Genomic DNA, 70345 nt, shown 5'->3' with positions numbered 1-70345 from the left:
TGAAAAGCAGCACTCCTCTCTTTAAAACCAGCCTTTCTTTGAGCCTGTTATGCGAAGGATGAAAAGCTTTTTCAAAATAGCCAGCATGATTATTCATGACTACTCATTTGCAGCAGCGCCTGCTCTCCGTGGCAGCGCTGAGGAGCTCACCTGAATGAAGATTTACGGGGAGCACCGAGGGCTGAAAGCTCTGCACCAACAGAGGTGTGTGCCAGCATGGTCCAGCTGCACCCTGCTAGATCTGCAGCCCCATCCACATTGTGGTGCCCCTGCCTTGTCTGCACGTGATGGGAGCCGTGCCACAGTGGTTGGCGCAGTGAATTCAGCCTGGTTTGGTTTATTTATGACTGTCTGTGTAGAGGAAGGACTTGGAGGGGGGGCTCAGGGCTTCCTAAAGCTCAGCCTGGATGCTGATGGCTGTCCACGCTTGAGAGGTGGTGACAGTAATCCCAAAATGACCTGAAGGCACATGCCCAAGCAGTATGTGGCAGCACTCGGCGGGGATCCTGGATCACGTCGGTCCCACCACAAGGCAGGACTGTCCCCAGCAGGCAGCCCTTCCCGTCCCCCTCCCTTGTGCTCCGACCAGCAGGCTGTGGGGACTGGAATTTCCTGACTTCCGAGGCCTTCACACCCACTGAAAGTCTCCTTCCCTGCTTTTTTTTTTTTTTCCACCCCCCGCCCCCTCCCGATTTTGTTTGTCTGTGGTTTTGCACAGGGGGAAAAACGAAGTAACCGGAGGTTTTCTGGGAGGCCGTCCTCCGCGCCGCCCATCGGAGAGCAGACAATAATATTTAGCTGCTTTGATCAGTTTATTGTTACAGTATATTTAGATGGCGAGCTGCAAATTCCAGCGCAGCGGCGGCAGCAGCTGCGAGCAATGTGGTGCAGAGCCCAAAATACAGGCAGGGTTTGTCAGCGCACACAGCGCAGCGCCGCTTGGGCTGGCTGCTGCGTGATGTAAACCCCCTCCTTTAATTTGTTTTCCAGAAAATTCATTTCGAGAAGAGCTCCGCAGCGAACGGCTTGGCAGCGGCCGGAGGAAATGGGCTGGGGAGGCCGGCAGCTGTCAGCCCGCAGCCCCCGCTGCCAAAGCTGGGATCGGGGGGCTCGTGGTGCTGCCTTCCCTGCCCAAAAAGAGCCCTCGGGGCTGGATCCTTACCGAGATGCTCTCAGGCTGCTGGTGGATCATGTACTTATTTCTCTGCTCGCACAGTGTCCGGCACAGAGCGGTCTGCACCTGTGGATGTGACAGTAAAAGGAGTGATAAATAATCAGCCAAGGAGGAGCCGGTGCAATTTAATCTGTGTGAGTGCAGCTAGCTGGGGAAGGATGCTCGCGCTGGCTGAGGACAGCTTTTCCTTCCTCGGTGGGTCCAAGGATGCACGCCCAGGCTGAAGCCTCGCAGCACGTAGAGGGCACAGCACGGAGAGCCTCGCTGGCTCTGTTTGGCTTCGTTTGACTTCAATTAATCTAAAGGAGATGAAGGGAACATAGCTGAGAGAGGGAAGCACAAGGTGTGCCAGATGCAGCAGGAGAGGGACCAAGTGGCAAGTGGGCTGTCTGTCCTTGGCAGGCCAGCCTTCCTTCCTTCCTTCCTTCCTTCCTTCCTTCCTTCCTTCCTTCCTTCCTTCCTTCCTTCCTTCTTTTCTTCCTTCCTTCCTTCCATCCACCCATCCATCCTTCCATCCATCCATCCCACTGCTCACGTTCACTAACACAGAAGATCCCACCGCCAGTCTTTGAGGTTCAAAGCACTTTTACACCTTCTCCTCCTCTTGGGAGGCAAGGATTAGTTGCTCTTTCCCACAGACTCAGAGCTGCCATCACGAGGGACCTCCAAGGCCACCATGCCCACCTGTAGCTTCGAGCAGAACCTCACCAGGACCTGCCCTGACGGATGTTGTGGCACTGTATCCTTGTCAACACTCATCCCTCTCTAGTTTGAAGCTTTGCCCGATGAGTAGCCAGGTATCCCTGGTGTGACAGAACCACTTGCTTAGACTCCCAGAATAATTTAGGTTGGAAAAGACCTCTAAGATCATCAAATCCAACCCTCTGGGGCATGGGGAACAGACAGTCCAGGCAGCCAGGAGGTGGCCCCAGTGTAGGGACCAGTGGATGTGACAAGAAAGCACCTGGTGCCTGTCCTGGGCTTTGGAGCACAGCACGGCTTAGCTCTGCAGGTCACCTGCCCCATAACTCATGCGAGCCATTTCTTCCCACAAACAAGGGCAAGCTGAAGAATTTGGCTGGCCAGATCCCATTCTTATTTTTTATTTCTGGTCCTTTTGCAAAAATAACAGCATCACAACTCCTTTGCCTTGCCCTCTCCCGTGCTGTACCGGTAGCTGCGCTGAAGCTGATTGATTAGTTTAATAACAGGCAGTTGATATGCAGCCATAAAATTATGCTCTTTTACTCATCAGCCTGATTGAACTCCTCTGCTGACTGTACAGGAGCGGCATGGCAGAGCCGTAATAATGAGGGAAAGAGCCAAGGGAAAAGCCAGCCCGCTGGTGTTATTGTTGTTGTTCTAAAGCTGAGGAAGAAAATGACTCCGGGGAGGAGCTTTTCCAAAATAAATACCAAAATAGAGAGGGAAAATGTTAGGGTGTAATTAGCCCTGGTATAAATGCTGCTAAATGGCTGCTGGGCTTGGAGGTGTCAGCAGAGCTTCTCTTACACCCACCTGGTCTACGTTGGGCTTTCAGGAGGCTGAGGACGAGTGGGGCTGGCCCCCGGGTCCTCAAAAAGGGTGAGAGGGGCTGAGCCCTTCATGAGATCTGATGGGAAGAAGATGGGAATTCAGCTTCATTGCGGCCAAGAAGGGGAGGATAACAGGATGGAGCTGGGAAAAACACATCTGGAAAGTGTTTGTCCCCTCTGAGCCTGTGCTAACGGCATCAGTGGAGAGAAGAGAGCGTGATGGAGGAGGAGAAAGCACCAGGGCTGTGGCAGCCTGGCGAGGAGGAGACTCCCCCACGGGCAGCACTGCAGGGCTGTCGGTGAAGCCCTTGTGGAGCTCTGCTCTCCTTGGTCTGGGCACCAGTGGGAGTCAGACTCCATCCTCCATGGGGTCAATCACGCTCTCCAAAGCCACCAAATCAAAGGGAATCAAAGGTTCCTGTTCAGCCGTGAATCAACACGCAGGAGAGGGCAGCGGGGCAAGGCTCGCTGATGAAAAGCCACACAGCCCCCATCTGTGCACGGAGAATGGCATTTACAGCTTAATTTCCCAATAAAATATTTGCCGGCGCTGCTCGGTGCTCCAGCACGACCTGCTCGGTTGTCAGGCTCACTGTTTGTCCTGCACGCGTTCATTTTATTTACAGGACTAATTTGTCTGTGAAGAGGTCAGCCTGCTTCTTGTGCCTTTGCTCCCCTTTGGTCTCACTGCTGCGAAACATCGGAATCCAACCCACCCCAAACCATCAGGTTTTCCCTTCGGAAAATGTCCCTGGAGGAAGGGATGGGGACAGGGGAGGGAACGAGCACAGTTTGGCATTTATTTTCTCCCAGAAAAATGCTAGGCAGATGGTTGCACAACGTTCCTTGCCCTTCTCCCTGATTGCACCCCATCCAGGCTGTTTGGGGAAGCAATGCTCTTCCACGCGTATCTGCAACGAGATATCCAAGGCTGCTGCTTCTCCAGCTGCCCCTGATTTACTGTGGGTGCCCTTGCCTGTGTTTCATGGGTGGGCTTTCATCCCGGGTCCTCCTGTGCCTCCTCCAGATTTCCTGTCTCCCTCTGGACAGGAGATACTGGGTTGCTGCCAGTGTCTGTTATCTTGTCCAGATTCCCTCTGCAAGAGCCACAGGTCAGGAAATTCCTTCCCAGCCCCTGATAACCAGGTGCTGCCTGGCACAGTCCCCCTGGCTGGGGGTGATAGTCAATCCATTTGTCCTAGATACCTGGTAACGCTTTAGGTACTCTATTTTTTTGTGGTTACGTGAGATTTGTGTGGTTTCACAGAACCACAAGCCTCCCAGGGAGAGCACAGTCCAGAATTCAAAAGCCGGAGCCACGGTGAACTTTGTGTCCCTCAAGGCAATGGCCACAATCATCTGGCAGCTCCTGGCAGGGTTTCAGGGCCAGCTGCAGCACACAACCTCTGGATGCTTCTTGTGGTGTGCTATGGAGTGAGCACAGAGTCTGCTGGAAGCGGTGGAAACCTTTCTATGGGATGGATCAGACACCGGGGAGAGCATCCCCAGACGAGCCAAGCGAACAGGAGGCTGGTGCTGGGTTGCAGAGTTTGGAGGTAGAAAGTCCTGGGCTCTGTTTTTGCTTTTTATGGTTGTGTGCCTACTTCCTCCCTTGCAGCCTGCAGTTTTTGTTCAATTTAGCCAAAGAAGATGTGGAGCACGGACCTGAATTCAGAGTGCTGCTGGTGCTAAAGCAGCCCCCACGAACTGGTAACAACTTTTCTTTCTGCGAGTGAGAATGGTGGTAAAAGCAGTCAGGGTTTCTTAATGCAACGAAGCTGGAAAACAAAATTTCACTGTTTTCCTTCAGGCTTCTCTTCCGCCTTTTTTTTTTTTTTTTTTTTTTTTCGTCTGGCAAAACCCCCATTGCCAGAATGGAAAGCTTCACTGCTGAAATTTGTCCTTCAAGTTTTAGAAGGCATAACCACTACAAAACTTTCCAAATACTTCGGAGAAAAAAAAATACACACATACACAAAAATAAAACAGTAAAACCTATCAAAGCTTTTTTTTTTTTCCCCTTATTTTGGTTAGCTGCAAAGAGGAGCCCCGTCCAAGGGAAAGTATGTCATGGGGAGAGAGAAGAGGAGGAGGCAAAGCAAGAAGAAGATAACATGTGGACAGAAGTTGCAACAACAAACAATATCCTGACTCGAAGGATGTTGCAAACACATTGTATACACTTGGACATATTTTGAAAGTGCTTTTAAACCAAAGCAGAAGCTGAGGAGAGTCGCCTGGGGCTGCAGGAGGAAGGCGTGCAGCTGGGAGCCCAGGCAGGGTCTAGGACCATCAACTGGGACAGGGAGCCTCAGGGTAGGGTGAAAGGAGGCTGGGGTGGAGGCAGAGAGGTCAGAAAGGCACTGCCGTGAGCAGACTGGTGTGTGACATGGCAAGACACCCCTGGGCCATGGGCCTGATGCCCATGCTCTTAAAATCTGACTTCACGCCATGGCCACGCGGTAAGGGGCTCCGTTTCCCACTAATTCTCAGCTGACATTTGCAGTGGGTTTTGAGTCTCCTTTACCTGAGGCCAAAAGGAGGTTATACGTTCAGCCTGAGCAGCAGTGGTTCCTCTGTTCATGTGCAGGAATGGGGCTCCATTTCAAGTCAAAAATTTCAAGTCAAAAATGTGCTGGTTGTGTTTCCCTCTTTGCAGAAGCAGCTTTCTGGGTCTGTACTCCAGGACTATCACTGCCTGTGTTTTCTTCTGGCTGTGACCTCCCGGTCTCTCCAAACGTCACCGCAGCATGCGGAGCCGTGGCTCCCCCACAGCCCACTCCAGATTGGGAGGACACGGCAAGCAACTCGGCTCCAGGGAGCAAAGTGGTGCCAGAAAGAGCAGAGCCACCAGGAGCAAGAGTTGGGGGAGCAGATCTGGGGGCCTTGCTCTCACCCATCCCCTTATGGAGCAGCATATCCAATGTCGATCGTCCACATGCTGCAACAGCAGCCCAAAATGCCCCAAATCCCCCTTGAACACCAGCATCTGCCATTCCCTTGCAAAGAAGGTTTCTTTAGGCACTTGTGTGCCCTCATGGCCTGGTCTCTGTTGGATGGGAAAGCCTCCAGTTTCACCAGCAGCACGTGGTGCTGAGAAGGGTCTTTCCCGGGCCTTGTTTTGCAGTTGACCTTTAGTTATCACCGAGACGGCATGTTAAACCCATGATAAGGCAAATATTTGCCCAGCATCAAGAGCTGTTGATAGGTAAATTGTCTGGCACCTCCAGCACCTCTCATACAGCGTGGGCAGAGGGGTTGGACCCAGGAAAATCCCAAGCTTCCCTGACTTATCACGAGTTATTGAAGATACCAACTACTCCTCCGGGGAGCTCATCTCCTGGTTTAAAATTCAACTTGCTGTGTGGGCAGCCTTGGTTTGTAACTATGAGGTGCAGGATTTATCCACCTAAACCGACTGAAATCCTGATGGAGCACCTGATGGGGGCTGGGATGTACTTGTCCCATCCTCCAGCAGAAATCCCAAATGGACCAGATGAGTTACGGTGCCTCCAAGGTGCCTCCATGTCCTGCCAAGGTGGCTGCTGGTTGCACACAACATCTGGGGTGGGGTGCATACAATATTTGGTGCTGCTGACCTCCAAGTGGGTCCTAATCATTTCTCACCACCCCTGTTAAAAAAGTGCCTCTTTTCTAATGCAAATTCACCTGGATCTCAGCTTTCCAACCCACTGCTATTGCCATATTTTTCTCCCCAAGAACAGGCAGTCCCTCATCTCTCCCCTCGCAGGCAACCCTACACTGTAATCAAGTCCACTCCCAGTTTTAATTTGCATTCATTAAACCTCTCCCTGTGGTGAATTAGCCCCAGCTCTCAGGTTATCTTTGCGACTCCCCATCCCCAACTTCCCAGAACTGTTTTACCTCGAATTTTGTCATTAGCACCTGGTGTGGGAGCAGCCCTACCTCCGCTTCTCTCTCATCAACTGAGCTCTCCACCTCCAAGACAAAACACTGCTTTTGGGTGAATTCATGGTCTGCTGTTTGTGCTCACGCTATTTTTTTTTGCACCATCACAGCTCTCCCCATGACCAGATGGGACTCTCCTTTCTTTGAATGTCACTGGCTAGTAAACACTGGTCCCAAGGCAATCATTAATTTTTCGTCCAGTGTTGGATTCATCCATATTCACCATACTGAGCTCCTAAATGAAGCGATTTCATTTTAAATGCAGGATATTTTGTGTTATTATTATGCCAGCTCTGGTTTTAGGAGCACTAATGCTATTCTACTATTACAGGGCAGGTTTCTCAGACTGAAATCTCCGTTAACCAAAGTCTTTTCATTTCTGCATATTAACGACTGGAGCTCTTCTCCACTTGAATTCAATGGCTCATAACAGATCCCTGCCATTATCCACTCTTGGGTAATGTTAGCTCGGAAATGCGAAGGCATGAAAGACTTTCTGCTCCAAGCTATCAATAAATCTTATATGGAATGGTTTTTTTTCTATTGACAGGTGTCCTCTGCTTCCTTTTCTCCTTTTTTCCTTCCTCAACACATAGCAGCCCATCGCGGCAGCACTCCACTCGCGTGAATCCCTCGTTTGTCACTGCAGGCTCCCCACCGTACTTCATGCACTGGTGGAAAAGCTCTCCTCCCTTGTCACATCAATTCAATCTGCTCTTGTCACGCAAAATCTGGTTTTGTTTTGCACTTGCCTGCTTCACTCCTGCCCGTTTTGTTATTAGTTTAACACCTTTTTGCTTGAATTCTGCAGTCTGCAGCCAAAAGAAAAAAAAAAAAAAAAAAAAGAAAGAAAAAAAAAACACAACACTTTCCTACCCAGGAGCCATTGGCTTTTGTTGTTTTCTGCCCACCTCTGTCTTCTCCCACAAAACCTGAACTTTCAGCTGCGCATCACAGAGGAGGCAGCTCACCCCACTATTCTTTTTCCTTTCTCCATCTCTCAGAATAATCTCCCATCCGCTCCCCCCTGCCAGCTTATTTTTTTTCTTCAGGCTCACAGGGTCTCTGAAGCCTTTTGCTGACCTGCGTAGCTCCGTGTGATGCTCCATCTGTTGTTGACTTCTACGTGTTTACTTGCTAAAGGGAAATCTGAAAAAGTGACTTTGGGATCTGGCCAATGTCACTGTCTTTCCTCAAAAATAAGGTCTCGGCTCGTGGAGAAACAGGGGTGTGAGCCAGGAAGGAACAACACCGCGCTGGCTTGCACAGCCCCCAGCAGTGATAACTTCTGGGATAACTTCTGGGCTCTTTAGCTCAGAGGGGTCCCCAGCGTGTCTGATCTGTACCCCCTGCTCCACTGGGGGTATGAGGCATGGGCAGCATGGTGGGCACCCAAGGACTCTCTGCTCTCCAGAAGAGCCTGTAACACTCTGGTTTGAGCTGGGACCAGTACATGTGGGCCTGTCCTAGTGGGATTCAGACCCTGCTATTTCATCATTACCAAGACTCCCCATTCTGAAGGAGTGCCTTGGTTTATATGTATATAATTCCCTCTCTGTTCTGTCTCCATACAGGCACATGAGATGCCAACAGTGGGACCTCCAGGTCAAGTGTATTTATACACACAGGTATATGCCCATGGCCAGGGAGGTGTATTTAAAACAGTTTATTTCAGAAATAGCATCATTTTTCCAGGAGGAGGAGAACAGCCTCTCTTCTTTTTCTGTGCCACTTGTATTTTTGGGCTTGGCAAGGCAAAATGCCAGGGAACGACAGCGTGTTTACCTAAGAGCAGCTAAAAGAGCTGTGTAGCAATCAAGGTATTGAGTGGGCCGAGCTGAAAATAGATCAGCTTGGAAAGGCTTTGATCAGAAATGTTCAGCAAGGGACTGGATGGCTGTGAGCAGTGGTAACAACCCACAGAGACTTTCACTTTTGGGGAATAAGGTAATTAGGAAGGTAATTAGGTGCTTTTGGGCAGTGTGTCCATGGTGTGTCTCACTGCCTCACGGTGCCACAGTTCCCCCAGCTGTCCTTTGAGGTTTAACTTTCTAGGTCAATGCTGAGGAAAGATATGGAGGATCCCCTTGCCCAAGGTGCATGTTCCTTCCTCCAGGCACTCCTGGACCTTATCGTGAAATGGAAAACATCCTGGGGAGTGGGGTACTTGGGGAACAGTAATCATCCCTTTCAGCAAAAGCCTCCTTTGAGAGGTGATTGTGGCCCCACAGGGACATGACTGAGTCCTTCACCTCAGCCCTTCTGGGGAAATTATTTTGGTTTACTCCCTTGAAGCTCTCACCAGGAAGGCCTCCAACACTTCTCAAGGCTGATAAAGTTTTGCCTCTGCCTTTCTGGATGGGCAGAAAGGCTCTGCCCCCTGCCAAGCCTAACCTACCCACGTGCTCACCAAACTATTCGCCTGCGGCTTCACGTATCTCACTTTATATATCACCTCGTGCCAGCTCTCCTCTCTGGGCATGTCTACGTCACTATTTTGGCCTGGGGTCTGGCATGTCTCTTGGCATCCTGACAGCCACAACAGAGTACGGGAGAAGAAAGTGGAAGGAAAACACAGGCACAGGCTGGGCGCTGGCTCGGCAGGTGTGGGTACACGACAGGGCTGGTCACCGGCCCAGGCTTGAGTCCAGGCAAAATGATCATCGTCCTGCTTTGTAGCACTTTGTTTGGAAGTGTTTCCGGCCCTTAATTAACTTATTTTGTGTCAAATGGCTTGGGATGTTGCCTCAGGAGGCTTTTCCAGCTGCTGGGGCTGTGACTAGGGAGGGACAGCATGATACAAGGCCCAGAAGATACAAGGCCCCAGAACCAGGGGATCTCCTCAAACCACCATCTGTGGAGCTCATTCTGGACATGGGTGCCTACTGTTACCACAAAAGGCACCTTCAGTTCAATCTTAGCATTTCCAGGCCCCAGATTCTGTATGCTACCAGCGGGGAGAAGCAGAGGCTCCATTTGAGGTGTGTTTGAATGTGGCCCTGCAGCTCTCCACAGGCTGCAGGGCTCACGGGGTCGGTGCTGTTCTGGATGATGCCATTCGCCTCTGTCCCCTTGAGCCCTGCAGATATGTAAACTTTTATTTTTCAGACTCCACAGGGAGTGGCTTGAACGTGGTCCAAGCGATGACCCGTCCAACCTCCAGTGATACATCTGCACAACCATGCTGAGGGTGTCAGGACTGCTGGCTCCAGGTCTCCTCCTCCTGTGTGCCATAAACCCCAGGGTATTGTAGCACTGTGAATGAGGCCAGAAACCAAATTAATATTTGAACAGAGTGACACCGGCCACGCAACTCTCCTTACGGATTTTGCAAATTGCCTTGCTGCCCACATCGGTCCTCTCCTGGATCAATTAACAGCACAAGCCTCATTGATTGCTGCACGCACTGCCGTATGCCTACTGCTCTGAAAAAACAAAACAAAACAAAATGGGGAGGAAAGAAAAACAACTGTTGGCACTTCTGGTTTTAGCAAGAGGAAATCAGTATGAAAAATAAATAAAAAAAAAAAAGTCAGACCTTTTCAGTGCCACTATTTTCGTCCTGGGCTGTGCTGTGCCGGTTTCCTGCTCTCTAGTAAAGCTGAAGAGATCTCCAAATGCACACGCGGTATGAGGATCAGCAGTTTGCCGGCTGGCTTCTGCTCGTCAGAGAGACCTGCCGATGGCAGCAAGTTTGGGACGTCTCCTAAGTGAGCCTGGAGGGGCTGGGTCCTCAGTCTTGGGAAGCAATGGGCTGCAGTGGGGTACAAAACAAGATAGCAGGGAAATGCACAACCTTCTGTCGTGAAGCTGAAGGTCCTGCCTGCATGGTGGGGGATGTGGTGATGGCACTTTTCTGCCCAGCAGCCATAGCCAGGGCTGTGTTTTCTCTCTCTTTAGTTGGAAGTGAATGTGAAAGGAAATATCAAGCTTTGCAAGGTGACCAAGTGCAGGTTTTCAGTTTGTGCCTGAATATTGCAGGTTTATGCGCAGTGATGGCCATCAGAAATAGAGGAGGATTTGGAGGAACACCTTCTAGCCTCTGGCACAGCCATTTGCAGCCTGGGAAAGACCCTGAGTCTTTCCAGGACGGAGCCTATGTTAATCTGTGTGGGTTTTCAGCTGGGGGCTCTTTTAGACCATCCAGATATCACTGGGTCACAGCCCAGGCATTGGGGTTGGAAAATGACTGCTTTAGGGGAGATGATTTTGGATATTGGGGCAGACAGCTAGAAGACATGGCATAAGTCCTGCATGACCCCAGAGTGAGCAGAGCAACAACGCCCAGCATCGCCGCTGGGGCAGGAAGGGGCAGCGCTGGGGTTTGGGGCTCAGAGGTCTCTTTCCTTGCTCCTCCAGGGGCTGACCAGCTGGCTGTGGTCTGGCCCTGATCCTGATGAGCTGGCTGTGCTGTGAGCCTGGTCACGGTGAGGCTGCAGCACCACGATCCAGCTGTGCACGAAGCTGCAGCAAGAAAATAACTCTGGGACATGGTGTATTTCCCTCTGGCTTCTGTCTGTGCCTTTTGGGTGCTCAAATTAAGGCATTTAAAAAAAAATTTGCTTTCTATCATTGGCGTTCCTCTACTTGCTACACCAGTTTCAGCTTTAAAATGGACAAAAGTCAAAACTAGAAATTCATCAGTGCTGTTTCAGTGGGAAAGGCACTTGCCAACATCACAGTCCCAGTCTGTTCACAGCACCCCAATTTTAGCTCCAGGAGGACTGCTTGGACTGCCTGTTCCCCATCTGGGGCAAAAGTATCACATGCAGCAGCACACTGACTGTGAAAAATAGACACTGCTCCTGCCCAGCCCACTGGCTGTAGGGACGCTTTAATTTAGCTCCTGGTGTGGACACAGAGCACTCAATTATCTGGGCCCAGGGGCCTGATCCTGCTCCCAGGCGAGTTCCCCAGAGGTGCTCGGTGTTTGCTGTCCCCGGCAGTGCAGTGCTCCTGGAAATCCCAGGTGCCCAATAATCCCTGCATAAGCAAGCACCGGCGTCTGCCCATCAGCCGGCTCGATCCCCGTTTGCATGCAGTGAGCATTTAGAAGCAGGCTTAATAAAAATACCGTGGCTGGATAACACTCTCCTGCAGACCGCACGCATTTCATATCACCTCGGCCTAGTGCCACATTCAAAACTTGGCTGCAAACCTAGGAAAATCGTTTGCAGGGCTACTGAAGCTCAAAGAAAAGCTCCAGCTGAGGGCTGCTTGGGGTTTCCAGGCAGGGCTTACACGGTTAACATAGGGATCAGGTTATTTTTCAGGAGAGAGTTTCAGAGAGGAAAGGCAGTGGGTACTAGGACCCAGGCACGATGGCTGCATTTTCCCCTGGGTCCGTATGCAAAAATACCAGAAATGATTGCATCTTCTAAACAGGGGATTTATGTGACAGCGGGGAGGACAGGGTCTGCAGTACAGGCATGGACAGGGTTCGGTCCCCCACTAATGCCATATTTGCCTGTTTCCCTTTCTAAGTATCAAAAAAAAATGAAAAAATAGTCCCATGTGATGTTTATCAGAACAACTAATGAAATTTCTTAGTGACAATTGGGGTTTGCCAGAGCTTATCACAGCTAACATACCCAAAGCCTTCATCACCACCACAGGGGGGTGCTGGCTTTTTACCATCCAGCCCAGAAGTCCCCGGCATTTTGGTCAGCTCAACCTGAAGCCCTATATCTAGGGAAGGTCCGGTCTCTAGAAGCGCTTGTCCCTCTAAACACCAGTCCTGTGGCTTCCCAAGGAGCAAGAGGACCTGTTACTGACCCCAGTGTCTCATTCCCTGTATCACCTCAGGTTTTCTTCGGGCCCCAGTAGGTGTCCACATCAATTTCCATCTCTCCCCACTTCACAGCAGGGACCTGCCCCGTGCTGTCTCCACTTCAGGAAGGTATTTTCTGACCTAAGTGGGTTTCTAGGTGCTGATGCACCACAGACGTGCCATTCTGTGGCATTTGGGTCCAGCTGGATCCCCACCAGCATCCCTTCAGCCTGGATGCAAACAGCAGCCACACTCCCGCGCGGACATAAAACCACGATGCTGTGAGCCCTGGCGGTGATCTAAAGTGCAGTGATCAACTGTAGGACCAGGCACGAGGGCACACGTGTAGGTTTTGGAGGATAAATGGGCTGCTTCACCACCAGACCCCGTCCCTGGCACATCAGGCTTCAGGCTGGGGGTTTTGCCTCCACGTGGAGCAGCTCAGCCATCAACAGGGCTGTGCACAACGGCAGGCTGCAGGAGGGAGCAAGCAGAGATCCTCGGCCCCGATCACTGCTGCTGGTGGATTAATCCCTGCCCTGTGCTCCCGGCTGGCCAACAGGGGCTTGTTGAGCTCATTTTGTGTCTCTGGCTTCAGGTTGCAGCCTGGCACCTTAAAATAAACCAGCGCTGAGTTCGAGTTAACTTAAAAAACAGGGTGGTAAGTTAGAGATGGAGAAGGAAAGAAATGGAAGGAGCAAATCTGAACATTTATTGCTCTTGTTGCCATCGTTTCTTGTCACCATTGTTTCTCTTGCTTCTTTTTTCTTGTGAGCCATCCTCTGCCAGAGGAGCAGCCTCCCTGAAAGCTTGGAAGCATTGCGGAGGAAGGGGGAGAATTATTTAAAAACCAACCCCCTTTCTTTAAAAAATGTGAAATTAAAACCATAATCAGATGTTTTCACTGCTCAGGAAATGTGAGGGCAGAAACAGGGGAGAAACGCCTGGAGGGAAGGAAAGCTTTCCCCTAGCTTTGTTGAACGTTGGCACCGGAGCAGACGGACGAAGAAGAAATGAGAAATAAGAAAAAGGGAGTTTGAGGAGGGGGCTTGGAGGCTGGTTACTGCTCCTCTGCTCCCTCGGCACACGGGGCTGGCAGCTCCAGGTGAGGTTTGAGCGAGTCTCCCGGCTCTTCTGCCTGTGGCTTTGGGATGTTTCGGAGCCGAGCTGAGGCTGCCAGTCATTTAAAGTCTGCTGTTACGTGCTCAGGCCGAGGAGAGCTGGGCTGGTTGGAGCGAGCGTTACAAAGCCTCTTTCTAGGAAAGGAGCTTTACGCAACAGAAGGCAAAATAGGTCGTCGTCAAGGTTTAGGGCACTCGCAAAAGAAAAGCAAACAAGCGGGTGAGATGGGAGGCCGGCTCGGCGCGGTGCTGGGCAGGATCTGGCCCTGGGCTTGGTGCGAGGCCGAGAGTGCCGGAGGGTTTCCTGGGAGGGAGGTGAGCCTTGTGCCTGGGGTGGTGTGAGTCTGATTCTCCTTGTGATCCCTGGCAAACCGGTCAATCCCAGTGCCCCATCTGGAGGAAAGGGGGAATTGGTGGACCCACACCTGTGTGGGGTGGGATGTGCTGTTGCCATCCCTGCCCGTTCCCCCCAGGAACCTGCCGGGGATCCCATCCGGGCCACCTCCAGCCTGCCCTCTGTCTCTTCCCTGCCACGGTCCCCCTGCGATTAAGACGCAAAAAAAAACAAACCCAAGCCAAAAAAATAACAACCCAAAGCACCACAGGTCCCTAAAAACGCCTCTCAGCCGTTCACCAGCCAACCCTCCTGGATAATTCCCAGCCCAGGCACCGTCCCACCGCCCCCAGCCCTTCGCGGCCCCAAAGCCTGGGGTCCGGGCTGGGGGGGAAGCCGGGTCGTGCCCCCGTACATCGCCAGGGAACACTCCGTGCTGGCGGTTTGTGGGGCTGCGGGGGCTCCTCTCCCACCCAGCACATCTGCCAGCCGCCTGGCCCCGCCGCCAGCCGCCCAGTACATCTTGTTTGTGTTTTTCCGCGAGCACACTCCCAGCGGGTTATGTCAGAGGTGAGGAATGCAGGGCCACCCTGTGTCATGAGATCAGACTTACAATTTTAGGCTGAAGGCTTTTTTTTTTTTTTTTTTTTTTTTTTAATACCGTATTTGCTGGGAAGCAGCGCGCCCGCGGGGCCCCGGAGGGGTGGGACAGAGCCCCCTCGCCTCCGTGTCCCTCCTTCGCGGCCCTCGCTCCTCGGGAGGAGAGGATGGGGCCCGGCTGCTGGAACAAGCTCTGCCTCTGTTCCTCGCGAGGAGCAAGAGAGGGAAGGCAGGGAATTGAGGCGGATGAAAAGGCAGCAGTGAAAGGCTGCCGGGCGCCGCGCCAAGCTCTCCGAAAACGCTGGCGGAGAGAGGCGGCGGCGAGCTGCAAGCGGGTTACCCCCCGGGGGGACAATGTCCAAGCACCGGTGCCCCCAGAACGGCATCGTCCCAAGGGGTGAAAGCACCAGGGGAGACCTAATACCATCCAGGACGGCAGGGAGGCTGGGAAGCTGGGCCGGGAGCTCCTTCCATGAAGGGTCTGACCCAAAATCCCACATGCATCTGCGCCTTCCCCCCACTGCATCGCTGGGAGCCAAGCCTTGCACCCCACCTTTCCAAAATGTCTCGCCTCTGCCCTGCACAAGTCCTTCTGCCCCAGGGGAGCGGGTGCAAGCAGCACTGCTGCTGTCCTGGTGGGCTGCTGCTACTTAGGGCACACACCCTGCTCCCCAGCTAGGACAGAAAGATTTGGGTCTGGGAACCCACCCGGGTGGGCAGCAGGACTCTGACAGTGCCCAGAGCCCACCCGGACCTTGGTGCAGGGAAAGGTTCCCTTCTTGGCTCCGACCTGGATTTCATTTCCCTTTTTTTCTCCCCCTTTTCCTGACATAGTTGCAGCAGTCGGTATTCTGAGATAGGAAAGGCAAAAAGCGAGGAGAAACACTTCCTCTAGTCACATCCAAAGCGAGCACCACTGCTAGTTTTGTTTTTCTTCAGTGCTGTTGTTCTGTTTTGCCTTACGGAGGGTTTTGACATGGTGCTGTTTTGTTCTTTGTCAGAAGGAAAACAAACCCTGAAATACCAAATTCTTTCGCACAATGGCCTTTCCTTTCTCCGATCGTCCCTGTGAGATGGGCCTCTTGCAGCTCTCTCCTCTTCCCAGAACGAGAGAACAAATACTAGGAAATCTGGAGAGATGAACTGCGAGGAGCAGGCCGCAGCTGAGGAGCGTGGACCAGCCCCATCCTGCTCAGCACCCCCGCTCCTGGCTGGTCCTCCCGAGGGGCAGGTGAGCCCCCAGCCAGCCCCGGTGGTCCCTCTGCCACGGTTGAACCCCTCGGGCTCCTTTCTGAGCCCCTGCAGTGATGGTTGGGGACAATTTCAGGCCCTCATCTCTTATCCTGGTCCCTCTGTCGTCTGCTGCCCCCGTTTGCCATGTCACCTCCATGCGCCTTCCCTGAGTCCTTCAGTGTCCCGAGAATCTCGTTGGGAAGTTCATCCTTTTGTGGCAAATCCTGGGTTTGGGGTCCTCTCTGTGCTTGTGGTCCTATGGAGATGATCCCACCAAAGCTGAAGGTGGTGTGCTGAGAGCGAGGGGCTGGGTGCTGGCTCACAGAGGGAGGCTATCAGTTTGTGGGGTCCTTGGGGAAATGAGGCTGGTGTAGCGATTTGGGATGCAATCTTTTCTTTCTTCCCCTCTCTTTGTCTGCCTTCCCTTTCATAAAGTTGGGCTTTGGTAAGATTTCCTGTTTTATCGCTTGGGGTGGAGGAAGAAGTCAGGGGATGGTCGGAGACTGGGTTTCATTTTTGGAGGTGTTTGGAGGGAGAGGAAAGGGAGGCTTGAGGCAGCTTTCAGCACCAGCCCTACACTCTGAGCCAGCACCAAAGGCTGGAAAAGGGATTGCAGGTCCATCTGCAACCATCTGATCCAGAAAACATCCGAACTATAAACGCCACGAAGAAAGGAGCTTGGCTGTCATCACATCTTCAGGTGCCCGGCATGCTTTGAGGGGCAGAAATCACCATTAGCAATGATAATATATATTTATACCTGGCTCGCTTCAGCTGCAGGGAACTCATTTGCTTTTGTCACTCTCCTTCAGCTTGGGGGAAACAGACGGACACGGCTCAGCAACCTCGCATCACTTGGCAGCCAGCAGCACCCCTGGAAAGCCGGAGCCTGTCTCAGTTCCCCTGGCCCAGACAGGGACTCCATCTCCCAAACAAGAAGTTATCTGGCCTTGCCATTAGCTTATCTAATCAGCAATATTTTCCCAATTGCAAACAAACGTCCTGAAAAGCGTACTACTTGACTTCACGGTTGGATTTTTATCCACGTCTCGGGCGGACCCGAGGATCCAGGGCAGCAATTTTCCTCCCTGGCTGACCCGGTGGTGAGATGCTCTGCCCCTGCCAGAGCAGATCCCGTGGGTTCTTCATTTCCCAATTGTCCCTTTTTCGATGACTGCTTCAAAGAGATACAAGGAACAGGGAAAGAATGGTGCTTCCCCTGTCGGGGATAGGGAGGAAAAGGCAGAAAATTGACCGAAAGAAGAATGAGGTGAAAGGCACCACCACAGCCAGGGGCCTGGCTCCGGCCTTGCTTGAAGCAGTGTAAACAGGCAGGTTATAAAGCCTACGAGATCTGACTCAGGTGCTGGAACCCGAACACCAAAAGAATGAGGAAAACTTAATTTAGAGCAATTACCCTGTAGAATATAAACGGGATTTTCCAAGCAGCCAAGTCCGTCAGCATCAGCCAGTGTGGTAGTTTCAGTTTTAGGGTCAGATCTGACGACTAGGACCGCAAGATCCAGCTCTTTAGCCTGATGTGAAGTGACTCCGTTGGATCACTGTTTTTAGAAGGATTTTCTGCCACAAGCTCTCTGTACTGCTCCATTACCTCCCTGCTGGGCTACCTCGCAGCCAGCCCAGGCTCATTTCCCCAGGCTCCCAGCTACGATTCTGCTCTCTGTACCAAATACCCACACAGTTATCATCCCCTGACAGCTGCCTTGGGTTTGTCCTGTTCTGCTGGATGCCCACCCAACCTTTCCCAATTTATTTTTCCCTTACTTTTTGTAACCGGCAGCCACGACTGAGCTCTCTGCTGGGATTCACAACGGGGCTGCCCTTGCCTGTGCTCTGCCCTACGAAACTCCCTGGAAGAGCATCCCACACGCTGGGACAGTTGAGCAACTCGCCTCATTTACACAGAGGAACGAGGCAGAGCAGGTCAGTCTGACTGTGAGGCCTAGGCCCCTGTGGAGCAATAGGACAGGGCTTGCAGGGAGCTCTCATTCCTTGATGTTTGCCAGGCAGAGCTGCCTGGCTCGCTTGGGTTCAGCTGTCCCTCCTGGGCACCTCCTACTACTGAGGATCTTGAGGCTATACCTTGGAGGAGCAGCTGGTAATGGATGATCTGTCTGGAGGATATGAGGGTATGAGGGCAAAACCCTGGTGGTTTTGGCTCTCTTCCACTAAGATTCATCCCTCTGCTCCTCCATGCTCTTAGGTCCTGCATGGAAAAGCAGAAGCGGTCCCAGAACATCCCCAGCGATGGATGTAATGCGTAATTCCTTTATGTTAGCTGAGTGTGTGGCCATTGCTGCCTCACGGCTGGCCAGGAGGAATCAGAGGATGCTTGCAAGATGCCCAGCGGCACTTAGTGAACTCCTGAACAAGCCACTGCAGAAAAGGGGCGTAGGGAGGCTTTCGGGCAGCAGCAGCTTGGTGATTTAATCGACTTCTGCCGGCTTTTTCCCAGGCATATCCTGTCCGGCTTGCATTGAACTGGCTGCCAGCGAGGCGAGTCAGTGGCAGCCAACTTGCAATGACCAAGACTAGCCTCATTTCGCTCCTCGGCAGCTGATTCATGCTTTGGTCTTCTGCCCCACCCAGCCTGCAGTCAGTTCAGCACGTCTTCCTGAGCATCGCCTTCCTGCCTTCCAGGCTCTCCCTCCTTCAGAGATCTTCTCACATCCATGGCCCGGCCCTCTGCCACCAGGCCTCTCCGTTCGCCTGGACTGGACACCACGCAAGGCAGGAGCCAGCAGCTCGTTGGCTTTGCTTCATCATCATCTAGGAAAAACGCTAGCCTGTGCTGGTGGCTCTGCTTCCTCTTGCACCATCTGCTGTTCGGCACGGCCGTCAAAGCAGCCGGGTTTATCTCCATCACCCCTTCTCCTGGCAAAAGGCCACTTTTGGGGTCACTGCTCCTGTATGGCACTGCTGAAGGTGGCATCTGGGAAGTGGAGCTGTGGAAATTGTTGTGTCGTGGCTGGTTTTTTTTTTTTTTTTTTACATTTTCTGAGCCTTTCGCTAAGGCAGTAGCTCAGAAACATCAGGCTGTGCTCAGAGCAAAGCCCTCCACGAATTTCTCCACCGTGCAAGGGCGCCCACATGTCCTGCTGTGCTGTGCTGGCCAGCAGGACCTACTACTCGTGGGCACTGCAGCATATACTCTGATTTTGGGGGAAAAATATAAAAAAGAAAGCATGACCATGGGGTCATGGGAATAGTGGGTATCCCACCAGCTCTGTACCACCGGGTAATGCTCGCATTTGGTCCTGGTGATGTGCCTGTCTATAGCGTGAGCTAAGAATCAAAACCTGATGGTTTCCTGTGGGACCTGGACCTAAACGATGCATGTGTGGTCCCTTTCCTTAATAACCACCGAGTGGAGCCAAATGGGTTTTCTCCCTGACAGATGGGCTGCTCACAGGTGCTGTTGGAGGCCGAGAGGAGGAAGATCACAGGAGATGCCCTGATGGGCTCCGTCACCAGCTTGAAGAGAAAGGAGCAGATGAGAAAGGGCTCCCTGCTTGTACCAGGCTGTTCAGATGCAGCACAACAACGCAAACATTTATTATTTTTTCCTCTCTCTCTTCTTGCGGGTCAGGAAAATATTATTGCTGCAGCTTAAAGACGGGAGACTGGGATATGTCTTAAAGACAGGAGGCCTCGGTGCGTCCTCTGGGACAGCAAGGGGCTGCTCACGTAGCACAGGGCCCAGAAGAAGCACAGGGTTGTGTCAGAATGGCATTCCGTAAAATAACAGAAAACAAAAGCTTTTCTTTCTCCCTAAATAAATCAGTGCTGTGTTTCCTTTGTGGTTCACTTTTAAGGGCTTGCTGAATTTAAGGAGGATGTGGTCACACGCATTGGAAACTCCAGATGCAAAAATATATAAACACAAATCTGCACTAAAGTCACATTTTGGAGGAGTTAAACCTCATGTGCTTTCACTCTATTTTTCTTGCAGGGTGATGGCAGGCTGCTAGAGCTATCGTGTCCCTCGGAGAGCATTTGCCCACTACATCTGATATCTCCTCCTTCATTTCTTTGTCAGGATCCAGTCTTTTATTATTTACTGATGTCATTGTAGCCTAGGAGAGAAATCAACACGGGAATGAATTATGGCCTATGCTGGTAGGACATTTCACTCTGATTGTTTGATTTCAGTGTGAACAAACTCCACGTAATTAAAGATGAGCTCAAGCTACAACACTCACGTCTGGCTTCTGAGTGGCCCTAAGTGGGGAGGAGGCTGAATTGAGAACCTCACGTGTGTCCTTAGGAAGGTGAGATCCTTCAGCAGAGCCTGGACCTGCAGGTAGCTCTGAGTTTTGAAGAAATCTAGTGGTAGAGCAAGGCAGCTGCATTTCCATTCAGGACACTTTTACCAGATTTTAAATCAAAATCAAAATTAAAATAATAAAAAAAAAAAACCCTCTCAGAATCACTGGGATGTGGCTCAGGTGTGGCTGCATGGCTGCTCCAGGCATGGCATCCTCCAACCTGCAGCACTTTTCCATCCCACCTACTGCCCTGTGCTGCCCAGCACCCGAGGGAGAGGGAAAGCAGCACCCTGCTACAAATAAATAATGAATAGAATAGAATAGAATAGAATAGAATAGAATAGAATAGAATAGAATAGAATAGAATAGAATAGAATAGAATAGAATAGAATAGAGTAATTAAAGAAAAAGAGTCTTGTTTCCTCATTGAACAACAAAACTTTCTGACTCCAAGCAAAAGCAAAGTTTTAGGGCTTTAGCTCATGGCTTGCAGCTCCTGCACATCACCTGGGCAAACGCTTTGCTGCCAGATGAAGGCCACAATTTCCAGCCAAGAGTTTGATCCTCAGGACGAAGCCCATTCCTGCGTGACTCACAAGGTGAAATCAGCACCACCAAAAGCCTTGGGAGGTGGCTTTTCCCACCAGGAGGAAAGAAGACACGGTCCCTCTTTGGGTGTGACAATTTTGGGGTTGACAGGGTGAGGGGCTTTTGTGGTGGTGGGTGGAATAAGGAAGCCACCGAGATGCTAAAAACAGATAATGAATAAAATGAATATTTATGCCTCTGGGGGGAAAATAATGCAGGAGCTGGGAAAATATTTTCTCTTTAAGTCCTACAGGGCAGTGGTTATTGCACTGGTGGCCACAACTGCTCTCAGGGTGTGTGCACCAAGTGCTTGCACATCTCAGGGGACACCTCGGTCCCCAGGGGCACCCAGGCTCCCAGCAGAGGCACCGCAGCCCCTGGGGGCACCTGGAAATCCCAGTGGGCTCCGAGCATCCTCCAGCCATGGGGGGTGAAGGCCTTGATGTGGTCGATGGCCTGTCCCACCAGAGGCTGGATGGAAAATATGGATTTCCTTTAAGTGCTCAGGGGAGGGACGGACCCAGATGGAGTTGTCTCTTTGCTCACAAGCAGTGAGAGTGGGGACTGCCAAGTCTCAAGCTTGCCACATGCACGCTGACCCCCACAGGCTGAGCACCAAATCTGACATTGCAGCACCCACCTGGGGCCCTCTGCTTGTGGTGGGCTTGGGGACAGAGGGATTACAAGGACAAAAATCCCTCGCATGCCACCTCGAAGGCTCCAGTCAGGCACCAGGAGGTTAACACTGAAGGAAGTCCCCATAACGCACAAGATCTCGTGTTTCTACACCAAACCCCAAGGCGGCAGACCCCTGGCTCCCATGGGGGCCAACCCTGAGGTGACACCTCCTGCTGTTCCTTCTCCTAAATGCCTTGTCCTTGCTGGAGGAGGTTTCCAAGCCAAGGTGCATTTTGGACCCAAACTTCAAGGCTATGTGGGATCAGGCGCCGAGGCAGAAGAGGCTTTAACCAAAGCGTTTCAATTAAAAGTTAAGCCTTAGTGCTGGAGACACGAGTCATAAATACTGGAATGCAAGGTTGGAATTATTTTTAATAAAAAGCTAAAAAGGCCCTTAATCAATAGGCATTTGAGTTTCCTGAGCTCTGGCACAGCCAGACCTGGGGCCGAGCTACCAGGCAGGTATGACCAAAGGGATGAGGTCCCCGTGCAAGCAAGCCCCAATGTGGGTGCAGGGGTTTGAAGCTAAGTGAGTGCTTGAGCACTGGGTTGGGTCGGGGCCAGGGGTGCAGAAAAGAAATTTCCGGCAAGGAGAAACTTCTAGGAAGAACCAAACCCTAGAGGAAGCTCAGGGTGAGGTTTGCGCTTCCTATTTTGGTCTAAAAAAAGCCCTGTCCCAGGAGGAGGGCGAATTTCAGCAATACCCGGTGTGCCTGCCCAGAAGGAGGCTGGATGCATGCACCCTGTTTTGGAGGGGAAAAAAATGCAGCTCTGTGGAGTTGAAGTCATGGTCGTGCATGCCTCAGGCCCTGCATAGTTTGCTGCCAGCCTAAAAATCCCCCGGTGCTGGGAAATGATCTCCAACCTTGTGTGTATGTTGCTGCAGCTTGGCTTGCGTTTGGAGGGATGCAGCTGGCTGTTTGTGCTGCCTGGGTCTGTGAAATGAGCTAGGGGAAGGCAGGCAGCACCGTGAGGAGAAAAGGAAAGGAAAAAAATGAAAAAAAAAAAAAGGAAAAAAGGAAAAAAAGGGAAAAAGGAAAAAAAGAAGAAAGGGAAAAAGGAAAAAGGGAAAAAGGGGAAAAGAAAAAAAAAGGGGAAATAAAAAAGGAAAAAGGAAAAAGTAAAAAGGAAAAATAAAAAAAGAAAAATAAAGAAGGAAAAAGGGAAAAGGAAAAACGAATTTTTTTTTAAGAGAAAAGAATGGAGAAAAAGATTAAAAATGAAAAAGAAGAAAAAGAATAAAAAGAAGAAGAAAAGAAAAAGAAGAAAAAGAAGAAGAAAAGAAAAAGAAAAATAATTAAAAAAGACCCCCCCCCAAAAAGGAACCGGGTGGGGGCGGATTTGGGGGCTCGGGGCCCCCTTGGCAGGGCCGGTGGTGGCGGCGGGGAGGCCGCGAGGGGCCGCTGCCATCTAGCGGCAGCCGCTCGGCGCTGCCTCTGGGGCGTTATTTATTATTTTTTCCCTCGTTTTCCGCCCCAAAAGGAACCCCCGCCCCCTCCCTCCCTCTCTCCCTCCCTCCCTGCCTCCCCCACCCGTTTCTTCCAGGGCTTCCCAGGGGGGAGCGGTCCCCTTGCAGTTCCCCGGCGTGGGCACCCTCCAGGAAGAGCACCCCAAAAACAGGGGCTGGGGGGGGGGGGGGGGGCTTGGCTGCTCTCTGCACCCCCAGCTCCAGGGGGTTTGGGTGCAGCTCTGCGAAGCTGAGGAGCTTCGTGCCTGTGCTGCCCATGATTTTGCAGCCCTATATGTTTGCAATCCCAATGCATTCACAGCCCTGTGCCCTTGCACCCCATGCGCTTACACCCCATGTGTTTGCACCCCATGTTTGCAGCCCCATACATTTGCAGCCCAATATATTTGCAGCCCCATATATCTGCAGCCCCGTTTCTCCCCAAAACGCCGCCCGCTTCCGAGGAGGTGCGGCAGCGAGACGAAAACAGCAATTTGCAGCCAGGCAAAAATACCAATTAATGCTGGCAACAGGGCCGCGCCAGGCAGCCTGCAGATAAATAAATACCCAGGCACGATTGCCAGGAGGTCAGGGCTGTAAACAGGGACAGGGAGCAGCCAGAATCCCCTCAGCACCCCAAAATCGCTGCTGGGATGAGCACAGGGTTGTGGCACCTGGTAGATTGTTGTTTTATTATTATTTTGATTTTTTAATTTTTATTTTTTTTCTCTCATTGCGGCACGGGGCAGAGCCACCAGCCCCGGGGCCCCGCACAGCTGAGGGGCGGCCGGGGATCAGGGAAAAGCAAACGGCGGCCTGGGCCAAAACCTACAAAGCTTTCGCAGCAAAAACACCGCAGCGGGCTGGAAAACCAACACAGCCCCCCCTGAGCGGCACGCAGCGCTCTGTCAGGGGCTGCCCCATGCTGGGGGTGCAAGGATCCTGCTTTGGGGGTGTAGGAACCCTGCCTTGGGGTGCTAGGGACCTGTTTTAGGGTTCAAGAGTCCCACTTTGGGGGTGTAAGTCCCAGTTTGGGGCAGCAAGAGCCCAGTTTGGGGGATCCAGGAATTTTAGTTTTGGGGGTTCAGGAGCCCTGCTCTGAGGGTGAAAGAGCCCTGCTTTGGGGATGGAAGGGGTCTGCTTTGGGGTTGCAGGAAACCCACTTTGGGGGTGCAGGAGGCCTGTTTTAGGGGTACGAGAGTCCTGCTTTTGGTGTGCAAGAGCACTGCTTTAGGGGGTGCAAATGTCCCACTTTGGGGGTGCAAAGAACCCTGCTTTAGGGGAGCAGGGGCCCCACTTTAGGGGTCGAAGAGCCCCATTTTTGGGTTGCTGAAACCCCACTTTGGGGTGCAAGTACCCCACTTTGGGGGGGCAGGAACCCCGCTTTGGGGGTACAGGAACCCCACTTTTGGGGGCAGGAACCCCACTTTGGGGTACTGAACCCCACTTTGATGGGCAGGAACCCCATTTTGGGAACTCTGCTTTGGGGTGCAAGAACCGAATTTTAGGGGTGCAGGAACCCCAGGTTAGGGTGCAAGAACCCCACTTTAGGGTGCAGAAACCCCACTTTGGGCTGTAAGAACCCGATTTTTGGGGTTCAGGAACTCCACTTTCGGGGACAGAACCCCACTTCGGGAGTGCAGGAACCCCGTTTTGAGGTGCAAGAACCCCGCTTCGGGGTGCAGGAACGCCGCCTTGTGGTGCAAGAACCCAATTTTGTGGGGACAGGACCCCCACTTTCGGGGGCAGGAACCCCATTTTGGGGTGCAGTAACCCCACTTTGTGGTGCTCAGCGCCTCACACGAGGGGTATAGAAGCCCCCCACAACCCTTGAGGCGCCCCCTCAGCGCCCCGCGCATGCGCCCCCTCCACCCCCTCTCCCGCTGCGTCGAATCTGCCACACCGCCCTCCAAAAAAAAAAAAAAAAAAAAAAATTAAAAATAAATAAATAAAAACATAAAAAAAAGACGAAAGTGCGGCGGCGGAGCGGTCGCCAGCTTTCCCCGGGCGGGATTTCATCAGGCGGGGAGGCGGAGCCCGCTCTCCCCCCCCCCTCCATTTTACCCCCGCCCCCCCCCCCCTCCCCCGCCCATGCCGCGGCCGCCCCTCAGCGCCGTGCCCGCCCTGCGCCGCCTCGTCCCCCTCTGGGCTCTGCCGGTACCGGCACCGGGCCGGGCACCGGGACCGGGATTGGGGCTGGGACGGGTTCAGGTACCGGGAAAGGTACCGGGAAAGGTACCGGCAGCCTCCCTCATGGACGGCCCGGCCGCCGAAGGGGTGCTGGCGCCGCTGCGGCAGGCGGTGCGGCATCAGGTAATGGGGGGTTTTTGAGGAGAATTTGGGGTTTGGGGGGAGATTTGTGAGGATTTGAGGGTTTGGGGTGTGTGGGGAGATACGGGGGGGGAATGGGGATTGAGGGGGAATGGGGGGGAAATGGGGATTGGGGGGAAATGGGGGGTATTGGGGTTTTTGGGGGAAGTGGGGGAAAAAGGGGGTTTAGGGGGGTTACGGGGATGGAGGGGTGTAAGGGGGGGTGTGGGGATTTAGAGGGGAATAGGGGCACACGGATATGGGGGAGAGTTTGGGGATATGGGGAGGGAGGGAATTTGGGGGGAACGCAGGGATTTGGGGGGGAATGGGGAGGCTGTGGGGGACACGGGAATTTAGGGGGGTTTCGGGGGGACACACGGGGATTTGGGGGTATAGGGGATATAGGGAGATATGGGGGAGGCTGGGGGGACGCACATGGGGGTGTGAGGGTATGGGGGCAACACGGGGGGGTGTGGGGATATGGTGGGATACAGGGATGAGGGAGGATATGGGGCATATAGGGATATGACGGGGGATACAGGAGGGCAGGGAGGACACGTGGATATGGGGGGACACAGAGATATAGGGACACCCACACGGGTTGGGGATGGGACCTGACGTGCCCCTCACCTCCCTGAGGGGGGGGTCCCTGCTGTCCCAGGGGGTCCTGCTTAGGGTCAGGGCTGTCTGACAGCTGTGTACCCCCTCCTCCGTGGCCCCCTGGGTCCCTTCTGCCCCCCCCCCCCCCCAGCTGTGGGGTCCCCCTGTGCAGGAATCAAAGCATTTCCCCACAGCCTCATAGGGCTCTGCCTGCCCCCATCCCATAATTCAGGATTTGGGGTCACTGCAGCACCCTGCACACCTCCCCCCCGAGCCTACAGTGAGGGCTCCCGGTGGATCTGTCCCAAAACCCCTTCAGTTTTGGGGTCTCTGGGGGTTCCCCATGTGTCACCCACTGGATCCAGGTGGCAGCCTACGGGGACTTTCCTCCTCGTGTCTGGGGCCGGCCCCACCGTGCATTTAGGGCCCCCCACCATGCTTTTAGGGCCCCGTGGCTGGCTCTTGGTGCTTTCTCTATAAAGCAGCCTGCAGAGGTTTCCTCATCCTGCAGGGTCATGTGATGACTTCCCTGTAGAAATGACTTTGTGTTGGATTTTGGGGGGTAATTTACCTTTTTCAATAATTGTATGTTTACCCGATACAGTAAGGCATAGTCATTTCTTTGCACGCTGGTTGTTGGATCATCCTTAAACATCTTAAAGGCGGCTGTGCCCGGTCAGCTGGGGCCGCACACCTTTCTCCTTCCATCTCCTTGGCACGTGAAGCTGTTATCTCGAGCGTCCTTCTTACCTGAGGAGGATTTGCTCGTCCTCTGGTTTCGTAAGCGACCCTCGATCTCAGCCCCCGTGCTGCGTGCACCTGGGATTTCCCCGTACCTCTACGTGTGGGATCCCCACCGGGCTCCTTCAGGTGGCCGAATCCGTGGTCTTGTGCCCGGCTACGTGTGTGTCCCGTGGGCTGGTGGATTCGTGCGTGTTTCCCCATTAAATGAGTGGATTTACGGCCCTCTAATTACACCGGCGCTTCGGTGAGGTTTTATTATGAATCATTGCGCAGCCTAATGCCTTGGCAGGGGAGCTCCTTGTAAAGAAAATGATGATCCCCGGGACCAGCTGGTGGATTTATTGTAAAATCCTGCGTCGTGGACGCTGCCGTTTGCCCTGTTGGGTACCGGTGCCCCTGTTTTTTTTGTGCTGGTGGGCCCAGAGCAGAAGCGTGGGGTGCCAGGGCAAGGTGTGTGGGTGAACACGTTGAGCTGGGGCCGGGGATATTTAACATAGAGCTCACAGCAATATCTCACCGAGGTGTTTGCACAAGAGCTCAGGGAGGAAGGATGATAAGCTGAGACATTACAGCATGGTCGACCCCGTCTGCCAGCCCCTGGAGAAGCAGAGAAGAGGCTTTAATTAAACCAGAGGGACTCTTAACCTCCGGAGAGGAAGGCGAGCTGCCCGTCTTCCTCCTGCAGCAGCGCCTGATGCAATAAGCTGCCGTGATCCAGGGGTGGATCCCTCTCTCTGCTTTACTGCTCCGTGGGACAAAGCTGCAGCGAAATTTGCCACATCGAGTGCTGCTGTGCACTCCTCCTCTGGGCTGGGCTCGGAGCTTTAATTAGATCGAGTCCTGTCAGCAAGCATAATTGCTTGCTTCGGTTGTGTGTGTGTGTGTTTTTTTTTTTTTTCTTTCCCTTTCTTCTTGCCTACGTCTGAGGGCTCTTTCGCTTGGGGATCAGGACAAAGAGTTGCTGTGCGCTGCCTCTCGATGCTCAGCCGCGAGCAGGGTGACGGCTCTGAGTCAGCAGCAGCTGCCTTGCTGCCGCCTTGCTGCTTTTTCCACTGCCGACCCCCCCCTTAAGCTCAACAAGGTCAATTTGGACTTACTACTTTAAAAGAGAGAAAGGGGAAAAAAAAAAAAAGAAAAAAATCAGATCCCTCCCTCTGCCACGTTACCCAGGAGCGGCGGTGGAAGCCCGCAGTGAAACTCTCACGTTTTGGTGGGACCGGTTAACAGGAAGGAAACGTGCAGGTTGTGCCCCACGGGGCTGGGGAGTCCGGCACATCTCTTAGATTTCTCTTGTTTCCTCGTGTGTGCTTTCATGCACTCGTTTCTTCCGTTTATTAATAAAACCAGCTTTTGAACCCCCCAGTCTTTGAAAGAACCCTTTCTGATCTGACTGGTGTGGATTCTCTTCTCTTTGGGTTCCTGTAATATTCACGGCAGAAGCAGCGACTGTAGGAGAAGGCAGGTGTAGTGGAAATGTTGCAATCTCCTTTTTCTTTCCATTTCATGGAGAAATGTAAGGCACGAGAACAGTGCTCAACTCAGAGCATCCCATCCTTAGATCATCTCACGTGAGGCGTTGATGTCTCTGTGCTTCTCCTCCTGGGGCTATTTCTTTGTGTCCTCCTCATAATTCAAGGTGCACCTTGGTTTTGGCCGGAGAAGAGTGGACAGAAAGGAAGGCTGTGAATTAATTCCTCTACGGGAGCAAGCTGGGCATGGCTGCTGAGGGTCCCGTTGCGCAAACACACTGCTGGGTTTTGCTGCTCTGAAATACTTGGGATATATATTTATTTTTTTACCTCATTCTTTTCCAAAGCTACTGGTTTTAACAGCAATAGTATTGACAGATAGTGCAGCGTCTTCCCTGCTTAGATGTTAAACTAAAAAGGTTGGTATTCCACGAGGCCTTCTACAAATTTGTGTACTTATTGGGCCATTTTGGCCAGATCTGGCAGAGGAAGTCTAAAGTTAAAATTTGGAAGACGAGTGAAGGGGGCCGAAAGAAGAGAAACCTTATAATGAGAGAGAGCACAAAGCCTGTAGTAACCACCTGGGAATCCACTTGGTACATCCTTAAAGACAGAAAATCAGGGTGTGTGGAAGTCTGTTGTGAAATGATGAACGGCGAAGTGTATTTGCACACGAAGATGTAATAACAGATAAGGGATTTAATGTTTTGGGGTGGTGGGGGAGGTTGCATTAATTGTTCTCTAACGATGTCCAGTTTTGCTAACTCCCCAAGGCATTTCTCACTTGAACTTAAGCCTCTTGAGACCTGTGAAGAGTTGGGAGACAGCACAACCTCCTCCTTTTGGGTTGCCAGAGGAGCTGAAAGAAGGAGGGTTGTCGGTGGTGGTATTTGAAGAGAGAATCCACATTTTCTGTTCTTTCTTCTTCTAGGGAGAGCTGGTAAGGAAGCTGAAGGAAGAGAAGGCTCCCCAGGTGGATATAGACAAAGCTGTAGCAGAGCTCAAAGCTCGGAAGAGGATCCTAGAAGCGAAGGTGAGTCTGGAAATTAAACTTGAGCTCTGCAGTTTTGCCTGAAAAGCCTCTCTCTCTGTTTAATGCTCTTTAAGCATATCTATAGATGGATAGAGTGTAGAGTGTTTGAATTCACTTCTGAAATAGTTTAAAAAGTGATCTTTCCAGCTAGCACCAGCAAACTCCTGAAATATGAAAACCCACAGGTCTAAAGCTTCACCTAAAGCTGCTTGGGTCTTGCTAAATTATATTTCATTGTTTTGGTGCAGCTTCTAAAAGAAAGAATAAACAAGTACAGCACTGCTTGGGGCTGACTCTCTGTGAGAGTGCAGGTATCCAAATTGAAACCCGCTGACCCTATTTGTTCTGAGTGATGTGGGGTGAACAATTAGTGCTCCCTGGGCCTGGCAATGTGGCTGGCTGTATGCATTTAACCCGAGCAAGGCAATATCATTTTTGCTTGGTATTCAGCCCAGAACCGTGCCTTGAAACCATTGCGTGAAACCTGTAAGCGTGGCTAGGCCTTCCTGCAACGAAGGGTTGTGGAGTGCCATCCCGGTTCTGCCTCTCAGCCCTCGGAAACCTGACACAGAGCAGCGAGGAGGCGGATCAGGAATTTTGGGAGCCCTTTGAGCCCCACCTTTCCTTTGGGAGAGTGCCTGTGGGATGCCACGGAGCGGCGTGCGTGCCACTTACACAACACGTGTGGGCTGTGTCGCTGTCAGCACACGAATGACCTTGCACACACAGCAAGTTCCCTTGTCAGCACAGCACCCAAAGTGAGGTGCTTTCTCTTGACAGTGTTTCCAGCAATGCATCGTGGTCGCTTGCAATTTTTGCAGGAGGCAGCAGTGTGAATGTTTGGTAGCTTTAGCTGCTGGTGCAGTCGCCAAGTCCTGTGATTCCTGCTTAAAGAGAGCAGGGTGACTCTGAATTTGATGGCTTGAAAAGGACAGAGTAGTGTTTAAGTTCCTTGGATTTATATTCTCAAACCGTATCTTTTGGAAGGTCAGTAGATGATTCTGTTCCTGTACAGGGTCTTGATGGCTACTACAGGCACTTCTCTACCTTCCATTTATGAATAGAGTTCGAAGCCAGATAGAAAGACTTTCTCTGACTTCTGCACCATTTTGTTCACCATTTTATTCACCATTCTCTCTGGGTTCTGTACCTGCTACAACTCTTCCTGCACTGCTGGCCATTTCTCCCCGCCAGTTCAAAACTGGACTTGTCCCTTTTGTTCTTCTGTCCATCTCTGGGCAAAAGCCACCCTTTCTGTTAAGAAATGCTGGCGACTGTGAAATGTGATTCCGCTCTTTAAGCAGAGTGTCCAATGGATTCTCTCGCCATGCTTTAAAAGTACTGCTGAGGTGTTTGCTCTCCTGTGTGCCCTGTCTGTCTTTCACTCACTTTCCTGCAAAATTACACCTGGGCTTATGCTGATGGCAGCAGCAGAGCTTCTGTGGTCTTAATAGATGGTGGCTGTTTGTATGCGTCTCTAGGGGCTTTAAAAAAAAAAAAAAAGGTCATACTGTATATATATATATAAAGCAGAATACTGTTCAAAATGATGGTGCTAGAGGATCCAAATTCATTTAGTGAACTCCTTGGCTTAATTCTGTTCTAATTGTCAAATTGTCTGTGTTGAAGAAAATCGTTCAATTCTGTTGACTTCTCTGTTGGAGTTGGTTGCAAAAATCCAAATCAGGTAAATTGTTCCTAGGCTATTGATTTAGGGTCATAAACAGTTGTTCTCTCTGAATTACTTTTGTCAGAGATATACCAATGATAAAATAATGTTTTTCTGTGTTAAAACACTCTGTCCTTCTTGAGACAAGCCAGTAGACATTTATATGTAATTGCTCTGCCTAAATGTAGGATTTCAGTTAAAATAGTGTATCTGCTGCAAAACATTTTTGTAGAATTCAGTTGGGGCATTTAGACACTCTGTAACTATAAAATTTGTGTGCTTGTATTTGTAAAAGTCTACATTTTAAAAGTATTCTTTGTGCAAATGGCTAAACACACACCTCTGGCAAAGCACGAGATTGATGCTGTTTATATTTTTTGCAGCAAAAATTCTTTCATGTGCGGAACATTTTAATAAAAGCTTCATCCACACCGCAAGTTATATGCTTGTAGTTTAAGCTAGTCATTTTAGGCTCTCTTTATAGTCAGGAGAGAGAAATAGGTTGGGAGAATTGCTTTGGAAATTGCCATTTTTCTCCATAGATTGTAAAGAGAGCTGAAGGTGGCTAGCTCAGGCTTAGTTATTTGAAAGTCAGGGCAGATGAGCCCACCTCAAGTGTCTAAAACGCCACGTTCAGACAATCATGTTCATCTCAGAGTCCACTTCTCTTTGGAAAATGAGCGTGTTGGCAGGATACTTTCGCTTCAAAATGGTCTTTACAGACTTCTGACTCCTAATGGTGAGCGGAGAGGATTTGTCCTGTCAGAAACTGCAGCTTTTTAACCACTTTTGGTTTGCTTCAATTACAGGAGCTGGCCTTGCAGCCCAAAGATGACATCGTGGACAGAGTTAAAATGGAAGACACCCTGAAAAGGAGGTTTTTCTACGATCAAGCCTTCTCTATTTATGGAGGTACAGATTTAAAGAAATTTAAATTCTAATCCCTTCAGGCTAATGTTCTGGTCTTTCTAGCTATCTGAAATGCTGTTCTCTTGGGATGTTATCTTAATGCAACTTGAAAGATCTTTTTTTTTTGCCTTTAAACTTTCTCCTGCTTGAGTCTGTTAGCCTTTCCAAAAGGTTTCCTTTCCCTAAAGTCTTGGAGGAGAGCCTCATAGTTTCTCTTTTGGTTTCTGAGTGCAAATGAGTAGATGTTACGCTGCAGGATTTGAGCATTACACAGTTGAAGGCAGTTGCTTTGCAGAGGAGTAGGGTGTTTGGAGTTTAAGGGGGGTGAACAGCTTATTTCCTCACAACCATTTTTTGAGCTTTTTCTGGCAAGATAATGCTTAAAACTAACTTGAACTTTAGAACCTGTTACCTTAATGAACTTTATCAATGAACTTTATTGGGCAGGTGAACAAATGTGGCTGTTAAACCTCTTCAGAGAGCTGTTTTGAGGCAGCTCAAGGTCAGCGCAGTGCCTGTATGGTTACTGCTCTTTTATTTTAAGGCAAATAAATACTCGGGGTTGTTTATTAGCTTTCTTTGTTTCATTTTTTGCCTAAACTGGTGATTGGCACACATCTTATTGTTGAAACAGCGTATTGTTTTGGAACATGCGTTACCACCTCATTTGTGTTCAGTTTGCCCCCAACAAAACAGTCCACAAGATATAATCCGTTGGTGAAGGGAGTTTGGCTTTTACAGCTATCAATGTATCAGCTTCACCTTCTGCCACTACCTGATGCCCCAGTGCACCCCACAACTGAACTGTACTTGATAGGGTAGGGTACTGTCTCTCTAGATGCTTTGCAGCATTTACTTTCAGATTTTGTTGTGGGTCTTCATGCAAAAAGCACCCCACAGAGAGCCCACAGTCCTTATTCTGCTTAGCACAGAGCAGTTCATACTCAGAAAATGACCTCAGACTCAAATGAACCCATAGGGACGCTGAGAAAGGAGGCATTTTCCTCCAAACAATGCAGCTTCATACCATCTTGCTCCTACAACGCTTTTTTCCTTTCTCTCCTTGCAGGTGTCAGTGGGCTATATGACTTTGGGCCTGTTGGATGTGCTTTGAAGAACAACATCATCCAGGCATGGAGACAGCACTTTATACAGGAGGAGCAAATCCTGGAGATTGACTGCACCATGCTCACGCCAGAGCCAGTTTTGAAGTAAATACGGATATTTCTTTTTACAGCATGGCATTTCTGGTCATAGCTGCTTTTTACAGGCTTTTGTAAAAGTGCCTATGGGGATCTTGAGACTGGGTCACCCAATTTCATCCCCCTGCTCTAGTGCAAAATAATTAGGTATCACTGCACAGGTCAGTGAGAGAAGGTGTTGTTCCATAAACCTGGGAGAGCAGTGGGACCCATCTGCCTGAGAGCCTAATGTCTTAATGTCTCCTAGCAGTCTCCGTAGGTAAGAAATTGCCGTTATCCTTTTTTCTAACAGGTCAAGAAGATGAGAAAAAGGATGACGTGCCCGTCCTAAAACGGGGACGGCTCGGCCATGGCTTAGAACAGCAGTTTGGATGCTGGACCATCCTTCCCTTCTCTGCAGGGGGATGGCAAAAGGCAGTGTGTTAACAGAGCTCTGAATAGAAATGGTGCTTCTGTAGCCCTCTTTGTATCCAACGCCCAGGTGGAGGGACTGCCTTCAAGGGTGAGAGTGTAGTTCAGGCTCTGGACCCTTTCGCCTCCACATTTCTGCTAAGACTGCCAACAGGTTTGCTAAAAATCTCAGGAGCTTTTGGAATGAGTCAGAGCTGAGGCAACAGCATTACAGTTTGTGGGTCACAGTATGAGCGTCAGGAGCTTTCATGGGTCACTGGTGTAAAATAGTGGAAATCTGTTTACCTGAACTGCTGAGGACCCCTCACAACTGCCTGTTTCTTGCTTACTTCAATCACAACGTGGTTTCTAAAGGTAGCTAAGTGTCATCTCACTTACCGACTTTAAGATTTAGCTGTATTGGTACTTTCTCACAGATCAAATCATCTGTAGGATGGTACTGCTTAACGGAGATCTGTAACCTGAAGCAAAAGTGAGCCTGCAACTCGGGCACGTGGTTTGAAGGGCTTCTCTTTGGTGATGGTCCCTGCAGTGGGCTTGCACCACCCATACCCAGTGCTGTCCAGTGGCAGCTTTCACATTCCTTTTTTATTTGTTTTCTGTTCTAGGACTTCTGGCCATGTAGACAAGTTTGCTGACTTCATGGTGAAAGATGTGAAAAATGGGGAGTGTTTTCGTGCTGATCATCTCTTAAAAGGTTGGTTTTCAGTTAAAGGCAGGTGTGTTTGGGGATTTCTTGCAGTGATTTAACGTGGGAAAATAATATCTTTTTTGGGGAGGGCCAGTTGGTGTATCCAGTCACTCACAGTTGTGTTTGTAGTGCATTATTCATAACCTGTTTGCCCATACCAGAGATTCCCTAAGTTCTCAGTCCCACAAAAATGTTGTGCTAGTGTTTTTAAACGAGTTATGGGATCTCTACCAAAAACGTAGCTGGGGCCCTTTTTACAAAATGCTGCATCTTCAGGCCATAAAACATTGCTGTGTTGTCTAAGCTGAGGATTCCCATATAAAAAGGTTCTTATTCTGTGCCATGTTCCAGACATCTCTTGTGTTTCAGTTGCTTTTTGTTCAGAACTGGGAAATGATTTAATGAAGATATAACGGGACAGAGCACGCTTTCCCTATACAAGTGTCCATTACAGGGCTGCTGCTGACCTTTGTATACCCTATAACTCAGCCAGCTTTTGGGACTGCTAAATAGACTTTAGGCATTTCTTAGGTTTGCAAAGTCCTCACTTTTTTTTTTTTTTCCTGGTTATTGATTTAAATTTGTTTAAAGAAGAAAAAGAAATTACATGAAGGAATCTTAAAAGTAAAAAAGTTCTTGTAAAACATTTTCGCGTACAGCTCTGTTGCGAAAGGAAGGATTTTTCTGCTGTAGGTTTAAATGGGTTGTGCTGCTTAGATTTCTAGACCTTTTCTTGGAAGTTACGTGTGTAGAACAGTCTATATCAGCCTTAAACTGTTTTTGTAGTACTCAGTTTGAATCTTCTTTTTGGTGGGGGAAGAACAAACACAGAAGCAGACCATCCAGCCTCTGCCCGCTTTGCACACAGAACGGGCCCACAAACAAGAGTGTCCCTGCTCTCTTCTGCAGCCCATCATTGGAGAACAGCCACCTGCTGTTAGTGCCACTAAAAAGGCAAATTCCTTTTCCAAAATGGCAATGGGAAGTCTTGCCCTCGCTGTTTGCCTTTGTGTCTCATGGAGGATGTTGTGCTTTAACATGAAATGTGGCCTAACCCTACTGTACCAAGTCAGTACGTGCCTCTGAGTGTATTTGGATAAAATTAGCCTTGCTGGCTTGGGATCAGACGTTACTTTTAATTTTCAGTCTTCATGGAAGGAAAATAAAGGAGAAAGGGGTTACAAAACCATTGCTTGGGTTTACAGGAATCAGGATCAGGAATAAACTAGAGCAGGACCTCTTGTTTTCCCTGTTGCATGTTGGTACAGCAAATTGCTGCAGCTTTTGTGCTGCAAATCAGCATTGCCCTGGTGATGTGAGTGGAATTAACCTGATGGAGACCAGCAGGACAGCTGCTGGGCATACACTAATGCTCATGTTAGAGGATCCTCCTCTACTGTCTACCTTTAGATCGGGGTTGGTGTTAGGTTTGCGATATAAACTCAATGTGTACTTTTCTTGCTCACAGCTCATCTGCAAAAGCTTATGTCTGACAAGAAGTGCACAGCAGAGAAAAAGGCAGAAATGGAAAATGTTATCACACAGGTAGGTGGCTGCGTGAGGAGGTGACTGCTTTAGGGATGCCTGTGCCATAGGGGAAATGCAGTACACAGTAGCAGTTTTCTCTCTGCCTCTCGAAGTGTGTACCTCAGAGATATGTGTTCCTAAATACTGGGAACTTGCTGCCTAATCACATCTTCCTTCTGCACTGGAGAGTTACTGCTGGTGTCTCTTGAACACAGAATTGTTAGGCTGAAGCTCTGTCCTTGGAGCTAGTCTGCTGTGTTGCACTCTACTCTCTGTAGAAAGCTTGTTTCTTTTGAATCCCCCTTTTACCTTTGTTGAAGCCTCAATGCAGGAGTGTGATGCAAAGAAACAGATACAGATGGGAAATTTTGGCAGGCTTTTCCTGAACCACCTCAGCACTGAATTGGTATGGTTCAAGACTTTGAAGCACTTGCGATCTGTTCCTCTGTGTTCAAGACCCTGCATTAATTTTCTTCTGTTTACTGTGAAAATAGCTGGGGCTCCAGGCTGGTGTTCTGAGCAGCTGTACAAGCATTTGCCTCTAGATTTTTATTTTTTTTTAAAAAAGTTTGTTTTTGATGTTTGTTCTCATGACATGTTCTCATGACTTCTAGGATAACTGCTTCCAGAGCCATGCATAACAGAGTGGATGTTTCCTTCCAGAAGCAGCCACTTTTTCTCTCCAGTGCATTGCATCACTGAGCAGCTGTTATTAGCTTTGTCACACTGCAGCTCTGAACCTTCACTATCCTTTAAAGGAATCCTTCTATTAATTTTTTATCCTGTCTTGAGGCTTCTCTGATACATGAAGATTTGTGGCAGAGTTAGAAACAGCTCATTTGATTATTAGCTTGAGTGTTAAATCATGATTATAATGTGCACTATAGGTCCCTTATGATACTTACATTATAGAAACTACATTTAAATGTGCATATGCAAACGGTAGTGCTTACGTGCTCAGAATAAGGCTAGAATTTGCTGCTCTTGTGTAGTTAAATTACAGTTCTTGTGCTCCTACTGTTTGTTTCTTGTCCTTCAGTGAAAAGTAGGGTTCTGGAAGGGGCTGACATTATGTCACAAGTGAAAGCATCTATCCAAGCTGCTTTTAGAGCAAATGAAAATTCTTTTACCAAGAAGCCCTGTGCTGCAGATTTGCTCTATTTGACTAAAATGCAGAGCAGCTCTAAAAGGGAGTATCAAATGCATGGCTTGAATATGGTGTTTCTTGCAGCAGGAGGAAGAGAAGTGAATGCAGACAAAGCACTGCAGATATTTTAGCTTTCTTTTCCCTCACTGCTGTATTTTTTTTTTCTTCTTGACACACTGCTCCCCATGTTTTAGCTGAAACTGCAGACGAAGCCACCAGTGGGTGTTGATGTAGTCCTGATGACTTTTCTTCTGCTTTACACCCACTCTTACCCTTAATGCTTGCAATTCTGTGTAGACTTTTATGGAATGGCTGAGTTGGGGGACCGACATTACTAAAATGAGTTTGCTGCTTCCTGAGATACACTTCTGTCGTTGTTTCAAACAACAACTTAGCTTGCTTAAAAAAATTAGGCTAAAAAGGAATATTTTGGGCAGGTGCTTCAGAGCTGTGGGTCAGGCTCAGTAAAAGATGAAGAGGATGTAATTCATTCCAGTTAGCTTGTCTGCTAATTAAAATATTTCTCCTTTGTTTTGATATTAGTTGGACAACTATGGCCAGCAAGAGCTTGCAGATCTCTTTGTGAACTACAACGTGAAGTCTCCTATCACTGGGAATGACCTTTCCCCTCCTGTTTCTTTCAATCTGATGTTCAAGACCTCCATTGGGCCTGGAGGAAACATGCCTGGGTCAGTACCAATCACATTCTGCTCCCCCTTCTTCCTAGTTCACTTAGGATTAACGTTAACACGAGGAACATGGAACTGTTGCAGTCATAACACTTGAAGCTGCCCAACTGTGCGGATCACAGCTGTACCTTGCTGGCTGGCGTTGTGCTTTCCAGGAAACCAGTTAACTGACGGTTGTGGACCCAAAGTTACCTGGTGCCTGTAGAGAAACTGTTTGTACCTTTTTCAGGATGAAGTTGCTTAGTGGGATGAGGTAACTTCAGCGACTAGGTGTTTGTAGTTTTTGTGGGAGTGTAGAGGCTTTTTTCTTCAGTTGGGATCTCCAAAAGTAAAGAGTAAGTCTCTTCCCTCTTCAGAAGCAGAGATAGGATACTCATGATACTCCTTGTGATAGAAGATCAAGGGTAGGTGTCGTGTGCTTCCCAGTGCAGTACGTGGAATGGTTTGTGTAGGCGTTACTGCCCTCGTACTGTCAGATCACTGTAGGGACACTGAAACCACGGTTTGTGTCATAGCAGAGCTGTTGTCATAGTTTCCCTTCAAAATCCACATTTGGAAGAAGCCTGGCTCTGCCCAGACCCACGTAGTGCAGGCAAAGAGAAAACACTCCCTCTGACCTCTGTGATGCTGTGACTTTGTAACTGGTTAATACATTGTACTTCATAAAAATACCCTTTCCATCCTTACATCTCAAAAGCAGCCAAGTCATCCAGTTTGTTTTTAGGAGTACCTGTGAGGTTCTGTACTTGGGCCACAGCTGATGTTTGATTGTCTCCCCTCAGCTTGCTGCTTCAGTGTTTTGTGTCTGTAATTAAAAGACTCAAGACAAAAAAAGTTCCTTTAAGTTCTGTAGTAACTGTGTTTTTCTTTTCTCACTGCTTTCCCCACCAATTTTTGATGGTCATTTTTTTTTTTCCCTCCTCTCTCCCCTCTGCCCCATCTCCTTTCAGCTACCTGAGGCCAGAAACTGCACAGGGAATATTCCTCAACTTCAAACGTCTTCTGGAGTTTAACCAAGGCAAACTCCCTTTTGCTGCAGCCCAGATTGGAAACTCCTTCAGAAATGAGATCTCGCCCCGCTCTGGCCTTATCAGAGTGAGGTACTGCAAATTTCCTCTTTCAGCAGGGGGTGTCCTGGCACAGGTGGCACCTCCCGTTTGTTCTGGTGTTGATACAAAGATTTGTTATTTCACTTCTGTGCTTTATCCCAGCGTGCTCCTGATAAGGTGCCCAGTCAGTCACAGGGTTCACGGGCAAAGAACTTATTTAGTTAAGGTTTTAACTAATGATTTCTCACCAGCCAGGCTTGGAGAGAAGTAGGATCTGTGAAATAGCTGCTCTATTAGAAACACCTCGATTAAATTCAGTTCTGCTAGCAAAATTTGGCTTCCATCATGAACTAAACAAATCATTAAAGGTAGCTGTGTTTTCTACAAGGTGTGCAACTTTGTTTAATTACATCATACTGTTTACTTTAAAGCTAAAATCTGGAATCAAAATGCAATTGACCTTGCAGCAGTGTTTCCTTGTTTCAGTTCTGCAGCTTATTACAGAGAGGAAGTGAGGAGATAACCTGACTCAAGACCTGTGTTTGTGTCCCAGCATCAGTCAAGCCGGAAAGCTCAGGGTTATTACTGAGAATTATTTTCAAAGCTTTCTATCTCAGGGTGAAAGTGATTACTGCACTTCTTTCAGGGTAATCGCTGTATCTTAACTGAATTATTCTGAACAGATGCCTCTGTCTGATTTGGAACGAGGACTCCCATGCAGTCAGCGTGGTTGTGCTGTACAAACAGGCAGTGTGTATTGCAAACTTGGTAACTGATTAATACAGTGCCTTAAATGTCGCTGAGTGGCAGTGCCATCATTAGCACTAAGGGAACTGTTTGGAAATTTCTCAGTCCTCCTGTTCTCTCACGCATCTGGAAATGAGCAACTTTTGTTATGGAAATACATTTCCAGTCAAAAATAAATTACACGCTTGTGGCACATTTACAGGAGACTGTGTTATTATGCTATCATAGCAAATTATATCCTGATGCCTGTGATTTAAAGTTAGTGATTATGCAGAGGTGTTCTAAAAGGTTCTGGATAACAAGATAATTCAATGTAAACTGATTTCAAGCAAGAAGGCTAAACCAATGCATGAGCATAGATGTATTAGAAACAAGCTCCTCAAACAGGATGTACACCATTGCTGAATGTGGTGGTATAATTATTTTCAAGAAATTATCCTCTCACCCGACTGTTTTAGGTATCTCTGCTACGAGTTAAGACTGCTGAATAAGTCAGTGGATTATTCCTCACTGACTCCACAGGAAACTGTACTTCTAACATGGGCATCGTGATAGTCTGGAAAAACTACAAAAATTTTGGAGAATTTCCAGCAGTGGTATTCTCTGCTTTGATTCACAGTGGTGATAAACATGGCCTAGATATCTCTCAAGGAATTTATGGGGAATTGTGTTAGGAATTTGAAGATGAAAATAAAGCCAGTGTCAAGTCTAGTTCATGTGTTAGTCTGTCCATTGCCTTGGCTCTGGTTTGCATATGTTTTTAAATGCTGACTTAATTGTGAGAGGCAAAAGCACAATTGTTGATTAGAGGGGTTGTGGCTGACGCACAGAATATTGAGTTTAAGTCGTTGTTGATGTCTCCATTAGGGAATTCACCATGGCAGAAATTGAGCACTTTGTGGATCCCAGTGAGAAAAGTCATCCCAAGTTTGAGAACGTGGCAGATCTGAACATCCTCCTGTATTCTTCCAAGGCCCAGGTCAGCGGGCAGTCTGCCCATATAATGCGGCTGGGAGATGCTGTCCAACAGGTAATGTTCCTCGTGTGAGCACACAGAGCTTGCTCTTTTGAATGCTCTTCTGGAGGCTAAATTACAGACTGTTTTGTGGTGTCAGCTGGGGTTTGCTCCCTGATTTAAGACTCAGTCCTCTCAAGTGCATCAGTGTGACCATGATCTAAGCGTGGCCCTTGTTATCACAGAGTGATTTGGGTTGGAAGGGGCCTTAAAGCCCATCCTGTTCCAGTACCTTGCCATGGGCAGGGACACTTCCCACTAGATGAGGTTGCTCAAAGCCCCATCCAGCCTGGCCCTAACCACTTCCAGGCAAAGGTTATCAGAGATAAAAGGCTGCAGGTAGTACTGGGATAGTGGTAGGTATCACTCAGCTGATAAAAGAGTAGTATGGAGTACTAATATCTGCCAAAAGCTGTTTGTGGAGGTGTGATAAATCACGCTTTCCCTTCCCTGCGTATTAATTTCTATGTGTTTTTTCTTCCTGCTTTCTCTCCTTCCAGGGTGTGATCAATAACTCCGTTCTTGGTTACTTCATCGGCAGAATCTACCTCTTCCTCACAAAGGTCGGTGTTTCCCCAGACAAGCTGCGCTTCCGACAGCATATGGAGAATGAGATGGCTCATTACGCCTGTGACTGCTGGGACGCGGAGTCCAAAACATCCTATGTAAGTGGCGAAGTGGAAAGGCAAATGTCCCTGTCACATCTGCTGTTAGTGCAGGCGGAGGCTCCGATGTGCTGCTTGCTTTTTAAAGCTAGGGCTGATGAGTCTGATGTTTCTGTCTATTCCTGTGTTGGTCTGTACACACTGTGGAGGAATTATTCTGAATCAAGGAGGGCTTCAGGGGAGAGGTCAGCTCCCTACAAAGTCTCTGAACTGTTTGAGCTCCTTTGCTGGAGTCTGAAGGCACCTGTGGACTTTGTGCAGGTTGAATTTCATCTGGAATGAAAGGAAAACAAATTTGCCAAAACTGTAACCCCCCAGTAACTTATTTCAGTGGAGGCGTTATTCCAGGACAGATTCTCTCCTGCTAGAAAGCTTTCTCTTCCTTTCCCACTTCCAAGCTGTGAGAATTCAGGCCTGCCAGCTCAGGCAGCTGGTGCTGAGAGAAAAATTTCCTAAGACTATTTATCTCCCAGTTGAGTCACCGAGAGCTCTTCAGTTCAGGCCTTGTTGGAAGCTTTCTTTTTCTCTTATCTTCTTGGCTGGAGTTTGGAGAATTGTAGTGTGTGTGTGTGTTTTTTTTTTTTTTTTTTTAGGTGAATCAGCAGTAAGTAGCTAGGGGCCAGACTTACCTCATTTTAGTTTCTTTTGCTGAGCTTTCAGGCTTTTCAGTGTCAGCCAAAGTGTATCACTTGAAATGATTGTCTTCCAAAATATTTCTTTTGAAACTTAGTAAGTAGACTATCAATTTTGAGTAGGGGAAGTTATTCCTGTCTTCAAGAGTACAGAATCTATTTTCCTGACTTGAATCAGGAAAAAAGAAGATACTTCACTATACATTAAGGAAAAAAAAATGAAATAAGTGTTCTTCCTAGCCTTTCCAAAGAGTTTAGGATATGTGCAGACTCCTGAAAATACCTAGAGAACTCTGTGATCTAATCCAGTAAAGGGTTGAAAGATAGAAGGGATTCTGTGGAGGTCTTCAGGGTTAGCCTGTGATATTGCAGGGACTCTGATGTGAGTAGACCTCATCCATGGTCTCTGTCAGGATAGCCAAACTGGGATCATGCAGCACACAGGTGTCCACAAAGGGCATGGGTCAAGGCATCAGATAGTTAAGGCAGCTTTATTTGTGGGCAGGAAGAACCTCCTGCAAACTAGGGGTGAAGAGGTTGGTGGTTGAAATGAGTGTTTTTTTTTGTTTTGTTTTTTTGTCTTGGGTTGTTTCCCTCTATTCCCTTCTTTTAAGGAGCTGAGACAGGCTTCTCACTCAAGCGATGCTTCATTAGAACCAGTTAGAGAAGTAGCAGCTAAAATTATACTAAAATTAAGATGAGGAGAAAAAAAATGCAGCAGCTTGGATGAGTGATTTGTCGTCATATAGGAAAGCCCTGTAGGAACAAGTGAAGGATTGGCTTCCTCAGAATATAGATAACTGCCATGTATTTCCAGCTTCTCTTCCCAGCCAGCTGCTTGGGAGCCAGCCTAAAACAGGCTGGACATACGTGGGCCACACCATGTAAGTAAGATCAGTGAACTTCATGAGCCTTGTCCTGGATTAGTACAGCACTCACAGAGCAGTAGGTCTAACAGCCCAGCCCTGAGGTGAGGGCAGCAATCCCAGGAACAGAACAAAACCTCCTTGTGAGCTAGATGCAGATTTTGTTCTGTCACTCAACCATGACCAAAAATATTTATACTGAATTCCAGTACTCAGCAGTAAGTTAACTCCTCTGGGTAGCTTTAAATCCATTCGTATAAAATCGTCATGTTTTGTGTTACCTGAGAAATACCTGTAGTACCCTGTTGGTTATTGGTGTAATAATTCCCCAGGGTGTTCTGGAACAGCGTGGTTTTCTCAGCATATCCACAGGTGTTCACATACTTTTCCTGACACCCTGCAAACTGGAAAACCACAAAACAGGTTCAGGATTCCTGTCTGTCCGTGCTGATTGTAATTTAGAGAACCCAGCTGGTGGTTGCATTTGCTGCATACGTTGGGAGACTTCATCAATTCTGCATCCATGAATGGCGTTTTCAGATTTCTGCTTGCCATCCATGCTGACGTGTTGAGAGAAGCACTTCCCTTACATGTTATTTGTGTCTTAGTAGCTCATAAACCAGAGTTTTTTGGCCGTTCTGATGTGGCTGGCTGCTTGCTGTCTATTCCATGCTTGCAGAGTGGTAAAACTTTGGAGGCGTGATGTCTTCGTGTAGTACGGGAGTGATAGGCCTGTATGCTCTGGCCCCAGCCCCAAGCTGTTGGCACAGTGCTGTGTTCTGCCAAGTCATGTGGAAAACCTGGCCCTGAGCACAGACGCTGGTTAGATAGCTGATCGTTTCCTCTGGAAACAAATGGAGTCATTCAAACGAAGGAGCAAACCGGTGAGCGAGGGCTGCATATTGTGATAGAGCTAATTATGTAGAAAAAACAGTCATGGAAGCAGGGGGGGGCTTAAGAGCAAGCAAACATAATTTTGACGGTTAAGTGGACAAAAAAGTGTGTTGGTGAAAGCTTCTGCTTCTGTTTTTTCAGGGCTGGATCGAGATCGTTGGCTGTGCTGATCGTTCCTGCTATGACCTCTCCTGCCATGCCCGTGCCACCAAAGTTCCTCTTGTAGCTGAGAAGCTTCTCAAAGAACCTATATCCTTTCAGAATAAACCAGAATCTCTTGAAAAGTCATTCAACCGTGAGATGTCTTGGAGATCTGTGCAGCTCTTTTTCAATTTACATCTGCAAATTTTATCAGGGAACAGATTTAGCAGTTAAGATCAGCATGGCTTTGGGAAGTAACCTGCAAAGAATTGAGCAAGGGGGTGATTTTACTCCTGTGGGCAAAGGCAATTTACTGTCTTGGCTTTTTTTTTTTTTCTAGCTTAACCTGGGCTCTGTTTTGGCTGTGGAGCGTGGTTTAATTATGAATTTGAAGTTACTCTATTGGGTAACTCCACGTCATTCCTTGATTCTGCTGCTAGTTATACTTTAAAAAGTTGTATTCTTTAAAAATCTGTGACCTGCCTTTCAATGTTTTTTTTCCCCCCTTTCCTCTCTTGGAGGGAAGTTTCTTAACCCAGTAGTGTGCTCTTTGTGGTGTGTAGCAGCTAGCTTTGATGCAGCAGAAGCACCAGACCCTGCTTTCTGTGATCTCAGACTCCTTAACTGCACCGTACAAAACAGTCAACATCGTTCAGTTTGAGGCAAATAAGGGAGCCATTGGCAAAGCTTATAAGAAGGATGCAAAGGTGGTGCTGGAGTTCCTATCCATGTGTGATGAGTGTTACATCACCGAGAGGGAGCAGCTGCTGAATGACAAAGGGTGAGCTGGCTGCTGTGTGGGGTGCCCTTCTCTGACACATCCCATGTGGGTTCCCAAAGTGCTGTGGGATTAATGTGAGCTGCCTGAAAGCAGCTTCCTTGTGGGAACAGGCTGGGTGGATCACCTGAAATGCTTTAGTGCTGTCTCTTCCACCAAATCATCACTGGTCATCCGTCAACATATCTCAGTATGCACACAACCTTGTAGCATGGCATTTAAATGTTTGTTTGTTTGCATGGGAACGAGCTTCTGGCTTCAGTGGGATTGTCTCATAAAAGAGACACACCTCAGAGAAACGGGAGATGTTTGCCACCTTCCCTACTCTAGTTTCAGAATTGACTGGGACTAGCAGATAGTTTTATAGTTAAGCTTAAAATTAAACAGTTGTGAGAGTGATGGAACTCTAAAGATTTGGTTAAATAAGAGCCAGGGCTCTGGTATGTGTGTTCTCCAGTGTTTAGTGACATGCTTTAGCACATCTTACGGTCTGTCATTGGGGCACCAACTTGTATATATTTCCTCAACCTGCATACCTGTTTTCCTAAAACATGCAGAAATAAGAAACGTAAGAAATCTCAACAGTTGTCAAATTTGGCTGAAGCAGGGCAACAGCTGTGTATGTCATGGGAAGGCGAATGGTGCAGTAATAAAAATAAACTTAATTTGAAATAAACTTAAATTGAAAAGGTGCAAGGTGTGGGAACAATGAATATATTCTAGAATGGTAGCGCTTTTTCAACTTTGTTTAAACAGTTTTTAACGTTCTTTCCCTGATCTAAGAAAAAATAACCACTAACAACAAAAACCACACACAAACGAACAATAGAAACCCAAATCAGTAATGCTCAAAATGAGGAGAGAAACTATTGCAGGATATGGTGACTGTAGACAGATCAGGACCAGAAAGTGAACCTGGGTGATCCAGAGTCCCGCTGAAATGATTCAATGATTTAAAATTATTAAATCATTAAATCATTAATGATTTAAAATTATTAAAAATAAGTAAAAATGATTTAATTGGTGCCGTAGGTTTGAATGGGTAGGGGGCTGCAAGTTGTGACTGTTTAAGTTCAGCATCCCACTGTGGCTGCTCTCAGGGTGAAGCCTTTGTAAGCTCCAGCCCGTTTGGCATTGGGTCCAAACACAAGTGATTAGCACACGCTTTTCCTAAACACATTTTCATTACAGTAATCCTAATGCTTCAGCGAGGTGGGTGGCATAGCTCAGTACAGCCCAGGTTGTCCTCAGCAAGTCATGTGTGCCAGTGGCAAGTCAAGTAAAGGAGCAACAGAAAAATTAGAGGACTGTAATATCAAAAGCTTTGGAAATATGCAAAAAAAAAAAAACATAAAACTGTGTGTTGCCATATTTATCCTCCCCATTGCTTGGTGTCTGTGAAGATGTAGGGTACCTTTGGACTACTCATTTTGAATGAGAAGTCCATTCCTCTGCAGCAAGTGCCTGTTTCTTGTGCTTTTTTTTTTCTTTTTGTTTTTTATGCTTCTTTCTGAGATTCTTCCATTTCCTAATTGAGTTTGCCTCAGGCTGTTAACCACAACTAAGTTTGCTGTGATTATGAGAATGGTTGCTTTTAATTTATAAGTAGTAATTTTATTATTAACATAAATTTCTTTTAATGGCTACACCATGTTTCTTTGATCTCTGGGATTTAGTCTCTGGGACCGTACCTCTTCTTAAAGTCAACCAACTGATATAATCAAGGAAATAAAACCTGTTTATTTATTGGTGTAGCCTTTAAATGCCTTTTTTTTTTTTTTTTTTTTTTTTCCTTTGCAGGGAATTCACTGTTGAAACCGAAGGGAAAACTTTTACATTAACAAAGGACATGGTTACTGTGAAGAGATTTCAGAAAACATTACACGGTGAGCTTTTATTTTTGTTTGGCCACCCGAGATAAGAGGCAGTGCAGGATACGCTTTGAACGTGGACTTCATGAGTTCCATTTTCCTGTTAGCATTGTACTGCAGCACGGGAAAAAAGTCAAATGTTACTTTCTTGGAAGTTTGAAAGCTTTTTGAACAGCAGTGGGGCTGCTCAGTAACCTGTGTAATAGGCTTGGGGCTGCTTATTGTGTTCCTGCTGCGTCTTCTGGGGTTTGTAAGGCGGCGTTTAGAACCAGCTGCTGTAGGAAACTGCTGCAGGGGGAACTGGGGAGGGTACACCAGCTTCGGGAGTTCCTCAGAGACATCTTGAGGTCCTCACCTAAGGTTATTTGAGAAGTCTTTGACAGAGCTGGAGCCTGAGGTGGATTTTCCCCCAGCTCATAATGTAACTACTGGATCGTCTTGCCCTGGGCTGGGAGCACGGTGTGTGCTCCTAGGAAGGAGTTCAGCAGCTCACAGCGTGTGCAGACTGTATTTGTTGCAGCTGCTGAGCCACTGAGACATCCAGGTGTCTTTTAGCCTGCAAAGGCTGGTGCTGTGCCAAGCTTTGCCTCATCATAACTTCAAAGAGTTGTAACTGTTAGTGACTGTGGTACTGCTAGGGCCCAGCATGTAGAACTGCAGTGGCTGATTTTACTTCAAATTTCAACATTTTGGCAGTTTGGCAGCTGTCTGCAGCAGGAGGCAAAGCTTATGCTTTCCCCGTCTCTTAGCTGTTTGCATCCAGAGATCTGTGACTCTGATTTAGAGCTGCAAAGTGAGGTGGAACAGACCCTGCAGGAGAAACAGCAGATGTGGGCTCGGCCTGCTGCTCTGACAGAGCTGGTGCTCACCTGTTTCACTGCTTTGCTCTCCATTTTTCTGTATACTTTTTTTTTTTTTGACTGACCAGTGTTTGGAAACTGGTTAGTCAGTACACAAACCAAACGAGATCACCCTTTTGGAAGGTGAAGTCCCACTCGGGATTAGGTGCTTAATTGAGGAGGGTCGGTTCTGTAGGCACACGGAGTGTGCAGAGCTGCAGAGTTGGATTCCACCCTTGATTTTTCTAAAGCAGCCAGTGCCTGTAGTCATTGTTTCTTCTCCAGTTGCTACATCTGAGCTTTTTCTAAAAAGCTGACCTGTCTGAGCAGTGCAGCTGATCACTGAGCTCCTTTCATGCTCAGAAGGGAGAAGGAGGAAGAAGCTTCTTGACAGATGTGTGGCGAGGACAGGGAAGAATGACAGGTATATAATAAAGTACAGCACATCACATCTGAGAACTTGTTGCAAACACTAAGTAGTTAATCCTCGTTCTCCCCTCCCTCCCTTTGACATGTTGTAGAGGAGGAGAACAGGGAGCAGAACAGCATTGAAGCAGGCAGCTGAACGAGGCAGGAACACAGAGGAATTTGAGTCAGATCTGAAGCTCTGTGCTTCTCTTCTCAGGCTGCTGGTTCCTGAAGCTGTGCTGGAACAGTAAACTGAAGTGGACCAGAGCTTAAGCTTTACCCTGCCATCATCCAGGCTGTTTAATTGTTAGCATGGCCTTGGGCACAGTTCTGGTCCATGCCATAGAGTAATCTGGACATAATTTGTGGCCTGGCATTGGGCGAGGACTGTTTGGGGAAGGCCTTGCTGTCATGAAGTGGAAGAGGTTTTATCTGCGTGGATGTGAGCTGTGCTGTTTGCTCTCAGGGCCAGGGGAGGGGCCCTGACTTGTTATTTACAGCCTAAATACATTCTGGACGTGGATTAAGTCCAAATTTTTTCGTTCAGGTATGTGTATTTAGAGCAGGAATGTTTAACCTTTTATTTTCATGTGCTTAGCTATGTATAATCAGAACTTCTGAGCAGAAAGGCAGCTGCAGTAAACACTTCTTTTGTGTAAATTCTTTCATGATGATGTGCGTTCTGTTGTATTTCAGTGGAAGAAATCATCCCAAATGTAATCGAGCCCTCATTTGGTATTGGGAGGATCATGTACACGGTGTTTGAGCACACGTTCCGCATTCGGGAAGGAGACGAGCAGAGAACGGTGAGCTTTCCTGCTGCTGGGCCTCAGCTTAACGCCAGCTGCAGGCATTTGCCTTCCCCTAACATCCTAAAATAAGGCTGCACAATGCACAGAGGAGATGAGGAAAACCCAAGTGGGCTGTTGAGTTGCTGTTTTTGCCAGTGTACGTGTCATACGCATGCACCGAGAGCATTTTGGGGCTGTGTGTGTGAGGCTCTCACTGTATTACTGGCAAGGGGGTGAGGAATTCTTCGTTCTTGATTCATGCTTGGTTGGCGCTGTCCCATCATTTAGAGAAAGGCACCTCCTCAGTGTTTTTATTTCCCCTCTCTTTGCTGCTTTTCCTGGAATCGTGCTTCTGTGCAGCAAGAGGGACAGCAGACTTGTTCCCTCAGCCCTCCCTGAAACGCAGCCTTCTGTAAGTCTGGATTCAGGAGCTCAGAGTGAGGCCTCAGCAGACTCTGAATCACAAACTGCTCATGAGATCTAGGATATTGGACTGTACCTTCTCTCCTTTCCAGTACCTCTTTACTTTCTATGGAGCCTGGGCTGCTTTATGTCTAGTTCACATTACAGTCCACAAGACCTGTAAGGGACGGGGAATGTTTTTTTTTTCCCCTTTGGGCACCTTTTCTTGTTTGCTTCTAAGGGAGTCTGTGGAGGGTTCTGGGCGTCTTTGAGCTGCTTTTATTCCTTGCGTATGCAAAGCCCCTGTGGGAATTAAACAGGGAGGGAGATGATTGGAAAAACTCCTTCCCCTTAGACTGTACATAAGATTAAATATCCTGGAAAAACTCTTCTACCTTTCATTTTCCTGTAATTCAAATGGGGATCTCTTTCTCAGGGAGAGCTCTTGTAGACCTCTGGTTGGAGGTAAGAGTTGGATGTCAGGAGGGAAGAGGGGTTGGAGCACAGCTGGAGGAACTCAATCTTTCTCCAGGTGTGTGAGGTGTTTCTGCTGGAACCCTGAAACAGTTTACAGGAGAACATCTGCTCCCCTGGAACAGTCACCCTGCCTCTAGCCTCAGTCAGAGTTTATTCTTACCTCCTAAGAATCTGGTCTAACGGTTAAACTCGTATTTATTTGTGCTTTTTCTATTTTTTCCTCAGTTCTTCAGCTTCCCAGCTGTTGTAGCACCGTTCAAGTGCTCTGTTCTTCCTCTAAGCCAGAATCAGGAATTCATGCCGTTTGTCAAGGAATTATGTAAGTGAAAACTGGGGATCCAATGGTGATGTGCACTGGGAAGAGAGGCTTCTTCCTCAGTAGCAGAGGGGGAAAAAATAGCTTTGGGATCATGTGGCTCTCACAGGTGCAAAGGGAGAGTTGATGAACTAAAATGGTTGGGATCAGTTAGCATTGCGTGTCTGCTAGACTTCACAGTCCAGCCTCAAGAAGTGAACTATCTGCCCTTCCATGTGTTGGTTTACGCTGTAAGAAACATTTCTTTTTTTCTTATGGTGTCAAAAAGGAACCTTTCCCACTGTCTGGGCAAAGCCTTCAGAAGCAGCGCTTCGTGTATTAGTTTTTTGACCCAAATTGCTTCCTTGGCTCTGGTCGGCCAGCTAATTTTTGAAATCAATCCTCGATCTGCTGTGCACTCTATCACAATTGCCACTCGTATCATCTAAAAGTGAGTCCCTGAAGGACAGGAGCACAGGCTGCTTGTCAGACAGGGCCTTTTGCTGTCTGCATCAGGCTCTGCCTGGGACCTGGCCTCATCGTGCCAAGCACACATGTAAGGCTGGGATGTTCTGGAGCTAAAGCAAAGCTGTGGGACTGTGATGACAAGCTGAAGTCAGTGACTTTTCTGTTTGTGTTGCCCTTTGGGTGAGGGCTGGGTGATGCTGTGTGAGTAGTAATGTACTTGTGGGATGGGTTTGAGTTCGTAGTATTGACGGGGAGTGGAACATTGAATCTCCAGTCAAAATAAAAATAAGAATCTGTGACGCTGCTTGAGACCAGGACACGCGGTGCCTCGCTCCAGGCAGTGCTGTGAAGATGTGGGAAGCCTCTTCTAGGAACACGTTGCCTGCTGAGTATGTAACGAGTCCTGGTCATCTCCCCTTCTCCACTTCTTGCAGCTGAAGCACTCACCAGGAACGGCATCTCTCACAAGGTGGACGATTCCTCCGGGTCCATCGGCCGGCGCTACGCCAGGACTGACGAGGTTGGCGTGGCCTTCGGGATCACGATCGACTTCGACACCGTCAACCGGACGCCTCACACGGCCACCCTGAGAGACCGGGACTCGATGCGCCAGATCCGAGCCGAGGTAAGGGCAGGCGGTTTGGTTTTGCTGCTGACTGAGCCAGGTCTGTTCCGTGTGGGACAGGGGAGAGCTTTAGCTGCTGTATCTGATCCCCCAAGATTTCTGTGGGAGCTGTCTCCAACTCTGGGAGGCAATTTTAGCTGTTCTGAGAAATCCCCGGGGAAGGAATAGTGGTCAAAAAGACGCAGGCCCTGCTGCTAATGTCAGGAGAGGCGTTTGTTTCCCTGGGATGTGGAGGTGGTGTTCTTAGATGAAAGCCGTGCTTCAGGCTGATTGCGTTGCTCTTTAGAGTGCCTCTCTCTGAGCAGGGGCTGCTGAGTAAATGTGTTTACTTGTTTTCTTGAGGGCAGGGCTTCTCTGAATCTACAGGCACCAGAGCAGGAGAACTCGTGCCTGCTGCAGTCTGTCTGACAGGGCACAACAGGAGCACAGTTCCTCAAAGCTTGCCTCCTACCAGTGTTGCCTGTGAAAGCTGGTGAAGCATCGCCCTAAAGTCATGCCTGCCTTAAGCACGCTCTGCTAGGACAGACTGGAATAGGGAATCCCTATAGTGGCATCGTTACCTTGGAGCAAAACCTGCTCAGAGCTGTGGGCGTGCAGCCTTGGTGCCTCTTTCGTGCCTTTCCCTCCTTGGCTCCCACCAGAAGCTCAGTTTGGCTCCTCTAGGAGCAGGAGGTAGCTCTGATCTGCCAGGCCGAGCAGTTCTAGCTCTGCACAGCACAAAACCACCTGGAGTGCTCGGGGCTACTGAGCTGGATGTGGGTTCAGTTCGGTGTAACAGGCAGGGCCAGCTCCTCGAGGCACCCATCTGTCTCTGTTTCACCTGGACAACCTCTCACTGCCATGTAGCAGAGATGAGATTTGTCATCCCCCATTTGCTGCAAATCTTCTGGTTTCTCTAGCTGATCCTTCCCGCTGTGACTCTACTGTGAGGAGCAAAGAAAAGGCAACTGACAGCTCCTATTGTTCTGGGCTTACAGTAAATAGGGCCTGGCTAAGTCTCGGCTTACAGCATCTTTTGGATGTGTGCATTGTTTTCTTTCCCTTCCAAAACCATAACCTAATATTATGAGGGATGAACCTTGCCGTGGCCCACCACAGTGACAGTTTCACTTCCCTCGTGGGTCACCCTTAGTAGCTAAGCTGCAATGGCACAGGCTTGAGACTTAAGAGGTTTTATTAGCTACTGTTTTTTCTCCCCAAAAATAATCACCCAGGAAGATAATAGTCTTGCTCTCAATCTGTTGCTGTTGTAAAAATTACCCATTTTCCTCAATTATCCAGCAAATTGAAACTGGTAGCTTCGTGTTTCATACGTCTTTGTGATTTTGTCTGCAGATCTCTGAACTTCCTGCTGTCATCCGTGACCTGGCGAACGGTTATCTGACTTGGGCTGACGTGGAGGCAAAGTACCCACAATTTGAGGGACAAGAGACTGGCAAAAAGGACACAATAGAGGAATAAATAAAAGGAACTGAAATAAAATCCAATCACTTCTCCAGTTTTTACTGTTCATGTTAATATGAAATAAACTTATCGTGTATTATTCGAAGCTGCATTGTTTGTGCACACAGGGACTATTTGTTTTTTTTTTTTTTTTTTTTTTTTCCTCAACTGCTGCCTGAATTTAACTTTTAAAAGCTGAAATAACTGCAGTCCAAGCTAAAGGTGTTATTAATAAAAACGCCGTTATATATACCTGGTTCTCCGTGTTAAAGCAGCCTTGTACTTTCTCCAGATTTTTTTTTTAAATGCTGGTTATGGCTGTGGGTGTTGCACATTTATCGTGGCCCCTCAAGAAGGTATGGATGACACCTATTATAGATTCTAATCACCTTGAATGCTCGTATGTGGTGGTACAGGCTGCCTGGCCTCATTTGTAAGGGGATGATCAATGTGTCAGTCCTCTTCCAGTGCTCCAAGCAGCTCCTGGAAGAGACGAGTTCAGCACTTGCTTTTGGCTGTGGGTGTTTAATGATAATTCTGCAGAATTCAGAGCATTTGCCTGCAGGTGAGCAGAGAGGGGGTGGAAAAGCCAGTTCTTGCTCTCGCTTGGCTAAGGGAGCGAGCAGCTAGTAGTGTGGAGGGCAGGAATGTGGGCAAGATCTCTGCTTTTCCATTAAATGTTTTCTGGCAGAAAGGACTGAAGCTGCCCTGAGCAGGTGAGAAAAGAACCCAGGTACATCTTGATTTCTAGGGGTGCTGGATGAACTCAAACCTATCTGCTGTGTGCCTTACCCCAGCTGAAGAGGGGAATGGCACCCTCGTGTTTGGGGAGCACTAAATCCTGTGTGAGCCAGACCAGGTAAGAGACCCAACACCTACTGGTGTTTGTCTCATCCCACTAATGAGGAGAGGCAAGGTCAGCTCATCTTCCACATAATTTCTTCTCAGCCTGTTCAGATGTCCTCTAGCCCGCAGGGAGGGCTTTGGTCCTGTTCTTGTAGGGTTTTCCATCCCTGGACTAGAAACTTCTTCCAGGGTTTTCCATCCCTGCTAGAAACCAACCTGACAAAGCAGTTGGGACTGGGGTTGGTGCTGCTGGAGAGGACAAATCCCACTCAGCCGCCTGCCTGTCTGCTCCTGTCACTGCATCTGAACCAGTCACCCTGCGGAGACACTCAGCACAGCTTCCAAGCTGCCTGTCTTTGGCCAAAAAATGCAAAGCAAATCTTTCAAGATGTGACTTATACAAAAAGATGCAAATTCTACAACCTGAGTATGGCTCAAAGTTGTCAGATTTTTCTTGGGTTTAAAACAACTATTTAGAGTTAAGGTAGGAAACATGAATTCTATCACTGTGCTGGATATGGCTGGCCAGATGTCCTGAGCTGGCAGTTTTGGGGAGCCCTGGCAGTAGGCTCAGATTTCAGCCATCACCTGCAGAGCAGCTCCCAAAGCACCTCTCGCAGGGCTTGGATTGTGTTGCTGCCACATGGCTCTAGGGGAAGCCAAGCTGGAAATCATTCATCTGAGTCTTCTGCACATTCACAAGGATTTTCTTTAAAAGGTGACTGGAGACAGTGCTGTGCACTGAGATCAAATGATGAGCCAACATGATAAAAAGTTACAAATTCCTCTGAATCACACAGTATTAGGTAGGAAAAAAAATCAAATGCTCTTGAGAGGGTCTAATTTAAGTTCCTTCAGGGGAGAAGTGGGAAGAAAGTGAGCAGCAGAGCTGCAGGTTGCAATTTGCCTGCCTTCCCTTCCCAGTCTGTTGGCTAATCCTGAGGACTGATCTGTGCCTCTCTTTGGCCTTGGTGTGCTTGAGGCATCTGCTGCTGCTGGCACGTGGCAGCTGCAGGTGCATCAACCTCTGCTGTAGCTGCCTCGTCAGAGCCTGGCATCAGTAGGTCTGGTGCTCAGCAAGGAAGGGCTTTAGAAAAAAGGAATGCAGAAGAGGATGCTTGAAAGCATCCATGGACTCGCGTGACTGGAAGCTGCTTTTTCTGTGCTAGCAGCTGATACCTTCCCCAGATCGGCAGGCAAACAATAATTCGGAAACATTTTGGAATAACTTCCTTTAGGTTTAGTTGAGTTTCTGCAGCAGCAGATGGACTGGGGGCATTGGGAAGGGAGGGGCGGGCGCAGGCACTGAGGGTGGGAGTTTCACCATGCCAAAAATCACCGTGCTGCCGCTTTCGTTTTGTTTCGCTGGGCTTGGTTGCATGGCTGGTACTTATAAACTTTGTTATTTAGACCACAAGCAAGCCCTGGAACCGGCTGTGCTGCTGAATCCGCTCCAGTGGGGACCTCAGAGGGCAAAGGATGAGGATGGTTTTAGAGGAGGAGGACTCTGCAGCTGTGCTGGCCACATGCTGACGGGGGTACCAGAGATGGCAAGGGGCTCCAGCCCCTTCCCAGCTCACAGCAAACTGCTTCAAAGGGGGCTCAGAAAGAGCAGACGAGGCTGTTTGGTGCCACCGTGCTAAAATCCCCCTTGAAAGGGTGCTTGGGCACCGGGAAGCCGATGCAAGGTGCGGGGCAGTGAGCAGGGCTCACCCTTCAGCAAGCAGCACTGGCTCCCAGAAGAGGGTGCTGTCAGGCAGAAAATAGCAAGCACCAGGAAGGTATTTGCAGGCTGAAACTGCAGGCTTTATTTTTAACTTTTGGGCTTCGGTTGTGTTGCAGCCGTGGTCCTCCAGCACCGCAATTAACTGCAATTAACGATTCTAACTCTCGTTAATTCAATGGCTGAAAATGCTGCTGAAACCCAGATTTTAATGCAATTGAGACAGTGACTCTCATAAAGTTTTAGAAATGAGGTCTGTTCTTCTTTAGGAGAGTGCACAGCTGGGGTGTAAGAGTGAAGTTTGGACCCCCATCCCCACGAGCTCACAGAGTCGGGGGCGTCCTTGTAATTAAATGCAATTAATTTACATCATGGACGGTTGTAGCCTCCTGATCAGCCTCTACGATCAGCAGAGTCTTGGGGCATGATTTCTCTCAGTTTTAGGCAGGAATCGTGAGCAGGGACCACAAAACCACCTGTTTTTCTTTGCTGATGGATGGGGACACCAGGGCCTCGCCAACACCCCTGATAGAAAAAGCTGAAGGGGCAGGGTTTGTCCTAACGAAGACGGAGCCAACAGATGTACTTTGGAAAGTCAGCTTAAACCTTTTTGATTCCTATCTTGGCTGTGACCTGTGATTCACCTCCTGCACCAGATAGGCAGAGTTAAGTATTTATAAGCGGGCGCTGCTGGGTCTCAATCCAACGCCGCGTCGCGCTGCCACCCTCATTTCCATGTTCCCATCCGAGCCGATCAAGTAACGCTCCCCTTTCTGCTGTAACCTGCAGCTCTCTGCCCTGCGAGGGGATGGGAGAGCATCGCTCATTCGTTTCATCAGGCTGTGAAAAGTGAAAAGCTCTGACAAACCCCGTTGGCCTTCCGAAGCAGTAATTCATCTTGCATCGCGAGGATGAAGCTCTGGCTTCACACGGTGTTCCCTGCTGTTTGGAAGTAGAAAATAGCTGATCATTTTCTCTTCTAAAACAAGGACTTGTGAATATTTAGTGAAACTTTCAGCTTCAAAGTAAGTCCTGAGAGGCAGGATCCCTGTGTGTCGGTGCTGTTCCTCCTCTCTTCCCTTCACACCCTCTGATGGCTGTGTCTGGTCGGTGAAGGTCCGCGCATGGGCTCCCAGGTGCTGGGAGCTGCAGGATGAGCCATAACCTGGTGTCCTCCTTCCCTTTAGCTCGACCCACACGTCCGTCATCCCTCATCCAGCTGCATCCATCCGTGCCCACTTTTAAGCGATCAGAGGCAACTCAGCTGTGATCGTGAGCATGAGGTGCTTCAGACCAGGCCTCTACGTCCTCACTTATAAATTAGGAAGAAACGCAGCTGCTCTGCGGCTCTGAATGCACACCAAGAAACCCTCAGCACCTATTTCCAAACACCCACAGCAGGGAATGCTTGTTGTGCACTTTCCTTTTTGGTTTTCATTTCAGGAGCCAAGCAAAGCTCTGCTCTTTCTTCAAGGGTTTCACGTTAGTTAAAGGCAGCTTACACGGCACCGTTCCTGCAGCTGAATAGGAGACAGTGAATACATCCCCCTGATTCCTCCCCCAGGGAAATAATTCGATATTTCTGAGCTTTATTTAGCTGTGGTGTTACGAGGGAACAGTGATATTGTCAGAAAAGTGCCATCAGAGCTGCCTGAAAGCTGCTGGTTATACCAAAGTCACCGGACGGGTGTTTGGGCATGGCTGAGGCCTCCGGCCTGGCTGCTCTCCCCAGACAAGCGATTCCTGCTGACTTTCTTCTCAGAAGATGTACAAAAACCCCGAAGTCTCGTCCTCCCCTTGTTACCTGTCCCCCCACCTCCGACCAGGAGCCCCTCAGTAATTTTCCAGATCCAAAAACCCCATCTGCAAAAATATGACGGGCAGGAGAAAAGCCCACGATTGAATTTTCTGCCTCTTGTGGGAAATCAGATATGAAATAATAAATATATATTATATCCTCCAGGCAAAACCCTGCTGGCCACTAATGCCTACAGATTAATTGTACTAATCCAGTGTGATCAAGGGGAGATGGTTGGCTACTTGGCACTATTTTGGTCTCTCGCTTATGAAACTCCATCTCCATGTTTGAAAGAAAAGTCTTTACATAACCGTAATCACTCAGATAAGAAAAGGACTAAACTGTCCCGAAACATTTTATCTTCTGCACAGATGCTGCCTATGAATTTTGACATGATTAAATAACACGGCAACATAATATTTTGTTCTGAATAACAAATGGCTCTCTGTAGGAGGGAAGGAACAAGTCTTGATCGGCTTTTTGGTGCAAACAGAAATGGGGATTGATGGAGGTGGCGGTCGAATGATCTGGCAATTGACCCAGTTGGAGAGAATTGCTCAGAAAATAGCTTAGGGACATCAGGAAGAGCCATCCCCGTGTCACCAAATGGACCATGACACACAACTAGGTCCCCAACCAGGCGCCATCCCAAATCTCAGAGCCGCACTCAGGTCTGTGCCAAAGCACCTGAGGGGACCACAAGTGCCTGGGTCCAGCAGAACATGCCAGTAGGTGATTTGTTAAACAAGCATATTTTGTGTCTTTTCTACCACATCACAGAATCACAGAATTTCTAGGTTGGAAGAGACCTCCACCTCCTGCTTCTTAAAAAAGGGTCTTCCTGTGTGCTGAGAAATACGGCACTAGAATGGCACATAGAGGTGTGATTTTGGGATGTTCGTGATGCAACATGCGGACAGGAGCAAGAAAGACCTTACAATAATGACCTGAGGACCAGAGAACCAGGATGCACTGATGCTTGGAGACGAGATTTCTCATCAGCCACAGCTCTCATTTTTATTTTGCCTCTGTTCTGGCTGATACACACCAAGGTGAAGTAAGGACCTTACATGTGCTTTTCCAAGGGTTGTCACAGGGACTTGGAAGGTTAAATTCCTTCTCATCGTTTCATATTGTGAAACCTCAGTCTCACACCAACCCCTGGTCAGACCTGCAGCAGGATGAAGGGCTCAGCTGAGATGAGGATGATGAGTCCTGGTCCCCAGGGGGTGCTCCTGCCCCAGGCCCTCACCTCCCATCTCCACCTCATTCAGGATGATTTGAATCCAACAGCACTGAAGAATGGCTTCGTTTAGTACAGCTTTTGATTAGAAAAATAGGGGCAAATCATTGGCAAATTGGAGGAAATACAACAAAAATCAAAGGGAAAGAGATGATTCTCATAGCTGGAGGATCCTATACAGCAATTTTGTGCTGGTGTGTGATTTTAAAAACAAGGACAAATGCAAAATGTAATTATTTTGCTTCAGAAGAATGAATCCTGTGGAAAACAGTAAATAACATTGGATCCTATGTTAATATTTCAGGGGGTGTCCACAACTCTTGATAGTTCTTCCATCTTCTGCATGGCTACCTTCTGCCTTGTAATAAATAAGAACAAAGTTGTAAAAAATACAGCTGGGAAATAATCCCCTCCCTCTGTGTGAATCATAGCAGCCTTCCACAGCCCTGCCATCCCCACCAGCTCGCTCCCGGGGGAGCACACATGCAGCCAGCACCGTCGGAAGGCAGAGCTCTATCAGCACGGTGCAGGGAGCAAATGGCTTAGGGATGAGATGTTTTTGTGACAGAGGCATTCACAGCGCTGACCCCAATTATGTCTTCTAATCACCGGCTGTGGCAGCCTGTGTCTGTACAGCTGCTGTTCTTTCTCTGGTGAGATAGGCTGCTGTGAGCTAAAATCCCATGGGGATGTCTCCCTCCGAGCCGGCTTTGCTCTGCAGCCCGTGGAGATTAAGACAGGGGGGTCAGTGAAGTCCTGGAGTTTCATCACAGAGTGAATGCCTAAGTAGGGCAAAAAAATCACTTTCTACTTTCTCATTGTTTCTCTCCTTTGATTAGAATGGTGGTAACCAGCTCAGATGCTTACATCTCTGCTATAAACACCTGAATTCAGGGGATATAAGGCCAGCCCCTGCAGCCTGCAGAGCACCCACAAACACTGAGGCAGTTAAGGGTCGATATATCCCATTTTCTTTTATGTTCTCACTTGATATTGGGAACATAAGCAAGTGAGATTAAGAATTCATCTGCATTCAACCTACAGCAGTCAAACTTCTCCAGGAGCTCAAAAACACCGAGTCGCTCCGGTTTCCCGAACGAGAGACCAAAGAGGCTGTGGTCATTAATTGTTCATTAATTGTGGTTCTGTTAATTGTTCTCCTACATCTTATTTGAAAGATGCTTGGGCAAAGCCTTTTCTTTTTGTTTCCATGCTCTGGTAACGTGGTCTGTCACTCGTTGCTCATAATCCCCCCAGCTGGAAAAGCAGTCACCTAATCAGGGCAGTTTTGCCCCACAATGTACGGAGCTGTTTTCAGATCATCCCCGTCTCAAATTTGTTTATATGCAGTGGGATTATTAGCAAGACATAATGTGAGCTAACGAAATAAGGATCAGTTAGAAAAAGGGGAGCCAGGTAATTCATTCCTCTCTGTTACTTAATTCTAGAGAGAAAATCCCCAAATACAGGACAAGGGAGAGGCAGCCGGGCACTGAGGGCTGAACACAGCCCTGTTTCAGCCTGCAGAAGCAGGACAGAGCTGTGCAAGGATTACTGGAGCAAGAACATCTTGTACGAAAAGAAAATTAAAAAATATAATAATTGAAAATCTTGAAAGGATACAGAGCTTTCAGAAAACAGCAGTCTTCCACCATGGTCTGTTTTCTAGTGAATGATTTAATTCCCTGCTTTTCTTGTAGTAGTTCAGTGTACCATTGTTATGGTCTGTTATCAGTCCACTTAGTTAGAGCTGATGAATTTAGCACCAGGGGAACAGAAACGCTGGATTAAAAGAAAGGAAACATTGAAGGAAACCTTCAAAATCAAACAGACCTGCTGGGGAAAGAGACAAGAAAAAGAAACTTTTCAATGAAATGAAATGAGGTCTTTTCCAGCCTTAATGAAACAGACATTTCAGCCTGCATCCTGGGTAATTTTAAGCAGGTGAAGGGGTCTTCTTGAGCTTGAAAGGCATGTGCACGGGTGAAACTCAGCATTGTGTGGACATGGTGCAGTGCCTTGCTGCCTTTGTGCAGTCTCAAAGGCAAAACCTGGCTGCTATGGAGGGTACGGGAGGGTGGAGGGTGCTGCTTTCACCATGGGTGCTCCTGGCTCCAGGGAAGGTGGTGAACATCTTCTTGGTGTTGCTGAAACAAGCTCTGATAGTAACTCTCAGGATGCAGATGCAGCTGAACACCCTTGACATGTCTGAAATGATATTTTAAGTGACTGCTGAGCAAAACCCTTCCTTCTTCTCCCCCAAAACCATTCTCAACAGCAAGTTGGTTGGGCAAGGTGGCCTTGGAGGTGGCCTCCAAGTCACTGAGCTGGGACAGAGATATCCTAAGGGATGGCCCAGCTCCATCCCATACAGCTAGAGTCTCCTACCAGGTGCAGGGATGTTCATCCATACCCATGGTGGGTACAGCCTCTGCTAACCCCTAACTGCTGGGGGGTGGCACACCAGGAACAGCCTCAGCCTCTTCTCACTGGTGATAGGACCAGAGGGAATGGCCTCAAGTTGTGCCAGGGGAGGTTCAGGTTGGAAATGAGGAGACATTTCTGCTCAGAAACAGCAGTCAGGCACTGGGACGGGTTGCCCAGGGAGGAGGTGGCGTCACCATCCCTGGGGGTGTTCAAGGAATGGTTGTACATGGTGCCTGGGGACATGGTTTAGTGGTGACATTGGTGGCAGGGGGATGGTTGGACCAGGTGATCTGTGATTAATGATTCTGTGATTCTACGAGTCTAATGCCCACCTTCTTGGTGGAGCAATGGATCACACTTTCTGCTGGTGCCACACCGTGCTTATGGCTGCAAACACATGCCAGCACAGGAGATGCAACAAACACCCTCAACTCCATAAAAAGTGATCCCAGGGATTACCCCACACCACCAAGCTCTGCGTGACGTTGCTATAAATTACCAACAATGCTTTGATATAACCCTTGTGCTGGTTCCCAGCCCGGGCTCTCATTCTGCCTCTGCAAACAGGGCTGCGTGGGTGGGGGTTTGCCCTCCACGAGGAGTGTTACTGACCTTGGTGGCCCTTCTCCCGGTCCTCAGCCCTTTGGCCATGACATCCACCCTTATTTCTGGCTGCAAGTTTCCCATGGGAGCAGCCCCTGTGGCGTGCACATGCCCGGTGCTGGTGTTGGCTGCAGGAGGGCCAGGGACAACAGGGACGATGCTGCTCTGCTCCAGCTCCTGCTGGGATGTCAGTGGTGGCAAGTCTCATAATGTTTGGTGAGACTTTTTTTTTTTGGTCCTTTTTCTAACAAAAGCTCTATCTCTTGGAATCACATGAATCTACTCAAAATCACCGTTTTTTGTTTGTTTGTTTGTTTGTTTGTTTGTTTTTTTAATGAGCTTCTCTGCCCTCCTGCTATCAAATATCATGAAGTACGATCACATATCAGAAATCAAACGAAGCCACAATATGTATTTACATCCTGCCCTGATCCCAGATCTCACATTTTTGAAGCCATTTCTGACTGAGGCTTGATTCAGGGTTTCCTGCTGACTCAACTCCAGATCCTTGCAGGTTTCCCACTGCTGGCTCCCACTGCACGCCACGAGGAGTTCCCCAGGGAGCAGCACCCAGAGGACTGTGGGTCTGAGTAGGGAACATGGCAAACCCATCCCCAAGAGGGCAGGCTCCAGCCTTTCCCTCCCTGAGCATTCGATCCCTGCCACCATGGGACCTGCAGGCCTCAGCCTTCAGGACCTCATGGTCATTAGCATTGGCCTAAGCCTTCACGACACTTATAGGGCCATTGTGGTCACCCATCGGCACGTGGCTGGTTGCCAGGTCCTCAGAGGGCTCCTCTCCCCCACCAGGAGGGCTTTTCTTCTTGGGATGGTTCCTCTGGTGCCTCTTGAAGCAGCTGATGGTGGTGTGGCTTTCCCCATGCTCAGAGCAGATGATTGCTGAGGTGGAGTTTCATGAGGGTGGCCTTCTGTGAGAAGCCAGAAGAAGACCTTCTGCCACACTGGGAGCACTGGAAAGGAGCCTTGCCTGTGTGGACCCGATGGTGGGTAGTCAAGATCTCCTTCCTCGTGAAGTCCTTCCCACACATAGCGCACTTGGACAACTAATCCCCATCACAGGAAGGAAATCTCTTCTCCTTCATGGTTTCCACACTGCTGGCAGGGTGTCCTTTGTACACCCTTGCCTCTGCTTTTCCTATATGAAGTGTACAGACCGGGGGTGGTGGTGGTGTCTGGAGGCTCTGGAGGCTGCGTGGCTCTGTTCTTCTTCCCAGCTGTCCTCAGGGGAGTGGGCTGCTGTGCAGAGCCAGGGGCTTTGCTGCCAGAGGAAGAGCTGCTGCTCATGATCCAGCCAACATATGCTTTTTCTTGTCTTTATTCAGCTTCATGGAGATTTTCTTTTGGCAGGGGGAAGCTCTCATTTCTGTTTCCTCATCTCAGTCCCTGGCCTGGCTCCCATTTTTAGCATCTCTTTCATGTCACTTCTATTTTCTTCAAACCACCACACTGTAACCTGCTGGGCAAGACATGAAACAGAACTGCACCTCAGTGCCAAGGCTGGAGAAAAAGCATATCCAGAGCTGTGCTTTTTGGAGGAAGTTCTTGAATTGCCCTAGCTCCTTGTTCAGCTCTTAACTCTGGCATCAAGCTATCCCCTCTGCACCTGCTTCTGCATCATATTATTTGCAAGTTTTGCCAGATGTATATCTGCATTTTTATTTTATTTTATTTTATTTTTATTATTTTTTATTTTATTTTATTTCTTGTGTGGAGAATGTTTTATTCCCTTTTTCTTTCCTGATCACTACTCTGGTTGCAGCCAACCATGGGAATACAACAGGCTTGGTCACATCGCTGTTGCCCTCTTAGGGCCATGCATGCTGTTATGTCCATCAACAGCATTTATCCCCCGTATTCATTCATCCATGTTAATTTAAGCGCTTAGGAAATCTCAGGAGTTCTTTATTTAAAGCAGACCTGGATGAGTGTGTGGTAGTATCTGATCTGCTGTCAAACGAAGAGCTTATTCCACATAAACTCTAGAAAAATCCCACATTTTCCCACTTTTTTTTTTTTTTTTTTTTTTTTTTTTTTTCTGGAGAAAAAACAAACTAAACAACAGAAAACACCACATGCAAATCTAAACAACCCCTTGAATATCTGTTATTTTAACCCCTCAGTGAAACAGAGCGTTGACTCTGAATGGAAACAAGCAGTCCTCCATCCTTGAAAAATGAAAACCTTTCATCTATTTTTTAAATAAAATGGTTTTTAAACTTTAAAAAGCTTTCCTGGTTTTACAATTAGTTGTCCTCATTTCCCCCTTTTTTTCTGTCAGCTTGAAGTGTTCATGAATTTGTAGTGAAGTGAAAAAATTTCCAGAGGAACAGAAACTTCCTTTCCCCCTTTACTTTCAAATGCTTCTTGGTCCCATGCCAACTTGTGGCCAGAGGGACCTCCAGGATGAATTCAAGCCTTTGGCTCCTTGGCTGGGATTCAGCTCAAAGTCAAGAAGCCTCAATGAGGCACCTAAATTCAAGTGTCTCCAAATGACACGTAGGGAGACAGGAGACCATAGCAGTGGGACAGGTGCTTTAATCCCAATTTAACCTTCTTGCAGGGGAAGCTACTGAATTTTGGGAAGGCTGTCCAAGAAAAGTCATCACACGGTCCTTACCTCCTGGTCACACCTGAATCTTTAACTAGGGAATGCACAAGGGCTGGTGCCTCTGAAACAGCAGCTCCCCAGGGAAGAGGCCAGACAGAAGCAGGAGACGAAAATCAGCTTGGGGTGGAAGAAAACAGTGAGCAGCAGCCTCCTTTGGGACAGCGGTCCTTTTACAAAGGATAGCAGCGTGCTGTAATCACCTCCTGGTCAATTAGCAGAGAGCCACAGGCCAGCACTGCCCACCTCACCCACCCCATCTTTGGGGCTGCTCTTATTTCCAGGCTAACTCTGACCCTAGAAAAGGAGGTCACTGATTTTTCTATGACCTTGTTCAGAAAGATTGCAGGTGGGGACCTCTCATACTCTCAGTCTTTGCTCCTTCAAAGCAGACCTCTTAGTGCCAAAGCAGACTTCTTGTGCCTTGTTCCAGCACAAGAAACCTCTTTCAAGGAAGGAGCTGTGCTTTTGGTCAGGAGATGGAGGCAGTGGATCCAGAGGGACCTTGGCAGATCAGCTTGAGAACCTGGTCCTAGCTGCACCACGGATGGCATGAGAGGTGGCTAAGGGGGTGGGAGGTAAATAGTCATTCCCCATGGAGACTGCTCATCATGAGCAAATGAAGGATGTGTGGAAGGGTGTGATGGTGAGTGTCCTGTTGCTCATCCAGTTTTCACAGTCATCTTCTCCCTTTCCTCACTCCCTATCTGTGGGGACACCAGGCTCCCTGCAGCCTGGGATTCTTGAGGAAGTTCTCACGGGAACCGTCATGTTCTCAAAAGGCAAGTAAACATCCCAGGGTACTTATGTCCGAGCAGATGTTTGCTCTGGCCCCACAGAACCTCTCGTTCCCACCATACCATAACGTGCTGAGCACCAAGCAGCTCTATGCGTCCCATCAAAGCACGAAATACACGCTCTTGTGAAAGTGCTCCCCAACACAGCCTGCCCCCATCTCTCCTCCAGGCATGCTGCATGCTGGAGGCAGAATGATGCTGAGTTGATACGCACAGCCAGGGAGTCAATGAAATGTTCAAAAAATGCCTCACAGCCAAATTCCTCCTGAAATCTACAGAAATAATGGACATGGATAGAAAAAGTATGGTGAGTGTCTCAGTACAAGCCCTTCCTATCCCACTGCGCAACACTGGAAGAGTTCTTTTAAAAAGTCATTGGAGCTTGGATCTCTGACCCTTAACTTGACAATGTTTGCTGTGATTTAACTCCGCTGGCTTCAGCCTGACCACACTGAATTTACTGGGGGCATCCCTTTCACTCAGTGACTGAAACTGCTTAGTGAAAGCTTACAATGTGGTTTTCTGCATAAAATCAGTGAAGTGAAGAATAAAGAAGAAGAAAGTGAAGAAAATCTGGATTTTAAGCATTTTATTATTATCCAGGAGCTCTTTTAATTTAGGAAGAGAAGGAGGAAGGCTATTTTGCTACCAGGGTGGGTGAGGATTTGGCGTTGTTCTGTTCCCAGATAAATCCATTTTCCGTAAAGGAGCTTTGAACATTGCATGGGCCTGATCCCAACACCCAACATGACCAGCAGCAGCAGACACCAGATATGGCAGCCCAAACTATCTGCAAGGTACCTCTATGGGGGGGTCCTTAAGGAAGTCATAATGTCTTGTCCCCTTGCTGGGCAGACCCTGGTGGTACCAAGGAAGACTCTGCTTCCAGCACTGCACTCCCACAGGTGGGACGAGAAGGGTAGAGATTACCTCACATATGAAAATGGCCATATTTAGGGCATCATTTCAGGTTCTAACACTATAGTGTCATTTGAGATGGTCTCACACATTCTTCCTGACCTCCAGTTGCTCATCCAGAAAGGTCAAGACCTTCCGTAAGGCCTGTGTCAGTATGTGCCAGCCCTGTTGTACTGGGTCTGGCTGGAATGTTAACTTTCCCGGCAGCAGCCCATTCAGTGCCGTACTCTGTACTTGTAGCTGGAACAGCAGTGTTATCACACCAGTGTTGTGTCTACTGCTGAGCAGCAGTGGCACAGCATTGGGCCTTTCTCTAACCCTCCTAGGGGGTGGGCAAAAAAGTGAGGAGAGAAACATCACTAGGGCAGCTGACCTAAACCAATCAAAGGGATATTCCATACCATGTGGTGTCACACTCAGCAATAAAAGGTGGAAACAGGAAGAAGAGGGGAGGGGTGGGCTCTCATTGAGAAGACGTCGGTCCTCCTCTCGAACACCGGCTGCGTGCGTTGAGGCCTTGCTTCAAGGACGTGGTCAATCATCGCTCATTTGTGGGAAGTAGAGAGTAATTTCTTTCCTCTGCACTTCCATATAGCTTTCATTTATTTTGTTTGTTTTGTTTTCCTCCCTTTTTCCCCTTTCCCTTTTATTTCCCCTTAGTTAAATTGTTTAGTTCATGGTAGTCTTTATTTAATTATTATAATTATTTCCCTTTAATTAAATTATCCTTATCTTAACCCGTGAGTTGTTCTTTGCTTTACTTCTCCCCCTCCTTATCTAAAGGAGGGGGAGTGAGAGAGCGGTTGTGGGGTTTAGCTGCCCAGCACGGTAAAACCACCACACCTGTGCAGATACCTTATGGCACTTCACATGGTACCTGTGTGTGGGTACGGTGGTGAACTCCCCTGGTCTCCTAAGTTGATTCTTCACCCATAACCCTGCTCAGGCAATAACCATCCGTGGTAGCTGTGATGAACACATCTGGCCTTGAGATCCAAATCAGGTTCCAGTTTCAGGGGACATAAATCCAAGGGCTAACCAGATATGGCTGGTGCACAAACAGGATGAGTAGTCAATCGTCTTACCCCATAAACAGGGGACAGCCCAGAGCCCATGGAGCTCTCCTGTAATGCAGTGGGCTTCATGCTAGTTTCTTCCCCTTTAGCAGGGATGCTCCTCAAAGTTACTCCTTGAGGTCGAGAGATTCCTTACCTATGGCAGATAGCAAGCAACTAATAGCTCGCTTGCTGAAATTTTACAAATGATTTGCTAAGCACACTGAAACTTTGTAATCTTAGCTAAGTGATATAAAGGATTGATTGTACATATAATCCTTTAGGCAGAAACTGTTAAATCCGGGATTGGGATAGGATCCAGCCATATCTAGACTCCTCGAAGCTTGGATGGCAAAAGGGACTCCATTCTGCACCTTTTGACTCAACAGAAGGGTCTCTGATGCTTTTAGTCTGACCCTATCTTCTATGCAGTAAATAATCAAGTGACCTTGCTATCACGAGCCTTGCTAATGTCACATTTACCATTAGATCTTTGTTCAATTGCCGTCTCATTCACAATTAAGCCCTGCTAAATCACTATTTTCATCAATAAATATATTGCTGCTTCTGAGAGAAGTACATAATTCCTTTTGTGAAAGGAATGGGTCACCGGCTGGAGCCCCAGGGTCTGTACGTTGGGGTCTGAGCTTGCAGAGCAGTTCTTGGAGAGCTGGTCAATGCAGTCAGCAGAGCCCATAAGGCTCTTCACAACCACATCCATTTGGCCACCACTTGCTCTGGCATTTCTTTCTGTATTATGGGTAGAAAGTAGTATGGTTCTCTCAGTGACAGCTAATGAAAGCAAAATCACAAACAAATAGAAAAGAGTCTCACTTTGTGTGCTTTTGTTCTTTACATACTTACTTTATTGAGAAGATATTACAAACTTTTAACACGGATTTTCTCCAGAAGCTGGGATACCCACACTGGCCAGTGCAAGACCCAGTGATGGCCAGGAACGCTACTGATGTTGACTCACTGCCTCGTCCAGGTCAAAGGAAGGGCACAATAATACAACAGGAAAAACTCCCATACCAGATCCTCTTGCTGGTAAAATCTTTTACAGCACTACGCTAGACTAAGAAACGGGAAATAAATGCCATCTGGTGATTACTTTTTCCCCAGTGAAGGGCTCTGATGTACCCTCTGCTCCTCAGCAAGCCTAACAGGAGCTGTATTGCTTTTCAAGATGGCTTAGCCACATTCTTCCTGAGGAACAGAGATTTCCAACCCATTCTACTAGCAAGGCTGACCCTTGGACTCCACTAAAAGATCCTGAACTTGTGGTTTACCCCTGTATATCTACCTTTTCTGCCCAGAAATGATTCTCAACCAAACCAGAGAGATTTGAGGGGAAGCTTTCAGATCAACCAACTTGGCTAAGGTTCACATGCTGAAGGCTTGGATAGAGAGGGAGGCTCCTTCAGAAGCTGAATCAGAGCTTGTCTCGTTGTTTGGAATCGCATCCTAGGCATGACTATATTGAAGGCTGAGAGACTCTAAACACCAAAATTGTGCTGTGCTTTTGGGGTTTGGCAGCTGTATGCAGAGTTGGGGTTGAGCCACCACAACAAAGCACCTCATCATGATGGTGTCCAACTAGGTGGTAGAGGTAAAATGCAGGTACCATTTGTCCTGTTCCCTTCCTAACCTCTGTGCCTCAGTTTCCCTGCCTGGAGAGGCAGCTGCTGTAAAGCAGTCAGTGCAGCCAAATAGTAGTTTGGGTCCAAAGTGTCACAGCAGGTAGCTGCATGACTTTCAGTGCCACCTATATTATGCCATTTGCAAAATATCCTGCAAAGTGGAGGTATGTGCCTCACAGATGGGGAGGGAGCTTCTTTTTCTGCACAAAACCAGAGAGGTAGAGATACTACTTCACCATGGAGCACTTTCCCACTTGTCCCTTGGACTCTACGTATTACAGCAATACAACAAGCCCTAATACGTCTCTTTAATTTGTTGTGCCCAAGTGGCCACATAGCAGTGCTGCAAAGAAATCTTGGGGAGTGGCTCATGGATTCATGGACTCCCTCCACATCCCCACTTCACCAGGGACTTTCTAGACACAAAGATCCCTCTGGCTGGGGAACACTCAAACACCATCGTTGGCAGTAAGTGATAAAGAACTCTCCATGCTTTTGAGTAGCTGCACAGTCCTCTTTACACCAGGGACAGGAAGAGAAAGCATCAAAGCATCTCAACAGGGAAATAGTTTCCAGTTTTCTCGTCCATAGTCTGAAGACCTGTTCAATTAATCCTGCTGCTTTATTTGAATTCCCTAAATAATGCCCAGTAAAGTCAGTATCCTACCACAAGCCTCACAGTGACAGGGAGAGAAGCAGGCAGCTGAGAAGCAGCACCAGTGACAGCTCAAGCTGGTGGTCGCTGATGCCTCTGGGACTTGTGGCAAAGTCAGTCCTGGTTCATCAGAGACATAAAAGCACTGAATGCTAAGAGTCATTCTCAGTTACATCCAAGCAGTGGGGCTGTGGGAGAGAAACCAGAACTCAAACTGCCAGCCTCTGAGCCAGCTTTGAAAAACAGTCATTGATTTTGCTTAACTTACTTTCAGCGACTTGGCTTAAACCAACCTTGGAACCTGGTTTGGGGCATTCAAGGCTTAAAACCCTTGTCTGGTTGGCAGCAATTACTCCCAAATTCATACCACTCATCGACTAGCAATTCAGGTCCATCAGCCCAGTGGGATTCAGGTGTGGATCAGAGTCATGAGAGGGGGAAGAAGAATGTGGACCCCTTCTTTAAGCCCTTGCTTCAATGGGCTAGGATCCCTCCAGCTTTCTCGGAAACACAGTGATATAATAAAATTAAAGCCCCCTCCCCCCCCCCCCCCCCCTTCCCCAGCCCTCCTGGCTACACAATGCCCGTGCAAAACAATTTTGGCATCCACAATTTTGGCAGGCCTTAGAGGCACAAGCATCCCAGTACCAAGGATGCCAAGACCTCATCCCTCCATCTCCAAGTAGATTTAGATCAGATATTAGGAAGAAATTCCTTCCTGTGAGGGCAATGAGGCCCTGCCCCAGGCTGCCCAGAGGAGCTGTGGCTGCCCCATCCCTGGAAGTGCCCAAGGCCAGGCTGGATAGGGCTGGGGGCAGCCTGGACCAGTGGGAGGGTTCCCTGCACATGGAAGTGGATTGAAATTAGATGGACTTTGAGGTTCCTTACAATCCAAACCATTCTGTGATCCTAAATGCTCTGAAGAGGCTTGGCTTTTCAGCCCTGCCTCACAAAGGGTGAGCAAAGGATACCCTGAGGGCCATCCTCAACAAACAGCAGAAGGAGACCAGTTTCTGTCAGGGCTCTGCCCCCTCAGCCTCGCTGTCCCCTCAGGTTACCCACCCCACCCCGTGGTACCACACACACACGGCCAACAGACTTCGTCTCCCAATTTCCCAAAGGGTTTTCCCCCAGAAGCAGGTCCCAGGCCCTCTCAGCTCTCCCCTTCACTTTGCACGGGGACCAATGCTCCCTGCTCCATATGGTGGGGCCCACCACCAGTCCTCATGTCCTCCCCGTGCTTTGCGTGGGGGGCAGATCCTTCCCGCGCATGGATCTTCTGGTGCCTCCGCAGGTACTTCTTCAGCCGGTAGCGCTTCCCACAGGCCCCGCACTTGTAGGCTCCCCCTCGGGAGTGGAGCAGCTGGTGTTTGATGAGATGGCGCTTCTGGGGGAAGCACTTCCCGCACTTGGTGCACTTGCAAGGCCCCATGCGGACGTGGATTGTTTGGTGTCGGAAGAGATTGGCCTTCTGGTTGAAGGTCTTCTCGCACTCGGGGCACTGGTAGGGCTCCTCCTTGGTGTGGATCCTCTGGTGCCGAACCAGGTTTGATCGCTGGGTGAAGCTCTTCCCACACTCGGTGCATTTGAAGGGCTCGCTCATGTGGAGCCGCTGGTGCCGGATCAGCTTGCGGTTCATGCGGAAGCTCTCCCCGCACTCGCTGCACTTGTACGGCCCCTCGCTCGTGTGGATCTTCCGGTGCCTGGTGAGGTTTGATTTCTGATTGAAACTCTTTCCACACTCGGGACAGGGGAATATCCGTTCACCTTTGGGAGCTCCTTTCATTGGGAGATCCTTCTTGGACTTGGATTTCTCCTGGGTCTCCAATATCCCCTCTTTGGTGGGCTGACTGCATTTCTTCGGCTTCTCCCTTGGGCTCTGGCACTGCTGGTGGTCAGCCTCCACGCCAGCTTCCTCTTTAATCTGGATCCTCTGGATGGCACTGAAGTTTGGTCTCTGCCCACAGTGGATCCCAAACTCAATGCTTTCCTGTGGCTCTTCCTTCACCTGGAGCACCCTGTTACCTGCTACAGGAACTTCCCAGTCATGCTGCCCATCAGCATCTCCTTCCTTTTTAACTTGTCTTTCCGGTAAAGCCATCACTGGGATCTTTGGATCAAAGAGCTTTCTATAGTCCACATTTTCTTCTGGCTCTTCCTTGATGTAAGGTTTCTGGCAGGCTATCACAGTAATGTTTTCTGTGTCATCACTGGGTTCCTCCTTTGTCTGGGTTTTCCATGGAGGACTTTTTGGATCAGATGGGTTTCTAGGTGCGCTACACCCCTGGGCTCCACCTCCTTCATAAAGCATATATTCCAACACAGTCTCTTCTGACTTAAAGGCAAAGTCAGACTCCTCTTTAATCTGGATGACCTGGAGAGACACACCGTTGATGTGCCCCTCGAATGACTTTTGCTTTGCATGGTTCCTCTGGTGGACATTGAAGTACCGCTTGGTGCTCAAGCTCTTCCCGCATTCAGTGCATATGAAAGGCCCCCCCCGAA

The 70345-nt window shown here is 48.6% G+C and overlaps 2 protein-coding genes across 2 annotated transcripts in view; one reads left to right on the top strand and one right to left on the bottom strand.

The window, feature by feature from the left end:
* Positions 1 to 24791: 24791 nt before the first annotated feature.
* On the top strand, positions 24792 to 51728 carry GARS1 (glycyl-tRNA synthetase 1). The gene is made up of 17 exons (XM_082754316.1): positions 24792 to 25012; positions 28754 to 28855; positions 31334 to 31436; positions 32503 to 32644; positions 33655 to 33743; positions 35206 to 35282; positions 36955 to 37100; positions 38051 to 38200; positions 39764 to 39926; positions 40412 to 40576; positions 43110 to 43218; positions 43746 to 43890; positions 45688 to 45773; positions 47702 to 47811; positions 48901 to 48994; positions 49873 to 50063; positions 51399 to 51728. Exons 1-17 carry the CDS (start codon positions 24953 to 24955, stop codon positions 51522 to 51524), a joined length of 2058 nt encoding a protein of 685 aa, XP_082610442.1. The 5' UTR covers positions 24792 to 24952; the 3' UTR covers positions 51525 to 51728.
* Positions 51729 to 68993: 17265 nt separating this feature from the next.
* Positions 68994 to 70345, bottom strand: part of LOC309875209 (uncharacterized protein) — a gene marked incomplete at both ends in the record, with an annotated part of 1878 nt that continues 526 nt past the window's right edge. Inside the window, one exon of the mRNA XM_082754355.1 lies at positions 68994 to 70345. This exon is cut by the window's right edge and continues 526 nt beyond it. Within this exon, the coding sequence (XP_082610481.1) occupies positions 68994 to 70345 (1352 nt within the window).

The sequence above is a fragment of the Aythya marila genome (assembly GCF_965140915.1).
Source record: "Aythya marila genome assembly, chromosome: 2".
Taxonomy (NCBI): Eukaryota; Metazoa; Chordata; class Aves; order Anseriformes; family Anatidae; genus Aythya; species Aythya marila.
This window is presented reverse-complemented; position numbering and strand designations above follow the sequence as displayed.

Coding starts and splice junctions, on each gene's coding strand:
- GARS1 (XM_082754316.1), top strand. CDS start 24,953: ATGGACGGCCCGGCCGCCGAAGGGGTGCTGGCGCCGCTGCGGCAGGCG. Junction 45,774..47,701: donor ATTTCAGAAAACATTACACG/GTGAGCTTTTAT, acceptor GTTGTATTTCAG/TGGAAGAAATCATCCCAAAT. Junction 50,064..51,398: donor TGCGCCAGATCCGAGCCGAG/GTAAGGGCAGGC, acceptor TTTTGTCTGCAG/ATCTCTGAACTTCCTGCTGT.